The 71,711-nt window shown below is 47.1% G+C and overlaps 2 protein-coding genes across 3 annotated transcripts; one reads left to right on the top strand and one right to left on the bottom strand.

Annotated features, from left to right (window-relative positions):
- Positions 1-19,552: 19,552 nt before the first annotated feature.
- Positions 19,553-20,641, top strand: LOC8040942 (collagen alpha-2(V) chain-like). Its single transcript, XM_002399794.5, has one exon. The coding sequence runs from the start codon at positions 19,574-19,576 to the stop codon at positions 20,639-20,641; it is 1,068 nt and encodes a 355-aa protein (XP_002399837.5). The 5' UTR covers positions 19,553-19,573.
- Positions 20,642-35,744: 15,103 nt separating this feature from the next.
- On the bottom strand, positions 35,745-71,465 carry LOC8027605 (spliceosome-associated protein CWC15 homolog). Of its 2 annotated transcripts, none has more exons than XM_029973089.4 (6): positions 71,399-71,465; positions 71,070-71,209; positions 70,174-70,286; positions 66,033-66,118; positions 60,967-61,065; positions 35,745-35,985 (listed from the first exon to the last, which is right to left on the bottom strand). In XM_029973089.4, the coding sequence occupies exons 2-6, from the start codon at positions 71,198-71,200 to the stop codon at positions 35,752-35,754; spliced, it is 663 nt and encodes a 220-aa protein (XP_029828949.1). In that variant the 5' UTR covers positions 71,201-71,209; positions 71,399-71,465; the 3' UTR covers positions 35,745-35,751. The 2 variants fall into 2 exon arrangements, with proteins under 2 accessions (XP_029828949.1, XP_042149790.1); XM_042293856.1 differs by having other exon boundaries at positions 71,395-71,448.
- Positions 71,466-71,711: the final 246 nt, after the last annotated feature.

The following is a 71,711-nucleotide window of genomic DNA, read 5'->3' as shown; positions in this document are numbered from 1 at the left end:
CATAGTCGTCACCGCCCGGCCATACACCAGCTGGAAGGGCGTCACTCCTGTGGTCTCTTGCACTGCTGTGTTGTAGGCGAACGTGACGTAGGGCAGCACTTCGTCCCAGGTCTTGTGCTCCACGTCGACGTACATAGAGACCATGTCGGCGATTGTTTTGTTGAGCCGCTCCGTCAACCCGTTGGTCTGCGGATGGTATGCCGTTGTTCGACGGTGTTCCGTGTGGCTTAGACGCAGGATCTCTTGGGTCAACTGTGCCATAAACGATGCCCCTCGGTCTGTGATCAGTACTTCGGGGGCGCCATGGCGGAGGACGATGGACTCGATGAAGAACTTGGCGACTTCGACAGCAGTCCCCGAAGGAAGGGCTTTCGTCTCGGCGTAACGAGTAAGATAATCGGTGGCGACGATTATCCAGCCCTCAAGCAGTCCGTGGGCTTCACCGGTAGTCCTGGTGAAAAAGAAAGACGGGACTCTTCGGTTCTGCGTGGACTATCGCCGACTGAACGCCGTAACAAAAAAGGACGTCTACCCACTGCCACGCATCGACGACACCCTGGACCGACTACGCCACGCCCGATACTTTTCGTCGATGGACTTGAAGAGCGGGTACTGGCAGATTGAGGTCGACGAACGAGATCGTGAGAAGACGGCCTTCGTCACGCTGGACGGACTGTATGAGTTTAAAGTAATGCCATTCGGGCTGTGCACAGCGCCGGCAACCTTCCAGCGCGTTATGGACACCGTCCTTGCCGGCTTGAAATGGCAAAGCTGTCTCGTCTACCTCGACGATGTTGTGGTCTTCGCAAGTGAATTCGACGAGCACCTGAGACGACTGCGAGCCGTTCTACAGGCCTTCAAAGCTGCTGGGCTGACCCTCAAGCCTTCCAAGTGTCGGTTCGCCTATGGTGAGCTCAAATTCTTGGGCCACGTCGTGAGTGCTCAGGGTGTAAGCCCTGATCCCGCCAAGACGTCCGCTGTCGCCGAGTTCCCGAAGCCATCGGACAAGAAGACCGTTCGAAGATTCCTTGGGCTGTGCGCCTATTACAGACGTTTCGTTCGTGATTTTGCGCAAATTTCTGCACCGCTGACGCATCTGACGAAAGACGACGTGCAGTTCCAGTGGGGAGAGGAGCAAGAGCAAGCGTTCGACGAACTCAAGCGAAGGCTCCAGTCGCCCCCTATCCTCGGACATTTTGACCAGTCGGCGGAGACTGAAATCCACACGGACGCCAGCAATACCGGTCTCGGTGCGGTACTCGTTCAGCGACAAGAAGGGGCAGAGAGAGTAATCGCTTACGCAAGCCGGGCGCTGTCTAAGGCAGAACAAAATTATTCAACGACCGACAAAGAATGTCTTGCTGTCGTCTGGGCGATAACCAAGTTCCGCCCGTACTTGTACGGGATCCCGTTTCGCGTGGTCACAGACCACCACGCCCTCTACTGGCTCGCAAACCTCAAGGATCCGTCCGGACGCCTCGCCCGCTGGAGCCTTCGACTGCAGGAATTCGACGTAACCATTGTGCATAAGTCCGGCCGCAAGCATAATGACGCTGACTGTTTGTCTAGGGCTCCAGTCGAACCTCCAATCTCCGGCGCGGACGACGATGACGACGCCCGTTTTCTAGGCGCAGTTGACGCTACTGACATGAGGGCACTGCAACGCGACGACGCGGAACTTAGCTCCGTGATCGACAGCCTCGAAGGTCGAGGAGGCTCTGTCCCACGGGTCTTTTCTCGGGACCTACCGAGCTTTGTCCTGCGGCGAGGCGTGCTCTTCAGAAAGAATTTCGGAACCAGCGAAACCCCCTGGCTACTGGTTGTCCCCGCCAGCCTCCGAGAAGAAATTTTTCAAGCGTGCCACGACGACCCAACGGCCGGACATCTCGGCTACAGCAGGACCCTTGCCCGGATTCGTGACAAGTACTACTGGCCAAAGCTTCCGAAGACCGTCCATCTCTACACACGATCGTGCCATGAGTGCCAGCGACGCAAGAAACCACCGTCAAAGCCAGCAGGTCTCCTACAGCCGATTACCCCGCACCTCCACCAGAATGTCACGGGTGGTGAGTCGTGACCAATAAACAAGAAATAAACAGAAATAAATAAACGTTTAATGTGGCGAACTTGTGCCAAAAATAAAGAAGGAAACAGAAGAAAGCAGAGCGTCGCGGGCGTCGAAGTCGGCGTGTCAGCAGAATCGAGCGCTGGGGCGAGACTGACTCGACAAGGTCGCGGGCGGCCTCTTATCTAGAGTGCGTCGCTATCTCGAAGATTCGGCGAAAGCAGCTCGAGCGTCGCGTGATCGGGCGAGAATGAACACGCACTTTCTAGAAAACAAAAGCAGGAATAAATGATAGAAGTTACATGCGGTACATGAATAAACGAGAACTTTCTGGAGGTCCGTGACCGAGCGTTGCTTTCTCAGCCCTGGGCGCGGCAATATCCGTATCCCAAGTTCGCTTCTAGTGAACTCATCATATAGGGAATATGGATTGTATGCGTCTAAGGTGCACCGCAGGACGTGATATTCGGCGATGTCACTATTGGCGAGACGCTTTGTCCCGTTTGTTGCCCCCACACCTCGGTGTTTACCCTACACAAGGCATGCGCACATGTACAGGCCTTGTGGGAATGTACATGTCCTCTTCAATAGAGCACAGGGCACAGTGTAATGTATAAGTACTAACGTATGCTCTCCCTGATTGCCAGTTTATGCAGGAGTACCTCAAGGTTCGGTTTTAGGACCACCCTTATTTTTAATTTATATTAATGGCATAGCTTCGAATCTGCCTTCTCCTGTACATGTTAAACTTTTCGCGGATGACTGTATGCTCTTTTCTAAGATTATAGCAGTTCGCGATCAAGAGTTACTAAATGCGTCTTTGAAGTAATCAGTTCATAGTGTACTACATGGGGCATGACTATTAATTTTAACAAGACGGTGTTTTGTAGTATTACCAACAAGAAAAGGTGTTAGATTTTCGTTCTACTATAGGGAGCACAGAACTTGCAAAAGGAGATGAATTTAAGTATCTAGGTGTGATGTTTAGTAATACATTACACTGGAATAGTCACGTGGACTATATAAGCGCGAGGGCGCATTAAAAACTAGCGTTTCTTAGAAGGCACTTGACACATGCAAATAAAGATGTTACATTGTCTGCATATAAAGCATATGTGCGTCCGATATTGGAATAGGCAAGTTGCGTATGGGACCCCTACAGGAAGAAACAGGTCACACAAGTAGAAAGAATTGAGAACCTTTCCCTACGATTTATTTCTTCAGAATATAGGCTTACGTCGTCTGTTACTGCAATGAGAGCTGAGGCGCAGCTGAATAGCCTGGAGAACAGAAGAAAAATTTGTAGATTGAAAGAATTATTTAAAATGGTAAACGGACTGACAAAAGTTTATTCCGAAAAATATTTGTTGCGTTCGACAGCCCGTTCCCAAAGAACGAGCAACACCAAAGCAATAGACCGATCTCACCAGGAGTTGCGCGACGCCACCGCTGCCGCGGTGCATTCTGGTACTTGTAGTTCTCCTCAGTTTTCCGGCCGCGTCAATGCGCATTCTACGCCCGGCGTTTGGAAATTTTCGGGTTAGCACGATACTTTTAGCCTGGTGTTCATGGTTTTCAATTGGTGGCTTCACCTGTTGTATTCCACGGAGCTATAATAACAGCACCAAGCAAATAGGCCTTGGATATTATGTCTTCCCGAAAGAAAGAAGCATGGCAAAGAAAGGTAAACCCAACCGGACAGAGCGGCAGGAAAATTAGCGTTTTACGATTTGTTTCGCGGTTTGCTTTATAATTTATATCCACCCTATCGCATGTCAGCTGAAATGTGTAAGATTACAGGGCACGAGACCCAGGGACCAAAGTGTTCCGTATACGCTGGAATCTCTCTGAGCATTCGTTCCGTAGCGGTTTATCCGTCGGCCTGTCTCAAATAAGACCTCCGCACTGCTTTGCGGAGGCCATTTTTAATAAACTTTTTGCTCGATGTATTTTGGTGGTTATAACTATTATTGCGACGACATGTTTCAAGCACAGCTGTGCTTCAAAAGATCACGACAACCACTAAAAAAGGGCAGCGATTCCCGATATGCATCGCTTGAAATAAAACTTTTTTCGGAAGCAGTCTTCACTTTTTTATATATATGAACGTGAAAACACCACATAATTCAATTTAGAAGTGCAACACTTACCGCCAAAAATGTAACAAACGAACCTCATTCATTTTGTGGTCGCCTATTAGGCTGGTGTTACTGACCCATTCTGCAATAACAGCAATCGAGATCGCAGAAAAAAGCTTTGCCTCATCGGGCGGCTGTTAGCGTTTGGAGCTTGCGCAAACAAAATAAAACTGAACAGAAAGTGTGCACGAAAAATCATCCCCACCTTAAGCTTTTAGGTATCTGGCATGGTTGCTTCTTTCAGACAGATGCCAATTGTTACGGCGCGTCAGGCGTGGCCTTTCTGTAGATCACTTTTTTCTGTGCAGGCTTCTCCCTCAGTTAATCTGTACCCTGCTACACAGGCTGTCAACCAGAATGTAACAACTTTTAGAAAACCATTGCTCACCGAGAAAGTCTATATTTAGTTCCTTTATACATCATTGTCGATTAAAACTTAAGCCCAAACCTATGCGCTACCAAGCACAATTTTTCACCAACACATTTGATGCTGCTCTGCGGCGCGACACCGAGCCGATGGTCCCTCGAATGAAACATCCAACCAGCCGGAATGCTCGAGTAGTGGTGTCGTTGTTTTTTTACAGCGGCCGCAGTGCGCCCACCGCGTGAATGGCAGTGGGCTCACGCGTTCACGAACACGACGAAGCAGACGACAACGAAGCCGACGACCATGGTGCCGACGACAAAACAAATCTAAAGCCATAAGACGACTGAAACTGCTTTTCTGCGGATGCTCACAAACTAAGGCATCACAAACAACACAATGTTATGAAGTGCAGACATGCAGGAGAATCAAGCTGATACCGGGGCGTCTCAAACAATAATCTACGGGGATGTACGCGCAGTCCTATGTAGCCGGGAAGCCGGAAAGGGATGACCACAAGTAGCATGGCGGCGGCACCACTTCCGGAATGCGCGCGCTTGCGCAGTTCGCTTGGTGACATCGGTCTATTGTACCGTATCAATACAAGAATGATATGTTCAAATATTCATTTTTTTGCAGAACAATTACTGATTGGAACGCTCTGCCAGAAGAACTTGTCAGTTGTTGCAGCCCTGAGCTGTTTGGAGTTCAATTAACTGATTTTTTTTAAGAAACTAAGTACTGCATGTAAAAAGCAAATCGCCTATGCACGCTTTACCCGCACAGAGTGCGTGAGTGTGTATTGTTTATGTGTTTTTATGTTGCCTCTCCTGCGTAGACCAAAAAGTCCGCAGTATTGTAAATAAACAAAAAGTCCGCTGTACAAACGGGACGTTCTGCAGGGAAGAACCTTCTCTCCCGAAGCTGGAGACGGAGAGGGAAAGGGCCAGCGTTGCGTGGAAAGGGCGTCTAAAGAATGGGGATTAGCCCCGGGGCGAGGCCATCCTCTCGAGAGGGAGTGGGGACGGAACATAGCTGCCGTTGGGGTTCCGGCTACCAGGTGGAAGATAAGCTTGTCAAACGGCGACCTCGGATGCGAGGACGGGCACGTCAGAGAATTTGAAAATAGCTGCTTGATTAGCTGGACGACCCAGTGCGGTCTACTGGCTCTAGAACGTGACTCGGATGAAGAAAACTCGTTTTGCTCCAAAACTCTAAAAGCATTCTGGAACGTGAACTCTTGCCACAAATAAAAATAACACATACATGAAAAGCTACGAAGGCACCTAAGCTTTCTCCTATGATGTGAAAATGCGCGAGCATTACAGGCAGAGTTATGTTGGCGCAACTTGCAATAAAGAAAGAAAAAAAAAATTATGTCGGCGCAACTAGGCGCAACGAATAGCGCGCTAGTTTCACGATCAAGAGGGCCTAGCTTCGAAACCGGGCAGGGGATGATTTTTCCTCGTGTTCTTTTTTTTATTTCGTTTATTTTTTTTTTTTGTTCGGTCACGTGACAACAAAAATCACATGAACATAATTTTTTTTTTTTGGCCACGTCGCCAGAGTTTTTTTTTATTATTATTACTTCTCCTTTTCTTCTGTCTTTTTTTTTTTCCTTTTTTTCGGTTTACGCTTTCTTTTGCAAAACTCTTTGCACCTATTTCGCGTTACATTAGCGTTAGCCAAATCATTTTATTTATGGCAGGGAATTCTGCCGTACGTATCTTATGTTACTATTACCAACCCTGGCTTACAATACGCATAGAGAATTTCGTCCGGCAACCAGTTTGGGAATGACGAGGCCAAATTTGTGTTATAATTTTTTTGAGGTATAAGCATAATTTCGGCCTCGTTATCCGTCGGTCTCTATGATTGGCTCTTCAAGTATCTTTTGGAAAGGCAGACGACTGGCATTTTTAGTGTGCACGTGTGTCGACCAGAGTGAACATTGCTGAAGCGCCTCCAGTGTGATTTTGGCCGTAAATAACTGGAGGCCCCGGGCAAACCCACCCAATGTAGAAAAGTATCTACATTTCTCGTTTCATAGAGAGCTATGAAAGGGACGAATCCCAGCCGAGTCAAACTAGAGGCTTGCAAACGCAATCGTGTTGACAATAGCTCCAAGGAGTTTGTATGACTCTCTCTGGCAGTGTGCAGAGGGTAAAGGCACGGAGGTAATTTATGCTTTCGCCTAGTCACCTCGCAAACGGTTGGGTATTGGCTGCAGAGATCCATTTCGCTTTGTTTTATTACCGGGATTATAGCTTGATTTCTGTGTTCTTAATTTCACAGACAGAACGAAATCGCTTTTCTCGTGTGGCGTCACGGCGGTGAGACAGAAATGAATCAGTGTCCCCGAATTCGACGCTTGTGCTCGTTCTATAGCGCTTCTAAAAACCGTGTGATCACGGCTGTCCAATTAACGTCAACAATGCATAAACTGCAGTTACTTGTACTCGTATTGCATCGTGAGGGAACGACTATGACTGGGTAAACAGGAATAGGGAGAATGGGTGCGTGTGATTTGTTGAAGTTCGAATCAACAAATCAAGCTTCAACGAATGCGATAGTATTGCATTCACTGAACCAGCTATATGAGTTTTCAGACGGTATATACCTTCCTAGTATGCGATTCGTGTTCTGCCAGTGGTGCCTCAGCTAAATTAAAAAAGCAAAATCCACGTTGGAAAAAAAAAAAAAGTTTACGGTGACTCGAGCCGCTCCCGCGCCGAATCATGTTTCACGTAAGCGTAATCTTGGGGTCGATGCACGACGAGTTGTCTTCAATCATAAAAATAGTTTGATTACGATTATTGGCAGCGCTAAGAATTTGAAAGCCAAGCAGTGAAGACAACGGTGTTCTTAGAAATATTATATACATTTTATTTTACACTGTTTGACTACGCTGCCGTCGTTATGTTCTTGAATTATTGGCTAGCTTGTGGCGGACGGGGAAGTCTTGCAGGACCATATGATAGGACCTACACTAAACCTGCCGCACTTCAAAAAATGTTAGTCCAATGCATACAAGCTTGTTCAAGGCGGACAGAGCGTTGCGCATCCGGCAAAGCGCATACAATCGCTGCCCGCGGCGTTTTTTTTTTTTTTTTGAGCAGCGAAATAATTTTTAGTCAAGCAGCAGGCCCCCTCTTCGGCGGGTTAAGCCGGATTAACGGAGGCGTCTCCTAATCCATTCTCCATGTTGTCCCGTCGGGGGAGGGTGGTAAACAGGTGGGGGAGGGCGGTGAAGGAAGGAAAGGAGGGCAGGAGAGGAGGAAACGCAGAAAAAGTGGAAAGCGCGAACTGTACGGCGGCCTTTAAGTGTCAGATCTCTCCCGAAAGCAGTCGTCGGAGAATGCGAGTTTGACCCCCTTCGGCTTTTGTGCTGAGCTGAGTACCGTGCATGCTGCATTGTTCATGCAGGCCGGAGTGGTAACAAAAGCGCCCCTCCTTCCCCTCACCGGAGAACACAAACTCCAGCCGAACGCTGACGCCGCATTCGGACATGTCAGCCGAGCGCGGAGTCATTGTATTTGTTGTCCCCATTCGTGTAGTTCTAAAGTTAATCGCTTGGGGCGCCACGGTCTGATCTCCTCCCGAATAGCTAAAGCGACCTCTTTCTTTTTTGTCCCAGATATGTTTTGTAACATGTATCAGTGATATTTCCACACGCGTTGCCGAGCGAGCGCGTGGCCGAATGGTAGCCGCGCTTGGCTCTCGCGCGGAGGCTCCGGGTTCGATTGCATGGAGCGGACTCTTCTTTTATTTATTCTTTCAACTTCACATTCCCGTAAGTTTGAGAACCTTGTCGTCTAATCGAGTTACGAATTTTTTACGCGCCGAATGTTTTCAGAAGCAAACGCGGGTACAAAAGGCACTCCGAGTGGCGGTCCGGAGTCAGTCTCGCACCAGCGGTCGTTCCATTCTGTTTCGCCGACATCGACGCCTGCGACGCTAGCCTTTCTCTCTTTTACGTTGGGAACAAGTTCGCCCCATTAACGTTTAGTTTCTTGAGTTATTTGCCGCCTCATCATTTATCATTCGTGACATTATCAGTTTTCATAGATGATTTTCGCCATCCCGCAACGCTCTCCGCAACCCGCTATGATAAACGGGACTCCACAGTCAAGGCCATCGGCGCGCAAGCGCAGTAGCGGCTTGTTCGTTGCGGAGGGCTTAGCGGAGGGGGAAACGCGAGCTACGAAAACTGTCTAATATGACTGCATAAAATAACCGTGCGATGATTTTTTTTTCCGTTTTGTTAATAAACAATTCTGATAACCCAGATTTGCGCAGCTGTATAATTGTCGTTGTCAATGACGTCGATACGAATTACGCAATGCGGAAGTATCTTCAAAAGTATTTGAATTACATTTCTACGTATTTGCACTCTGCTCAAAATACTTTACAGTGAAAGTAACTTGAGTAATATTTTAAATACTTTATGAAGCAGGTATTTAGTAACTTAAATACTTTTATCGAGTATTTAGTCCAACACTGAAAATTCCCCGTCCCTCTTTACGTGCACTACTGAATCACGTATACGCTCTGCTTTCAGCCATCTGGCGCCGCCTGGCCAGACTCTGCGGAGGACAGCGGGGCGCGCTGCTTATAGCAATGCGCTGCGTGTAGGGAATGCTTTCGCATTCCTTTACATAAACAGCCTTAAGTGACCTGTATTTTCTTGTGTGTGCCTTCGTAGTTTTGTTTGCATTTGCACTAACTATACCTCGTTGGGAAAAAAAAAAAAAAAGAAACCATGCCCAGCATTTTATTTGTATTTGCAGGCAACAACTACAATATCATGATTTAAATTAAGGAAAATCACGTGTTCACATGTTTCAAAAAGCAAGCAATGTATTTCGCTGTGACGGAATGTCGTGAAATGAGGACGGCAAATTGAGGCCGAGGCTGCGGCAAAAGCGCTTCCCCAGATGTTCTGCACGGCACTACGTTGCTATAGGCCCGCCTCCGTTTTGCAAGATCCCAATCGAACCCAGGATCCCTGGGTTCTCCAGTGCGAGGTTTCGCTCTATCTGCTCTGAGCGGCCGCGCGCCAACACCCCAGCTTCCGCCGTCCTGTCAGCCCAGCGATCGCCTTATGCGCTTTGCCATGTTCGTCTACCAGGCCGAAGAACGTCTTATGAGCATGCCCAGTAGCTCTATTCTGCAAAAGATCAGAGGCTCTGAATGCATTCACGAGCCAGGGACTCTGCGCGGTTTTCGGTGATAAGCGCCCGAAAGATGTATACCCTCTTCTGCCAGAAGGGCAGTCTGTTTATCCCAACGCTAGACTCGAACAAAATAATAATTAAAAAAAAGCGGTGACCGCGACCTTAGACCACGAGCCGGGAATCTTATCGGCAGGCCAGAACCATACCCAGTCCCACAGTCGCTGGACCGCATAATGAGGAAACCCACATGCCAAGATTGTATACGAGGCACGTGCCATTAAGCCCGACTCCAACGTATCTGCGACTCTCCAAACCGTAGCGCGATTTCCTTGGAACTCTTAAAATATACAACGGAGCTGGTGATAAGATATGCACGGCGTGCAAATTCGTCTGCTCTTCGCGCATCTCCCGAGCGTTTCTTTTTTTTTTTTTTTTCGCTGTTGTTTTTTTATTATTTAAATGAGCTTTATTCATTTAAATAATAAAAGAACGTGTACCGGGTAAGGTAATTCCTGTACCGGGTAAGGTAATTCCTGTACCGGGTAAGGTAATCCGTGGCAACGATTATCCAGCGGTTCCCCGACGTCAATGGCGGGGAGGGCCCAAGCAAATCCATTCCAATTTGCTCGAAGGGCGTAGTAGGGGCCGATATCGGTTGCAGGAACCCCACAGGTCTCGTCCGAGGCTTCTTACGCCGTTGGCAGTCGTGACATGACCGTGTGTACAGATAAACAGTCTTCAAGAGTTTTGGCCAGTAGTACTTGTCACTAACCCGGGCAAGGGTCCTGATGTAGCCGAGATGTCCAGCCGTCGGGTCGTCGTGGCACGCTTAAAAGATTCCTTCTCGGAGACTGGCAAAGACAACCAGTAGCCAGGGAGTTTTGCTAGTTCCGAAAATGTTTCTGAAGAGCACGCCTCGCTGCAGGACAAAGCTCGGTAGGTCCCGAGAAAAGACCCGCCGAGAAAAGACCCGTGGGACAGAACCTCCTCGACCTTCGAGGTGGTCGTATTACGCAGCGAAGCTCCATGTCGTCGCGTTGCAGTGCCCTCATGTGGCCGTATTTATGCACAATGGTTACGTCGAATTTTTGCAGTCGAAGGCTCCAGCGGGCGAGGCGTCCTGACGGATCCTTGTGGTTGGCGAGCCAGCAGAGGGCGTGGTGGTCTGTGAACACGCAGAACGGGATCCCTTACAAGTACGGACGGAATTTGATTATCGCCCAGACAACTGCAAGACATTCCTTGTCGGTCGTTGAATAACTTTGTTCTGCCTTGGACAGCGCCCGGTTTGCGTAAGCGATTACTCTCTCTGCTCCTTCTTGTCGCTGACCGAATACTGCACCGCGACCAGTATTGCTGGCGTCCGTGTGGATTTCTCTCTCCGCAGACTGATCAAAATGCCCGACGATAGGGGGCGGCTGAAGCCTTCGCTTGAGTTCGTCGAACGCTTGTCCTTGCTCCTTTCCCCACTGGAACTGCACGTCGTCCTTCGTCAGATACGTCAGCGGTGCAGAAATTTGTGCAAAGTCACGAACGAAACGTCTGTAGTAGGCGTACAGCCCAAGGAACCTTCGGACGACCTTCTTGTCTGATGGTTTCGGGAATTCGGCGACAGCGGACGTCTTTGCAGGATCAGGGCTTACACCCTGAGCGCTCACAACGTGTCCTAAGAATTTCAGCTCACCATAGGCGAACCGACACTTGGAAAGCTTGAGTGTCAGCCCAGCAGTCTTGATAGTCCGTAGCACGGATCGCAGTCGTCTCAGGTGCTCGTCGAATTCGCTTGCGAACACCACAACGTCGTCGAGGTGCACGAGACAGCTTTGCCATTTCAAGCCGGAAAGGACGGTGTCCATAAAGCGCCCTTCTACGTCACAGCGCGTTTTTGTGCGCGTTCAGAAGAAGTTGAAATTATCCAACTTTTTTGTGCGCGCCCGGAAGGGGCGAAGAAGCGGCGCGACGTCACGAAATACGTCACATCCGGGGCGCGCACGACCTACAGGCGCAAAAAGAAGCGTTGGTTTGGGTCGCGCTTAACGCGCTGGAAGTTTGCCGGCGCTGTGCACAGTCCAAACGGCACTACTTTAAATTCACACAGTCCCTCCGGCGTGACGAAGGCCGTCCTCTCGCGGTCTCGTTTGTCGACCTCGATCTGCCAATACCCGATCTTTAAGTCCATCGACGAAAAGTAACGGGTGTGGTGCAGCCAATCCAGGATGTTGTCAATGTGGGGCAGTGGATAGACGTCCTTTTTTGTTACTGCGTTCAGCCGGAGATAGTCTACCCAGCACCTCCACCAAAATGTCACGGATGACAATTGATGAGGCGATAGTAACTGGAGAAACTAAACATTTAATGAGGCGAACTTGTACCCAAAAATAAAAAGGGAACAGAAGAAAACAGAGCGTCTCGGGCGTCGAAGTCGGCGTGACAGCAGAGTCGAACGCTGAGGCGAAACTGACTGCGGCTTGCAACCCGGAGCCTTTTTTGTACACGCGTATGCTTCTGGAACATTCGGCGTAGAAGGTTCGGAGAACATTCTAACCTCGAATGAGTAAGACGATTCTCGAATTTACCAGAACATCACAGCGTCAACAAAAATGCGTAGACGCGGCCAGGAAACGAACCCTGGCCTTCTGCGTGGAAGACAAGCGCGATAACCGTTATGCCACGGGCGCGCTGCCTACCTGGTCAGCTGCGCCCGCGGCAATATGGTCTCCCGCGATGACTCGAGCCCGTCCACTGATCCCAATAACAATTGCTGGATCGCGCTTCCCGCTCCCGCAAGTGAAGCCACCGGACGGCCATCTTGCTCATAGACGATTTCCGGTTTTGCCAGGGCGGATCCAGAACCCAGTTTTGGGGGGCGCGCGGGGGGGGGGGGGGGGGGGGGCGGCGCCCCCCACCCCCTCTCCCCTTGGATTCGTCCCTGAGTTTTGCTAGCGTTTCGTTTTTTTTTTTTTTTCCAGCGTGATGTAGACACGTTTTCTACTCGTTCGTCGTCATTCAACGAAGAAGTTTTTTAAGAATCTGTGTAACCGCCAACTTGCCGCTGTGAACACTTGGAAATTTTTGCGAAAGCGCAGTGCAGCAGGAAAAGCCACAACTCGTCGAAAGCAAGTTTCGCCGGTCTCGCGGCGGGATCATGGCTCGCCGAAATACTGCGTCTCTGTGCCTTCGCAAGCTTTGATACCGATCAAGAATCGACGCCATGTCGATGTGTATTGCGAGTGCAATGTGTGTGAAGCCGTATCTAAAGGTACAACTCGACGAAGGCAAGTGTCGCCGGTCTCGCGGCGTGATCAAAGCTTCCTTGGCACGCCGAGTGCTGCATATTTGTGCCTTCGCACGCTTGGATACCGACCAAGAATTGACGCCGCACCGATGTTCAGAATGTGTGTCGATCGTAGATGTCTTTAGGTCATACATACATATATATATATATATATATATATATATATATATATATATATATATATATATATACGGGGTGTCACAAAAAAAATTTACACGGTATTTTTTGCCGCGAAAATAAACTAGGCATCGCCGAACGCCCATTTTCCGCCCAAAGGTAGCGCTAAAGGTCGCTACCAGTTGCCAAAGTTTCAGCCCGATCCGATAGCTTATTCAAAAGTTATAAGTGACTTTCTGAAAAGTTCAATGGGAAAATGGCGGCCGACGGAGTTTTTGAATACATGGGGCTCCATGGGGGCTCCAGAAACCTAAAACGAGCAAACTTTCGAATAACTTTTGAATAAAACGTGTCTATAGCCTGCTGAAGCGAAAAATAGAGACTCTAACCAAAAATTTAATAAACATTTACCCGACGTTTCGGGACCAGTTCGGTCCCTTGCTCACGGGTGAGTGACGAAAAGAAAAGAACACAGTGTCGTCTAAGTGCACATACGGATGTAGGGGGCTTTGCTCACGTCGCGCAGTCCCGAGACAGCTGCTGGGCAGGGAGCCCGAAGAACGATTCACGTTCCCCTTTGTGCGCTGGATAAACCAGGACTCAACGAAGAGCCGCTTTCGGCAAACCTGCTGGCAAACCGCAGCAAAAGGCTAGCAAAACCGCAAATCGTCTCCGAGCAAGATGGCCGTCCGGTGGCTTTACCGAACCTGCAGCGAACAAGCGGGGAAGCGCGATCCAGCAATTCTCACTGAGATCAGTGGGCCCGTCGGACACGTCGGTTTCCTGTGCGAACTGTTTTGCGCATAGAGTTGTTACAATGCGCGCTAGAAGTTTAACTGGCGCCAGTGTCTATGCGACGTCCGTGACGCAAATTGAAGTAGACAGCAACCAGTCTTCTTTGGCGGTGCTCCTGTGCATTCCTATGGAAAAACGCGCGTGCATTTTGCATAAAGTTATTACAATAAACGCTAGAGGCTCAGCTGGCGCTATAGTCGGTTGGGTAGCGGAAAATGCCCCTCAAAGGGAATCATATATCCCTCCGCCATCTCCGTATCCAAGCCACGAGAGGGAGATTAGAGTTTTCCCCCTCCGATGGAAACAAATACGACTTTCGGGGACTGGCTTCCCCCTCCGATGGATATAAAGGCTGCTTTCAGGGGCTCGGTTCCCCCTACGATGAATACAAAGGTCGCTTTCTTAAAAAGTGGGATCGGAGACAAGTGGGAATCCATTGAAGCGGTACAAGGAGCGTTTCCAGTGAACTCTTCTTTCGACTGCGGAGAGATTTGAAACGGGCGCATCACGCTTGTGGGAGGAGCTTCTCCTACCTTCTTGACTTGTAACCGACTATAGTGTCTGCGGGACTTCCGGTTGTAAATTGAAGCAGACAGCATGCAGTCTACATTTCCAGCCTCCCTGTGTATTCCTGTGGGAAAACGCGCGTGAATTTTGTCTCTTCGCCGGAAAATAACGTGAATAACTTTTGTCATTTCGGTTGTACCGGATAGTATCTAACTTTATTGGTATTGTGAAAGTGTAACTGCTTTAGTTACAGCATTTTTATTTACCACTGATTGATGTTAAACTTCCGCTCTAAAATATCAGGCCCAAACCTCTGTTTCAAGGAAGGTATGTGAAAAAAAGCGACGATTCTAAGCAAATTAACGATCGAAAGGAATGTAGAGTATGTTCAAGGTTTGCTAGCATTTCGATTATGCTTATATATTGATGGTACTGTCATTGGTACTGTCATTGGATGAAAATGACCCGTCGTGCATCTTTACGATCGGTTAAAGAAGCATTCGATCGCAAAAAATAAAGCACGTGAGCTATGAAAGGTGCGTCTTTTTATTATTTCCTATGTCTGGCAGTTTTTATCGAGCACCTGCTCTCTGGCTCCCCCTGTTTGAAAATATTTGGAGCGTGCGAGTGATGATTTGAACCAAGAACAAGCATCTTCGCAGATATTAATAAGCAGAAAGAATAAAGCAGTACTTATTTATTGCATATCTGACTATATTACGTGGCTTTCAATTTATTTTGACCGTCTGCGTGCACAAGGTGTTACTTATCCAGTGTAACTGCGTAGTTCTTGCCGTCTCTCTTGGTTTTCCATATGTCCTTCGTTCATTTGGCACGTACATCCCCCATGCTGGAAATTGTCGACGCCGTGTTCGCGCTAGCAGTGTCCGACAGTGCACATAAATACACGTACGAAGCGGTTTTAACACCGTTTTTCATGCCACGAATTTCAAATAAAAATGCTGTAACTGACCAATTATTTCGTCTGCGTGACTGAGAAATGTTCCAATGTGCCTAGTACGTACACATTATTCGTGATATTTGCTTCTATAATCGAGCGGAAAGAGAAAATGCACTCGCTTTTTCCCATAGATATATGCATTACCGGAAGTCAATTTCTGACTGCTTGTTGTCTGCTTCAAAATGCAACAGCACACTAGAGCTACCTGAGCTTCTAGCGTTTATCGCTTTGGTTGTTTCGGTCGCTTCGAATAGTATGTACCTTGATTAACACTGTAAAAGTGTAATTGCTTTAGTTAGCGCATTTTTCTTTATCAGTGAGCGATGTTTGACTTCGCTACATTTCAGTCCCAAACGTGTGTTTGGGTCTTAAACGTGTGTTTGGCTTGAAAACAAGCGACGATTTGCAGCAAAATTACAATCGAAAGGAATATAGAAAATATTCAAAGCTCGCCAGCGTTCCGGGGACGCTTATATAGTGTTAATATGCTAGTCCTGTCACTATAGGAAAAGGACCCCTTCGTGCATGAGCGGATAAAAAATTTCAAAACGTAGAGAATAAAGTCTGTGGGCTATGAAAGTTGTCTCTTCCTATTGTTTTCTCTGCCGGGCAGCTTTTATCGGGCACTTGATCTCAAAGATTTCGAGCGTGCGGGTGATATTTTTAACGTAGAACAAACATCTTCGCTCAGAGCAGAAAGAACAAAGCGGTACTAACTTATTTAAAATCGCAATAGATTACGTGGCCTTCAATTTATTTCGATCGTGCAAATGCACGGGTAGTTACTGATCCAGTGTTACTGCGGAGCTCTTGCCGTCTCCCTTAATTTCCAGATGTCCTTCATTCGTTTGGCGCGTATATCCCTCATGCTAAAAAGCGCCGACGTCGTGTTCGCGCTAACAATGTCCGACTGTACACATAAATACACCTACGAAGCCGTTTTAGCACAGTTTCTAATGCGATTAATTTGAAAGAAAAAAGCCGTAACTGACCAATTATTTTTTTGTCCTGACTGAGAGATGTTCCAAGCTACCTTGTACGTACGAATTATTCGTGATATTTGCTCTTATAATCAAGCGCAGGGAGAAAATGCACTCACTTTTTCCCATAGAAATGCATTACCGGAAGTAAATTTTTGACTGGTTGCTGTCTGCTTCAATTTGCGTCAGCACACCAGCGCCACTTGAACCTCTAGCGTACATTATAATAACTCTACGGTTTTGCGGCCGCGTACAGTGTTGTCACTCCTACTGATTTATCAGTACATCTACTGATTTTCTCAGAATTCTGCTGATTTAGTGATAATGCCACAAATTATCTATTGATTTTTCTCCTTTTTTCCTACACGTGGTCCAAAACTACTACTATTTGCTCCAAGGCATGCCCACGAGACCCGCCGTGTACGAATTTAGGCGTACTTCGGCGGGTCTCCCGTGTGTGTGTGTGTGTGTGTGTGTGTGTGTGTGTGTGTGTGTGTGTGTGTGTGTGTGTGTGTGTGTGCGTGCGTGCGTGCGTGTGTGCGTGCGTGCGCGTGCGTGCGTGTGTGTGTGTGTGTGTGTGTGTGTGTGTGTGTGTGTGTGTGTGTGTGTGTGTGTGTGTGTGTGTGTGTGTGTGTGTGTGTGTGTGTGCGTGTGCCAGCGAGGTAGGTGTAGGCGCAAAGGTGACAACACAATGCAGGGGATAGTTAAACCAAACGCTCGTGGATTGATGCACAAGATGGGAAAAGGGGAGGAAGGCTTGTCAAATCTAGAGTCACTACAGAGCGACGGCACGGTCGGCCATCTGAGAGGGCACACCTCGCTTCGCACCTTTCATGCCGTGCCGTATCCATCGCGGTTTGAACAATTTTAACTGGCTTATAACTTCTGAAATAACGCCAAGTTTGCCACCACGATTTTTTTTCCGTGTTACTACCTTGCCTGAGGTCTATCTCAGCGCAAGTTTTCGACCAGTCAAAAAATCATTGGAGGGCCCTTTCCTTTAAAACACCTTGGAATATGGGGACTTCGAAAAAAAATTCCGGCAACAAAATTTACACTCAAAGAACAGGAATTGTGAAACTACTTTACTGAGCAGACCACTAAGCGATAAAGACTAAACAATTTCTGGTAATCCTGTAATAGTCGCGCGGCAGCTGACGTCCGGATATTGTAGGAAGACGTCTTGGGAAATCCGCTTTCCATACAGTTTCTACTTTTTTTCTCTGCTCCTTTTTTGTGGCATTTTTTTTACATGTGCTGTGCAAATAATCAATGCAATATCCGTACAACATACACAAGCTAATAGAAAGAAAAAAAAAAGACTACCGAAATTTAGAAATTTACTGAGTTTTTTTCTGATTTTTCAAGCTGAAATCTACTACTCTTTTCTGGGGAGCTGTGGCAACACTGGCCGCGTCTTGTGTGTCAACGGTGAGAGCGTCGCGGTTGGGTCCGCGACGGTCTCGTCGTCGTCGCTGGAACTGGTCGAATAGCGGGCTGAAGTCAAAAAGGGCCAGCTTCCTACATGTTTCCATAACAACCACTCTCGTCCCTACTGCGATCGGGCGATGCAGTACATAGACGTAATCGTTTCGAAACTGCTTGCTGAAAACCGCTGAAAGGAAACAACGAAGCAGAAGCTTGAGACGCCGACAGAGCCGAGTCTTCAACAAGAGCGTGCAAGAGAATAACGGTCGAGTTGCGCCGGCTCGTTCGCATCGCGCCACTAGGACAGACGTGAGCAGTGTACGCTTCAGTTCCTGTATGGGCTCCTGCCACCAACCCTTCAAACATGGCGGCCTTCCCGGACGAGCGGAGTCGATCCGGTCTCGCGACTAAATCGAATTTTTCTACGAAACTCGCGCGTTGTTTACGAAACTAATTGAGCGTAAATATATGTTACTATCCAATTGGGTTCTAGCGACGAAATGATCTCATCTTTTATTTTACCGTCTCCAAGCAGCCTTAAGAAAAAGAAAGGCAGGACGTTGTTTAAAGGGATACTACAACGAAATTTCGGCGCTCATTTTTTGGTCTATATGTGTTCAAAAAAGCACCATCAAATCGAACATACCAATATCTTGTTAAAAAAGTCACAGAAAGGAATTTTGAAACGAATTAAACGATTAGCAAAGAGCACCTGGTGGATGTCGCTAACGCCTCGCTTGTAATGCCCGTCTAGCAACCTTGGCAGCTAGTGACGGAGGTTGTCTCGCCTCCGGCCGCGACGAGAGAAGAGGGGCAGGAGGAACTCCCCTCTTCCCGAGAATGCATTTTGTGTGTCACAGAAGTCGCTATTGTCCCCCTACAAGATTATATAAGATTAACCCGTCACTCAAAATTCGTACAAAAGCAGCCGCTTCGGTGGCTGGAACGACTAGGCCATCCTCTCGACGTCAGCCTCGCCGTAGCTTTGCTCGTCTTGAGACGACCTACGTCACGATTGCGTTGGATGTCACGTGGTCTCCGATGGGCCTTCTCCGAGCGCTTGCCAGAGTGGGCCGTTTATAACGATAAATACAGCCACCAGGCTCAAACTACAAACGTGCGATTGTCATTTACGGATATTGCGGATAATATTCAACCTATTTTTGAACACGACGGGAATATTTCAAATTTCGTTGAAGTATCCCTTTAATCGTTCTACGGTGGCTACTGAGCGATGATAAGACGCTCAGGATTTGTCGCGCCCTGCGTTTCTGAAGTTTTCAGCGACTTTAAAACGTTTCAAGTTAGCTCATTACGTCGATGGTTGGTTCGCACACTTGCGTTTGCTTACGACCGTGTCCTTGTGATCTCTTACAATGAGAGAACGCACTGGCACGCTGGCGCCGTCTATGAGGTGGCCCTGGAACTGTATTTCACGAGAGCGTAGGTTTTGCAGTATTTGAGACATTGAATGTGTCTACTGTTAATTAGAAATCGTCGTTTAAAACATCGTAGAAATTATTTTTTTAAGCCAATAAAGAATGGATGATGAGCAAAATAAAGTAGGGAATATACGGAAATCACGAGCGTTTCACGGCTACCCGGTAGATGGCGCCAGTGAGCTTTTTAGTCGTAAGAGATCGCAAGAAGTTTTAACGCACTTCGGTCGTAAGCGGTCTAAAGCCTTGAGACGAATGCCTGATGCACACTTTGTATTTAAAGGACACCTCGGCGGTGGCCCGAAGCATGATGGGCTGTCACGACCGTACGTACGAGTTCCTGGTCCGGTACAGCGAAAACCTCAGGGAGACAGAGGAGAGCATTCGGTCCAACGTCCGCATGTTCATCGACGACGTGAGCGGCTGGGGCAACGAGATCGGCCTGGTCACCCGCGAACTGCGGACGGCGCTCTCTAGCGGCTCTCTCCCCCCATCGTCGGCCCGGCGTACCCAGAGTGCGGACACGCTGCCCTCCCCGACGCCCGCCTCCAGTGACGCGAACCCGCCCGGTCCCCGGCCTCCAGTCGGCGTCAAGGACCTCGAGGACCGGCTACGGCTGCTTGTGGCCAAGGACCGCGGCCACCACAAGCCACCGGGACACTACAATCCGGAGCAGGGCATTGACACGCCGTTCCGACCGCAAAGCTACGGCATGGACCGCGAGATGGAAGACACGGATGTCTACAACGCCACCAGGGATCCTAATTCCAGCAGCACTCGCGGGAGCGTCACTTTCCCGTCTCCGTGGTATCCCGATCGGCCGCCGAGGTTCGCGATGTCCGAAGATCGGGTGACGGATCCTAAGCTCATTCTCCTTGAGCGTCTAGGGAGACATCTGACACCGAAGGGTCCCTCGGGGCAGCCTACACCAGATGGTCCTCTGGGGCACCCGACACCTGAGGGACCCTTGGGCTACTCGACAGGTTCCTTGGGACACTTGACACCCGATGGTCCCGTGGCACAGCCGCCACCGGACGGTCCCTTGGGACAACTGACATGGGAGGCACAGAAGCCGGACGAAGCACGCGAGCAGCGACGAGAGGCGATCGAATTTAAGGGAGAGTCCACGGAGCAAGAGACGAAGATTCTGGGGGACTCCATCAGCCTCGGACAGCTGGTGGGCTTCACAGAGGACGGCAGCACTAGCGCGGCTTCGAGGAACAGCAACCTCGGCTTCACTCCCCAAGCAGATGGTGCGGAGACCCGGCAGGCGAGAAGAGAGCAGGAGTACGACACTTGGGGACCGTCGCAGAGTTCCGAAGGTGTTGGGAAGCGGACTCCGGATCAGCCACCGAAAGACGCGGAGAGCAACTAATGAGCAGGCCAAAATTCGGCAAGTCTAGGGCATTTAAACGACCTGCAATGCTATTCATCAGAACAGAACTAAGATTGAGAGCGCGCAGTGATGCAAGTAGCCGGATATCGGAACTGAAACGCCTCGTGGATGTGGTGGGGTTGATGCCGGAATTCGCGCGCTGGTCTCGTAAATCTTCACTTTACGCGGTACAAATCGTATGTTTCCAAAATAGTTCTTTTTCTCTTTTTTTTAAGTCCGGCTTGTTTATCAGCGTCCGCCTTTTCTACACAAATTCAAATATTAATAAATATTACATTCCAGCTTCAATAAGGGCGTCAATAAGCCGAGGAGCAAGTGTAGACATTGACGAACCCTAAGATCGCGCGACAGCTTGCAGAGATTATATGTTTGCGGCAAAAGCTTGATCTGCTGGTTAGTAAATTGTTTACAAATATATTTGAGGTTTCTAACCAAAGCTTCGAATAATGCATTTCAAAGTGTTGGACAAGCAGGGCTGAGACGAGCCGCTGCACTCATCTCTTAATGGTCAACGTCCTTTGAAGAGCGCCGTTTAATATCGTGCATAAACGGTCATGATAAAAAAGAAGTGCAAAAAAAAAAATCTAACAACAACAACAGGTGGAAGAGTGTTTGGCAGAGGATGAGGGAGAGGAGGAAGGGGGAATGCCTAACGCCCCTCTATCGACCCACACACTGTTTACAAACAATCCCGCGTCTGCCCACACCACGGGTGGGCACTGCGCATGCGCACAGACCAGATTCGCGCGAGGCGAAGCATCTACGCATGCGCAGTGCCGACCACAGCGCCGCCGCAATGGCATGACGTCAGAGAGTGGTTGTTTTATCGTGGGTAGCGCCATTTTGAATAACGTAGCGCCATCTAGTGAGCGCCAGGTCATTCCGCAGTCATTCTGAGTGGTTAAAACGTTAGCCAAAGTGCTCTTCGGGGGCTTCGGGTTGCCGCTCTCGCGTTGAGTGTGACAATTGTGGGGCTCCAAAGTGCTGGGTATCCTACTTAGGGCGCGTTTTGTGTTCTTGTGCGCCGCAGATGGCGTTTTTTAGCTCATTTGGGAATGTTTCTTTGCCCCTCATTATGGCGTCGGCCAGTGCGGCGATGCCGAGAAGAACGGCAGTGAACATGTCACCGATAGAAATCGGAGGTGAGTACCCAGAATATTGTATCAGTTTACAGCGGTTGAATTTACCTTCGTTTTTTTTTTTTTTTTTTCGTTCTAGATGCAGTACACGGAGAATATGTTTTGTGTCGTTCACATCAATGAAATATAATGTAAAAGAGGATGCGCGAAATGAGAGCATTGCGGGAAGAGACCGAAGGCAGCTCCTTCCGGCTAGCAGATGTTTATAAAATATTTACTTGAGGATCCCGTGACGATCAGTGAGTCCTTTGTCTAGAACTCAAAATAGCGAAGTCGAGATGGGCCCATTACCGGAGCGAGAGGATCAATGATTCAATGGTTCGAAATCGATGCGTGAGCATGTCTCAGCATTATAAATTTACGTTTTCTTTTCAGTACGTTATGCACTAATTGAAAAAAAGGAAGAACCCAGCTCGGGTTGGTAACTTGTAACGGTCAACACACTTTCATGGCTTTCCGATCGCGATTAAAGAAATCCGATAGAACTAGCTTTTCAACAATTTGTAGCCACACCCGGCGGCGAAAATGAGCCTTCTAAACGTTGCAAATTATAAAATCGAGTCAATGTCGTCATTGCAAGATATCAGCATCGACATAAATTAAGTTACAAAAAGTTGTACGCTCAAACAGCGATTCTCACAATAAATTTGCACTGAACGGTAAGTTCGCTGCGCGCTCTATCCAAGAAATGTTCCGAGCACACTCGAGAGGATGGCGTCCGGGAAGTCTTTTCTGCTTGTGTACGGACGCAACCGACCCACTGCCATCGCAGGTTTTGGTCGTTCGGAAAGCGATGGAGTATGAAGACATTGCAGCCGCATTAGCCGCATAACCCCGTATTGTTGGAGCCGACGCAGATGTTGTCGTAGCAACCCGTACGTCGCGAGCCGTTGCAATCTCACTCGGACGAAAAGCAAGTGTGTGAACGTACCGCACTACCGGAACCTTTGAAGCATGCTTTCGCTCCCCGGCCCTGCCCACAGTTGCGTCAGAGACTGTTTGACTGCGTTGCGGCTGCGAGAACCAGGACATCCCTGCTTATGTCGCGTGCCAAACTACTACTTGAATTGGATTCCACGCTTCATACGAAGCACGGACGTGCCGGCGACTCGTTTTCGTTTCTCGACGGAACGCAGTCAAACGCAACTACGCGTAGGAGGATTAAACTTCATAAAATACTGCGCTTTCGGTTGTTATTCGTGTAGCCTATAGGAAGTATTTACTAGATGCCATATTTGTGGGTGCTGTTTAAAGCGCATGCTCAGAACGAGCTCACATCAATAGGCTGCTAAGACCGGCACTCTCGATGGTGCGGGATGCACGTTGCAAAATAACTGGAAGCTGGCCATCAGCACGCGCTCAGAATTCGCGCACACAGCTATGGCTGCCAGTGAATACCAAAAAACGCGCTATCCAAGATGATGATGCCGACGTGGCTGGTGTGACTCTCGCGCCCTCTATCAGCTGGAAATTTTCTGCCAGTCTTGGACTGCGAAGACCCGCTCAGCGCGATTCTCGACCTACGTATTTGCGGTTTTGCATTCGACGTTTTCAAGCCCCTCTTGAAAGTTTCCACTTATTTTTTTTTATGCCAGCTGCTTACCCTTTCTGTGTTATCTTCCATTGTGAGAAATAAGGCTGGTAAGTGCCTGCCGCTCAAGCTTTTCTGCTGGACATTCACGGGAAACGAAGAGGGTGAAGGACGAGGAATATAATCCCTGGAGAAAGGGAACAAGAGGGACAAAGGACAAACACAAATCTCCAAACACAGCTAGGACGTCGAACGGCCCTCGACGCGATTTTGAGAATATTGCTCTCCAACCTCCCAGAGATAATCCGCGTAGAATCCTCAGTCATCTTTAAAAATAGTTGTCCGGGTTGGGGTTGGAAACGGGTCAGTTGCGTTCGTTCCTTTGTCTGGGTGCTGTTGTGAAAAAAGGAAGCTCTCCCCAAAACGAAGTCCTCTTGGATTCCGTCCGATCGTCAAGATGTGACTGTCGTCGACTGTGAATGTGTTATTTGAGATGTTTGTTAAATAAATTCTTTTTCAGATAACGCTGCATTGTGCGGTACGTACAATATATTGTTCGAATGTTAACACTCGCTAAATTGTGTGTCTGTGTCCTGTCCATCGGTAAACACGTTATTTGTGAGCGTGAAAAATGCATGCCTTTCGGCTATCTTCTGTTGCAATTTATTTTCGACAGCTAAGCGCTCTGTCGTTTGACATGGGGCGAATCGCGCGGCGCCAACAAAACTTATCGCAAAAAAAACAAAAACAAAAAAAAAACGAACTATACATTTTAGTCGCATTCGTTCTGTCGCGCGCGTACCTAACAAAAAAAGTTTATAGGTTTTTATTGCTTTTTTTTTTTTTTTCAAATGTGGTACAATGCTTTCTCAATGACCTCGGGAAAATAGATGCACCATAAAACACAGAATACAGCGGGGAAAGACGAGAATTTAAACGCCAGCAGTGTTTGAAACTGCGCCTATCGAAATCACAGTCCACTCGGTTAGGGTTAACAGGGACGCCGGTGAGAGTCTAGCCCAGGGGTGGCCAAGCTGCGGCTCGCGAGCCGCATGCGGCTTTTCGCGCGTTAAAGTGCGGCTCGCGGCTACCTCCCCTACCCACCCCCCCCCCCACACACACACACACACTCACACTAACACATTTCTCTCCTGGTCACACCAGCACTTCCCCAAAAAGAGAAATGGAACGCGTTTTAAATCGAAAGACAGGTTGCTGTTTCTTAGTCTTGTGCTACTGCTACCTTACGTACAGTTGTACAGCTTCTGACTCGGATAGATTGAAAGTAGTTCGAGTTTTGGTTATTGCTCTGGACAAAAGTTTGCCCCCCCCCCCCCCCCCCCCCCGCGGCTCTTGGAAGTTTAGTGGTTTTGTTTGCGGCTCTTATGCCTGGTCAGCCTGTCCACCCCTGGTCTAGCCTCAAACCCAGTGAATGGGCTCGAAAGCGGTTTGCTACCCCTGGGGTTGAGTGTTTCTTGGAAAAGTGTATAGACCTTTTTCGCAAGGGCGCCGCCATCTTGAATTGTCGTCACTCCCAGTATGGGCGAAAACATTGTTTTGCCGTCGCCACGCCAATAGAAGGCATTTAGGACATAAACGTAACCGTCACACATTCTCGTTTTGCCTCCCCTCTATTTTTTACCATTTGCAGGTTGAAACGTTCTGATATTTGTTCGTCGCCCATACCGGGCGGCGGAGAAAAGCTCACCGGAGAAAAGCTCACCGGAGATAAGCTCACCGGAGATAAGCCCACCGGAGATAAGCTCACCGGAGATAAGCTCACCGCAAAACCGGCATATGCGGAGAAAAGCTCACCGGCCTTTGATCGGATGCGGAGAAAAACTCGCCGATTTTCTTTTTTAACTTAGAGTATTCTGTGTCAAACGTGTCAATTTAACACAATTCGCATTCGTCACTTCATTAAAAATTTATCCTCGTTTTGTAATATTCTTGAAGTTAATTGGGCATGATTACTAATTCCTCAGAAATTAGTAATCTCCCATTCTGTATATTATTGAAGCCGCAAGTATAAAATCAGAACATTGTACACCAGTAAAATATACAACAATTTATATACAGCTGAAAGTGCGCCGTCGGTAGCTCTGTCAGATAAAGAGGTTTGTTCTTTTCGAGCTAATATGAGTAGCGATGTGTGAACCGTTTCAGCTCCAAATATTGTGTAGTGCCTAATAGATAAGTAGGTGTTTGCTGATGTAATCAATGTCGGCTACGCTGTTTTCTTTCTGTTAATTTCACGAACAAATCTTTAGTTACGTGAACAGCTTCGTCCTGTCGTGTTTGTTGTCTTCACTCTGTCGTCGTCGTCGTTTGAGCGGTTTTCAACATGTATAACGTTTACCAACTCGCCGAATTCGCTATATTACAGAAGACTAATTCTTATATAGGTCACGAGAAACAACGTGCCAGTGTGCAGCTCTGAAGGTCATGGGTGGCTCGCCGTAGAAGGGCACTATCACACGAAGGAAACGTGTGAAAACACCAGCACGAACGGCTAGAAAGCGTGCATGTCCGTGGAAGAAAGAAGCCTCGATATCCTATTGACTGTTTTATCCAGTTTTCAAAGGTTAACAAAAGCTTCAAAGACAACTTCAGGCACCGCGTTGTTGCGCATGCACTTTCGTATTTTAGGCATTTAGAATTTTGATTTTTTAGGTTTAAGGCAGGCATTATTATGTTTCCGAACGTTTTCTTGTTCTTCAAGCTCATTAAGTTTTCAGTTCGGCTTTCGTTGCCTACAGACTAAGCCACAGAAAACGCTCACCTGCAATTAATAAATTGGAGGCAATATACACAATAAGCTCTACAAATTTTACAAATAAGACACTTTCTTTTCTACAAAGCTGATGAATTTTAATGATAATAAATTGATATATGTTACGCATTACCCAACAGCCTCCATATAAAATGAAGAAGAAAAAAATTGGTGAGCTTTTCTTCGCATACGCTCTATGGCCGGTGAGCTTTTCTGAGCATCCGCCGGTTTTGCGGTGAGCTTATCTCCGGTGAGCTTTTCTCCGGTGAGCTTTTCTCCGGGATTCGCCCATACCGGATATGCCTACTTGACGGTCGGGGGAGAGAGTAAGCGGAAAAGGTCTATAGGCTCCTTGCACTGACGTCAGATCGCATACTTTTGAACATCATGCATGTAAGAGGAGGAGAGAGAAGCTGCTTTTGTAAGAATTTTGAGTTACAGGTTAATCTCCGATTATCTTCTGGGAAAAAAATAGCGACGCCTGTGCAAATCCGGGAGGCACAAAGGAGGATCCTGATAACAGGGGAGCTCCTTCTTCCCCTCTTCTCTGGAGGACATCGGAAATGACGTCATGTGCAAGCCACGAGAGAAGGGGAAGAAGGAGCTCCCCCTCTTATCAGGATCCTCCTTTGTGCCTCCCGGATAAGCAAAGACGCCGCTGTTCTCCTCCCAGAAGATTATAGAAGATTAACCTGTCACTCAAAATTCTTACAAAAGCAGCTTCCCTCTCCTCCTTTTACACGGTGTTCAAAAGTATGCGATGTGACGTCAGTGCAAGGAGCCTATTGGCGATGTGCGCGATCGAAAGCGTCGCTGGCGTCGGCCTTCCAGGATTGGCCGAATGCTGACTGTCATAGTCAGCATTCGGCTAATTCTGGAAGGCCGACGCCAGCGACAGCAAATATTTTATCTAGATTCTAGAAATAAGAGGAATGTAAGAGCTTAAATTTCGACGGTGGTGGCACTTTTGCTTTGAGAGCGCAATGATTTCAAGCTTCCACCATGCTAATTGCAAACACCATCGAACTTGCTGTCCACATGGTAATGACGCCACGAGAGGGCACCATAGGAGGACGCCACCAAAACATCTCGCCGCTAATTACCGAACAATTGTGTCCTGATGATCAGGAAATTGTCGTCATTGAATGCACTAGCTCTAATTAAATCTGAAAGTAAAGAAATAGAAGAAACCGGAAAGAAAAACACGCGAACCATGAGCAATACGCCCGCTCATTCTTGACTACCGAGCAAGGAAGAAGGCGCCAGTGGCCAAACGCTACTCTAGCTCTCGCCCCCTTGCCCTTTGACCTTCCACCCCGCATGCACTTGAGAGGTTCACCCGTGACGGTCCCGTCATCTCTGGAGCTGGTCACCAGCGGATCGAAGTCAAAATGACCAACTTCGAACATCTCTTGATAATACGATGATCGATCCCTTTCATTGCTGCTGCGATCTGTGTCGAAAACTCCGGCGAAGCGAGTGGTGCCGTAGACGTCACCGTCACGAAACGTGGAAGCTGAAGCGCGAGAGGCCGAGAGAGCCAAGTCTGCGAGTATGTGCGAGGAGATGGATGGATGGATGGTAATGGCTATTCCCTTTGTAACGGGCGATAGCTTGCGCCACCTAGCCTAAGTCTAAAAAGACCCCTAACTATCACCAGGCAGTGTGGGATATCACTAGGATGACCTTCGGGGGATCGGGCAAAAAAACTAAAAAACATCACCCTCCTGCCTCTTCCCCTCGGCGAGGGAGTCGCCAATTTTCCTCTGGTCAAACCTTGTCGGCGTTACCCCAGCACCGGACCCACTGGGAGACAGGGTTGAGACTTTGGGCCGGAGCCACGCGGGAGGGAGTCCCAATTTTCCTCTGTCCCGCCTGTTCCCAGCTGTGCTAGTTAGTTGTCCATCATTTAATTTTCCTTAGATAATTTCCACCAATCTTCTAATCGTCTCTTTGTCACTGTAATCTTTTTCTCTACCGTCCTTCCATCGTCGCCAGTGAAACCCAGGGCCCCGGCCAAATCCGTAACCCCTTCAGGGAGGGCAGGACGAAGCTCCGTGCACTTCAAAACCAAGTGCTCCAGTGTCTCGCTATCATTATGGCAGGCGGCACATAATGTGTCGGCCTCCTGAAATTTAGCCCTATACGTCCTCGTCCTCAAAACTCCCGTTTTTGCCTCGAACAGTAAAGCACTTCCCAGTGAATTGTCAAATAGCTTTTCCTTTCTTATCTCCTGCTTTCGTGACCTGTACACTGCTAAAGCTGATTTCTCCTGCATTCTCCCCTCCCACATGTTCCTCTCCGCCTCTTTCACCTTCTTTTTCACTGACGTAGTCTGTTCAGCCCCATCATCAGCGTGTAGATATTTAAATGTAAGCTTTCGGGTTCGGTTTGTTCATTTTGTGTTTAAACTTTTCATGTATAGATACTTGAATACCTTACGTGCCCACCGCGTATCATCCATTTCAGTCAACCTTTGTTCAAATTTCAACTTACTAATTGCCTCCCTGCTCTCAAAAGATGACCATCCCATGTCCCCCTGTACTCCCTCATTTGGTGTTTTTCCATGTGCTCCCAGCGCCAATCTGCCTACGCTTCTTTGTCGAATTTTTAACCCTGATTGAACCTCAGATTTCATGCACAGTAATGCATTGCCAAAAGACAGTCCTGGCACCATCACTCCCTTCCATATACCTCTGACCATCTGTTATACTTCCATAGTGCCTTGAGCTTCATAATAGATGAATTTCTTTTCCCTTTTCTAATTGTATTCTTCTCGTGTTCCTCTAGATATTTCCTTCCCTCATTGAGCCAGACCCCTAGATATTTGTACTTTTCTACGTGTTCTTACACTGTGTCCTGTATCTCCAGGTGTTCCCCCTTCTCATCGTTGAAAACTATTATACCCGACTTGTCCCTACCGAATTTTAGTCCTAAACTGTCCCCTTCCCTGCTGCAAATCCTAATCAGTTCCTGTATTGTCTCACGGCTTTCTGATACGAGTACAATGTCATCTGCATACATTAACCCTGGCAATAGTTGATTTACCTTACGTCCTTCCTACATGTAATTCAGGTCAAAACCTAGGTTGCACTGTTCTAATCTTTTTTCCATCTCACTGAGGTATATCATAAAAAGCAGGGGAGACAATGGGCAACCCTGTCTAAGTCCTCTTTTTATTGCTGCTGGTTTTGTAGTTTCGGCTTCCCATTTTATAATCACCTTATTCTCCATATAAACCCGTTCTAGGAACTTAACCGTGGTTCCCCCTAGGCCATACCCTTTTAGTTGTTCCCAAAGTTTTTCCTGATTCACATTGTCATATGCCCCTTTGATGTCCAAAAATGCTACCCATAATGGCCTTTGGCTTGTCATTGCTATCTCTATGCACTGAGTGATTATGAACAAGTTATCATCTAATCGTCTATCCATCCTGAAACCGTTTTGGAGCTCCCCCAGAATCTGCTTTCTCAATGCCCATTCTTCCACTCTTCTTTTTACGATTTGCATAGCTCGTCTGTATATTACTGAAGTTACTGTGATTGGTCGGTATGATTTGATACTGTCTTTGTTTCCCCTGCGCTTATAAAATAATCTCATCCTGCTCAATTTCCAGTCACTGGGTACCTCCCCTCCCATAAGTATCTGGTCAATCACCTGCCTTAGTTTCAATTTGCTTGTTTGGCCTAGAACTTTTATCAGTCTCATTGGTATGCCGTCTGGACCTGTCGCAGTTCCAGCCGAAACCCTTCCTTCTGCTTTCTCCCATTCCCCTATGGTCATTTCCTCTCCTTCACTATCTTGTGTTGTGTAGATGCTATTATTCCCTGATCTGATTCTAACTCCGAAAATGCTGCTTTGATTGTATGTCTAATGTATTCCCTTGCCTCTTCCCCCTCTAACTTTGTCCCTTCCTGTGTGATTAGTGTCTGCTGGTACCCCTCGGTCTTTTTTCCCTGCGCACTGATGTGTTCCCAGAACCTTTTTGCCGCATTCCTATCCTTTTGGTTTATCTCTATCATCCACTGGACCCCTGCCTTCCCAATTTTTGGCCTGTATTAATGCTGATGCCTCCCGCTTTCGTTCCTGAAAGTCCTCCCATTTTGCTGTCACTTCGGCTGGTGTAGCCCCCTTATTTTTTGCCCATCTGTGTTCTCTAGATGCCGCTTGGCGTCTCGATATTGCTGCCTTAACCTCTTTATCCCACCAGCTTTTGAGCTTGCGTTTATGTTTTCTTCCTCCTTGTCTGGTTCGATATTTCTCTAATCCTCTTTTGAAAACAGTAACTAAGTCTTCATATGTCCATTCTCTTTCCGGTGACTTGGATACTATGTTCTCGATCCGCTTAGATACCTGCTGTAATTGTTTATCATTTAAGTTATTTCTACCCTCTTGGTTTTGATTTTGCATTTCTGATTTTACAGTGACAAATCTGATCTTGTTTCTCTTATGGTCGCTCCCCAGACGTTTTGTGCTTTCCTCATCTATTTCCATACCTCCAAGTCTATAGGTGGTATTCACTGAGCCTGCAGGTTCGATTTTGCCAGGGAGCGCCACGGTCGATCCGCCATCTTCGAGGTCTCTGTTTGACTGGCTTGGGTACGCTACGCGGTCGTCCGCTGCTAGTGTGTGCTAATTTCATATCGTTGAAGCTTCGTTGAACAGAAGAGAGAAGAAAAGTTGGTCTCGGGGGCGGGCCGTTTTCCTTGTTGCCGCCAAGTACCGTGTGTAAAGGCTGAACCGCATGTAAGCAATTTTGGCGAGCGACGGGACGAGACGAGCGACAGCGACGAGACAAGCGACGACGACCCGCTTCGCTGTCGCTCGGTCACTCGCGCGACGTGGCGAACCGCATGAAAGCGACGGGAGCATGCGACCAAGGCGATAAGCGACCCTTTCTAGAGATCCAAAAGCCAAGCGACGCGACGACCGACCGCGAGAAATCTCCGTCGCTCGTCACCGACCCCCGTCGCTGTCGCCATCGCTCGCTAAATCGCTTACATGCGGTTCACCCTTCACTGTCACTCGTCGCGTAGCTCGGTTTTGGGATTTCTAAAAAACTTAGCGCTCATCGCCTTGGTCGTGTGCTCCCGTCGCTTTCATGCGGTTTTCCTCGTCGCGCGAGTGACCGAGCGGCAGCGAAGCGGGTCGCCGTCGCTTGTCTTCCCGCTCGCCAAATCGCTTACATGCGGTTTTTAAATCGCTTGGGCTAATGAAAATGCGCCGCATTTTTTATAAGCTGCGCACTCTGTGAGCCGCATGGTATGTTTCTGCACAGGAACGAACACCGAAGGCACGACGTATGTTGTACGACACAGCGGCGATGGAGCCACACGGTTACACGGCCGTAGTACAGAAAATCAACTAGAGAAAAACAATAATGAAACTATCAAAACAAAACAAAGAGTAATCACACCGTGCTGCAAAAGCACCAAAGTAGAAAAATTAGTTCTTGCAAGAGCTACCGCCGTCGGCTCGGCGGGCGACACGGAGCGCTTCATGGAGCCGAGGGAGCAACGCGGCCGCGGTAAACGAGTCCGATTGCGACAAAAACAAACTAAAACACACAAAAAATACTCCCACGGCGCTTCAAAAGTACCAAAGTATAAGAATAACCCCTAGTTTCGATCAAAAAGACCCTTTAAAGTTGTAAAATACTGCTAAACCACGCTCAAAAGGTCCGGCCTGATGGCATTCGCGATAGCAAGAGACCTCGAAGATGGCGACCGCGGTGGGTGATGGCAGCGAACCTAGCGAGTGACGTCAAGTGAATGTCACCTATTGTATATCTTCCGTGACATTAAACAGTAGTCGATAGTCGAGTGCGAGTTCTTTCTCTCCCATGTTATTTTTCCATCACAATTTACCTGGGCGTTAACCAATACCAGATCGAGAGCTTCACAGAACTCCTCTAACATCCTCCGTTGTATCCGTATGTCCATCACGCCGCGCGGTGGGCAAGGTCGCCGACGCACCAAACATGGCGGCCTTCACGAAAGGGGTGGATCTGAGGGTCCCGCATATAAATCGGTTTATCTACCAAACTATCGCGCCATTTATGTAAAACAAATTGAGCAAAAATATGGAAACATGCAATGGGTCCTAGCTGTATAATTATCTGTTTTATTTCTGGCATGCCCTTACTAATAATAATAATAATCTTTATTCAGCTTAAAGGGCTGCGACACCACAGAAAGGCCATTGGCCCATACCTGAGGCCTGCAGTGCCGCATTACTACAAACAAAACAAAACAAAGTAAGATTTTTACATAAAACATACACACACACGTACACAACACACATGTACGCTCGCTCGCTCGCTCGCACGCACGCACGCGCACACTCACGCACGCACGCACACACACACACACGGGGGAGGGGAAGAGAAAGGGAGGGTAAATCATTGTTATGGAGGCGGCCCGATGCCTCCTAAAGCCCCTCGATGTGTTTACGTGTCTTGCAAGTAGCGTCAAATGCGCGAGTGCACGAGGCCCATGTCTCGAGCGGCCCTTGGAAGCAAATGGCGGTGCAGCACTGAAATGAGCGGCCCTTGGAAGCGAATGGCGGCGGAGCACGCGCTCACGGCACGTGTCTCGCGCGTTTCTACAACAATGGTTGGCGGTACTTGAAAAAAAGACCATCAAGGGGCTTTAATGCCTCCTTGCTCCAGGCTTTGACATCTGGCCGCTCGAGGGGCGGGCACTCCGTCAGCTCCCTTGGCAGAAACGCCAGAGTGCCTCAGCCCTTAGCAGAAAAGAGTTCTGATGCCGCTCAGTCCGGCCGAACAGCGGCTGCAGACCACCAGACCTAGTCCGGCGCAGATGCTGCACTAGTAGAAGCTCCTTTCGTAGGAGGCAGGTGGTCAGAAGCCGGACGGATTTCACCTGGCGACGAAGAGCGAGTGGGTTCCATTCCACCATCCCCAAAGGTTCCTGTGTGATTATGTCGCGGTAACGCGGGAGATCGGGGAAGGCCTGCCGCTACAGAACTGCGTATCAGCACGTCGCTGCACACTCAAGAGATGTCGACAGAGAAAGTTGGTGGGGGCCCAGACTGCGGCGCAGTATTCTAGGTGTGGGAGGACGAGAGCAGTGTAAAGGTGCACCACACCGGCTCCTGCTTCGCGGGTGACTCTCAGCACGAAGCCCAGCATACGACGGGCTCTGGAAGTCACCTCGCTGATATGGGTTGAAAAAGTTAGCTTGGCGTCAATCGTCACACCAAGGAGCCTTGCACGGCTGGTCATAGGGAGTGCCGTCCCATTCAGGTAAAGTCTACTCTCACCAGTAGCATGCCTCCTTGATGTAGTGATCAGGGTTGATGAACACTTCTGCATGTTGAGAGGAGCTTATTTTGGACAGACCAATAGGTGAGCGGCGTTTGGCAACTTCCGGTTCCTTAGGAAATTTTGTTTTGCTGTTGACAAACGACGACAATGAACTGCAAGACTGTACAAGCATTATCCTGAAACCTCCAGACTGTAGTTTTCAGAACCATGCTTAGACAGGCTTGCAGATCACCGTCGTCGTTTGACAACAGCTAAACAAAATTTCCTAAAGAACCGGAAGTTGCCAAACGCCGCTCACCCATTGTGGACGGTGGTCAGGTCGTCCTGCAGTTTCCGGTATTGGAGGGAGTTCTGGACGGGTTGAATGATTGTTAAATCACCAGCATACAGCAGGGGGATGCACTGCATGGAGGATGTGATGTAATTTATGAATATGTTAAATAGGCTTGGTCCCAGGACACTGCCCTGAGGGATTCCTGAGAGGACGCATTTTGCTGCTGAGATTGCCCCTCAGAATACCACTCGTTGCAAGCGATTCAGTAGGAAGTCTGATATCCACCCCTCGAGATAGCTCGTTATTCCCCTCTTGGCAAGCTTCTTGCGAAGAATTCCGTGGTCCGCCTTGTCAAACCCGTTTGAAGTCGAGCTGCACGACTTTGCAGGGGTTGCGGGCATCAAGAAATGAGCTCAGCATGTGAACAGTTGTAGCCAAGGCTGACTCACAACTCCGGCCGGGTCGGAATCCATACTGGCAGGGTGAGAGAAGGTTGTGAAGCAGCACAACCCCCAACAAGGGCTCCGGTCTCACGGCTGTCATCCTGAATGACTGCAAGACGGTTTTTGATATATAAAAGTACTTTTAGGCATTTCTAAAATTTCTTAATAAACTAAAATCCGTTTAGTATACTCATTCCAAATATCCACCGTGGGGCCAGAGCCTATATGGTACGCTGAAGCCTATGAGTTTGATGCGACTGGAGCAAGGCAAAAAGCCCAAGGTCCTCGCCAGTGATTCTCAGCCTCTTTGACGATATGCAGAAATTGAAGCCATGTTTGGTGCTTCCGACCACCTCTTTTATGGAGGATATGTTGACTGGAAACTGTCTAAACTACCGTAGAATACCGTGCATCCGCCCACACCACACTAAGCACCCATTCCCAAATTTGTAGGATCTGAGAAAATACACGCAGTACATTTATATGTAAAATTGACGACCAGAGAAGGGCCCATCCCCCATTTTGTTTGCGATTATCTCCAAGTTTGAGTGGGCGCTTGCCTGGTATTTTACGGTAGACAACTTTGCAGTAGACAGAAACCTTCAGAGAGGCTCTGAACTTTCACAAAGAGTTGAAAACGATACCGCAGACTGAGGACAGTAGAATCTTGGTCGCAGGCCTTAAAAGTAACCTGGCGTCAAGAATACGGGACAATACCTTGTCGATATTCACATTGATATATTGCTGCGCAGCCCTTTTGTACTTGTACATTAAGGGAACACTGAAACCCCCAAAATTTGTTTTATTTTTCTCCATGAGATTCATTATGGTATCAGAAGACTACCCAATCAATATTTTGCAACAGCGTCATGCATATTTTTAATAAAGTAAAAAAACGCAACTGCTCGAAACCGAAACTGAACTGGGGAGGGAGGAAGAAGATATGAAGAGGAGGAAAGAGTTGGCGAAAATCACGCGACTGTGCAAGTCTTTTTTCCTTCTTCAATTAACGTATTTGCGGCTTTCTAGAAGCCACAAAAAATTGGTACTTATATTTCATTTCTATTCTTATTCAGTGCGTGCCTTCAATGATTCACGACTGATTATATTTGGTGGTTGTGTCTAAACTATAGAAAACGGCACGTGACAACAAAGAAGAGAGTGAGTGCGACTCAAACCAGCCAGTTCGTGATCGGCGATTTTGGGGCGGAAAGAAAACGAATTGCGACCCACAAATTGTGTTCTGTGTAGTTGGGCTTTCATGTCATGTGCAAATAAAAACCTTGGTGAGCATAAATACCCTGTCAGTGCCCCTTTTAGAGCAGTAAAAGAAAGACTGTTTATGATCCATGACAAACATCCACACAAGGCGGCATCATTTGAGCAACATTGTCATGTGTAGGTCTGGATGCTGTGAGGATTCCTTTAAAACATTCTTGTTTTCTTGCCCACAACACTCTGGCTCAAATTCGGTGCACAGTAACTACTATTCAATACTCAATTCAAATTCACTTCCAACTGAGAGTCGACTATTTGCCACGCCTGCTGTTCTCTAACCAGTGAGATTCGAGTGACTAGGCAAAATCCCCAAAGCGGCTACACAACGTGAGAAGATTCATTCAGATAACACCGTATGCCGATTCACTTTATGTATTTCTCCATGAACTTCTTGTGGAATTCCGACCGCAGCGTGTCGTTGATGAAGTGGCGCTCCTTGCTGCCCTCCAGGTCTCCCTTGGCACAGTTCTTGAAGACAACGTCGTCATCCCAACGTCGCTTCACCTTGAACTCCGCCTTGGTCGAGTTGAGCAGCGGGTTCCCGCTCAGGATGTTCTCCATCCGGATCCTCTCTTCCTGAACCTTCCGCTCAGCCTCCTGCATGCAGGGACGGGCACACCAACTCAGCGTGTTTCCAGCAAACCCAGCGACTATATAAGCTACACTTGCAGCATTCACACCCTATTTTATCCGCCGAATTCAGAAACCTCACTCAAACTACACTTAAACTGAAGGGCCCCTCCACTTCCTCGAGGAAGGCGCGAGGGCCGGCGCTGGCCAATCGCGACGGCGGATCCGTCCTCGCGATTGGCCAGCGCCGGCCCTCGTGCCTTCCGCGAGGAAGTGGAGGGGCCCTTCAGTTTAAGTGTAGTTTGAGTGAGGTTTCTGAATTCGGCGGTAAGACTGTCTTGCAGGTGCTTTCACTTTGTTAGAGTTAAAGACAGAATGAAAACAGCAGAGAGGAGTTTCACTTCTGCCTCTAGTACGATAGTCACTCATACTGAGTGACTACAGCTATGGTTATGATTCTAAAAGGCAACTTTCTGAGCTTTAGATGCAGTGCCAAAAAGCTGGGGCAATACGGTTTCACCCTGTCTCAGACTCTCTTAACACTTCTGCAGGATGAAAAAGTGTTTCCCGTGATTTGAAAGAAAGCTTCAGAAAACTGGACACAATGAGCAACACGATGGCTGGGATGTCCTTACTCTGAAGCATGGTTTATATTGTGGCTCTAAGTGAACCCATTTGCAATACAAAAAGAGAGACGTCTAATGTAGACCGAGAAACAACTGCATAAACCGTTTGACGCATCACCGAATGAGCCATGCCATCTTGAAATTATGCTATGCAGATGCCACTGCGTGGTTCAGCTCTATATGATGATGAAAAAGATGAATCTCTTGCATTAATATTTTTTATAATGTTTCAAGGTGTATTCTTGCAGTAGTTTGCAAACTATTGTACAATGTCTACACTCACTTCCTAATTGTCCACCATCATTATGCACACAACTTCTACAGTTGACTTTGTAAGAGGCACTGACGCATTCTCAGCCTTGGTGCTCTGGATGCAAGTGTGTAGGTAGGTGTCAATAAGACAGTGCAGAGGTTTTCAGGTCAGCTGGTTATGACGAGGTGGCTTGAATGGGAATAGTGGCAGAGCAATCGTCATAAAGAAAGCAAGGTTATTTGATTGCCCTGACATTGTAATTTGGCACGAAATTGCCGCTACAGGGTGCTTTTTTTTAGATATCAAAAAGCAAATGTGTTTTAATCAAGAGTCACAACTAAAAAACTAAAATTTTATGTGGTCCACTTTGCAGCAAGCTCTTTTTTTTTTTTTTTGTGTCAATGTGAAGAAATGTTGATGTTCGGAACGTTCAATTTAGAAGAAAACAAAACGTTTGAAGAAAATAATTCTGACTTGGCTCTCATTCCCCATTTTGCCCAATATAAATGCTCCAATGGCCCACAGGAGCACTTTGACACTTTCAGTCTGAAAAGGAGTAATTGCATTGTGAGCCATTATAAATCCTTGTTTCTCAGTTGTATCTTCTGATCAAGAAAAACTTGTTTTTTTTTTAAATTTTTTCGAACAGTGAAAACACCACTCAGCTGCATGTTTGTGCTAGTGTACAAGCATATGAACCTAATATTTAGATTTTTTTTAAAGTGGGCTCATGCTATAGTACATATATAAATAAATACACAAGAAGACACGAGTAATCACTGTAAAGAACAATGGTGCCTCTTCCCTGCTTTGCTGTCCATATCAACCACATCAATTGTTACCAATTATCTGTGGAGAAGAGGGGATTCACAAACAAGATAGGTAATGAGCTTATAGACCGTTTTACTGAAAGAGGGCGTGAGAGAAAAGGGGAAAGGGCTACCGGCGCTTTTCACCTTTCTGGTTGAGTAGAAAGAGTAAAAGTCCCGGATGAGAGGCTTGGCCGGTGTTGGCAGACCTGCCAACCCTACAATGTTGAAAATACTACAAGGGACGCCAAAAAACACTACAATTGTGTGAAGAAATATGAAAACTGTTTCATTCTTCAAAACTTAGTCACAAAATGTGACTATAATGGGATAAAGCTTGGCATCATTGTCATTGTCTTTGCTCGTGTCAGTCGCGACCAAGAACGGCACACTCCTGAAACTACTGACAACATTGCCAATCTGTTTTTCAGCCATTCCCTTCATTATCGACACTGTTTTGGTTTGAGCACAAGCGTAGTTAGTCCCTTTGAGCCTCTGAACATTTTCTTAAAAAGGTCTCCGGTGTGATCAGCCGCCGTGAACGGCCCGCTCTGTTCAACAAAAATGCAGTAAAAAGGCATTCTGCTCGGATAGTTTTGTGATCCGTTGATCGGCTAAAGTACCCTCCGAGCTTCTCGTTGGTTTTAACTAGTTTTGCAGAGCCCTTGTGCTTTTTCATACTGAGATGACACAGAATGTCCCGGCGACCAGCGTTCGAAATGTTGACATTGCAGCAGCACAAACTACTAAATGCATACCTCTCGCCCTTGCGCAACGTCTTGATTAATAGAAAGTCGGTCAAATAGCTGGGAATGAACACTTGAAACTAGTTTTTCCCCGACATCTCTTTGTAAAGGTGGTTTCAAGGCATCATGCGCATAAGTTCCGGTAACACAATGCACGACGTGCGCCACAACCAAAATTGCCACAAGGAAGATTTCCTAAACAGAAAGTTATTTTGGATTCGGATGGGTGGATGGGTGTTAGCAGCTATACCCCTTATAACGAGCGGTAACTTGCACCCCCTAGCATACAAGTCAATGTATCAGTGTGGCCAACACCGAGTTGTAAACTGGCGAGATGTAGCTCAAACAAAAACAATTTACATTTTTTTTTTTCTTTTACAATGGAATTAGAAAAAAATTGTACAAATATTGTTGTCAATACGATAACCTTAAGAAAGCGTTGGAAAGTGGGCACTTTATGATGAAATCTTAAAACTTGGAAGGTATGTATTGGGTGTCTGCAGTGCCCGAACTTTGTCTGCACATTCTTTTCTGTTTTAAACTCGCAAACTTAATTAGAGCCACGGGTTCGATGGCGACAATCCCTCGGTCATTGGGACACCATTGCTCGGTCATAGGGCGCACGAATAATGGCAGAAAGCGTTGAATACTGTCCGAAAACCCACGAAGCTTGCAAGGAATCTAGCAAGGCGAGAGCGGCTGCAATGTCTTTAAGCTCCATCGCTTTCCACATGACCCCAGTCTCCAACGGCAGTGGATTGCGTCCATAAACCAAAAAGATGTTTCCTTAATGCCATCCTTTCGAATGTGGTCGGCAGATTTTGTGAATGAAGCATGCACCGAACGCTGTACCGCTGATGAACATGGGGTACGCTTACAAGATGCCTGCACGTTTTCTCATGATAATTTCTGTTTCAGCTTGTAAAATTTCATAACTGAATTTATCTTAATATTAATAATTTGCAGTGGTTGTTGTTGTTGTTGATTACGGGCTTTATGGCGCAAAGCTACTATGGCCATACTGCGCCAAGCTTGTTTAATTGGGAAATACTCAGGACTTTTTTTTTAATACAAATTATCTAAAAAGAGTCATGTAACAAGGTTAAGAGTCATAGAATTAAAATTACAACTCCAGTAGGAAGCCAGTTTTTCTTAAGTAATTTATGACACGATCAAACGGTACTATAGGAGTCTCTCCAATTAGCAGCGCTGGGTGGAAAGGGATCTGGTGTGAAAAAAACTCGGGGAAATATGTACGTCGTTCTTGCTCAAGCCCTGGGCACAGCCACAAAATATGTAAAATTGTTAAACGCTCCCCACAGTCATCACACAGGGGTGGGGCTTCCCCCCTCAGCAGATGTTTGTGGGTGAGATAGGAGTGTCCAATTCTAAGACGACACAAAAGAACTTCATGGCGGCGGGTTTTGTGGGATGCACTCTCCCACATACCAAGAGCTGGTTTAATCCTGTGAAGTTTGTTTTCACATTCCAGACTCCACTCCGATTGCCATAGCTGGAAAACTAATGATATTACTAAGGGCTTCATGTCTTGAAATGGAATCTGCGAGGTAGTTGGCAGTAGGTGCTTAGAGCTAGTGGCCAACTCGTCTGCTCTTTCATTACCTAGGATCCCCATATGACTAGGCACCCAGCAGAATTTTATGTCTTGGCCAAGCCGCAGACCATATTGTACCTTAGATCGGACAAGTTGTGCCAGTCTATTTTTATTTCCCTTTATTGAGCAAAGTGTGGTGAGAACACTTTGAGAATCCACGAATAAAATAGATTTCATCGTCTTGCTGGTGAGAATATACTCCAAGGCCATCAACACCGCATAGAGCTCTGCCGTGTAAATACTTGCACATTCTTTGAGACGCTGTACCTTACTGAATCCTTCAGAGTAAAATGCTGATCCTACAAAATGCAATGATTTGGCACCATCGGTATAAAAATGTGAGTAGTTATCATACTTTTTCTGCACCTCAAGGAATTCTTGTTGAATCACCACTGAGGGGATGTTACGTTTGTTAAATCTAGTAAAATACCAATCACAAGAGACTGGCAACATACTCCACGGAGCTTCATTTTCACCTTTCTGCAAAAGGTCGGTCTCGTCAAGGGTAAGGTCAAGAGACGTACAAATGCCCTCAAGGCGAAGGCTTAAAGGTGGTACAACCCTGGGCTTATGTTCGAAAAGACGAGCAAACCGAGAATGTTGCAAAGCACCATAAGTTGGGTGATTTGGATAGGATAGTATTCTGGAAGCATAAGTCACTGCAAGATAACGTCGCCTGTGCATAAGTGACATCTGATTGGATTCAGCGTACAAGCTAGGAATGGGCGATGTGCGGAAGGCACCTGTGGCGAGCCTTAAACAAAGATGATGCACAGGATCCAACATTTTGAGTGCAGACGGCCTTGCTGAGTCGTAAACTATAGCACCATAGTCCAGACGTGACCGGATAAGGGAGTTGTATAAGCGAAGCAGACATATTCTGTCGGATCCCCATGACTTGTGCGCTAAGACTTTAAGAATATTGGCTGATTTAAGGCACTTCTTTTTCAGGCCCTTTAGGTGGGAAACGAAGTTTAGCTTTTTATCAAACGTTATCCCTAAAAATTTATGCTCTGTTTTGACACTAATAGGAACCCTGTTTAACGTCAGTTCTGGATCTAGAAACAACCCTCGACGCAGAGAAAATGGCACACAGATAGTCTTCTCGGGCGAAAACTTAAACCCATTTTCGTCAGCCCACTTACTAATTTTGTTAATGGTAAGCTGTAGTTGCCGCTCGCAGCTAGACAAATTACAAGAAGAAACCGAAATGTGAATATCATCCACATAGAGGGAGTATGAAATGGAAGATGGAATTACTCTTGACAACGAGTTAATCTTTACGGCAAACAAGGTGACACTCAATACACCTCCCTGCGGAACTCCGTTTTCCTGGATATACTGTTTGGATAGTGTGGTGCCAAGTCGAACTTGAAAAGAGCGACCTGTAAGAAAACTACTTATACACCGCAACATGCGACCACGCACACCACAACCATACAAGTCACGGAGGATACCATACCGCCATGTCGTATCATATGCTTTTTCCAGGTCGAAGAAAACGGACACACAATGTTGCCTATTTACGAAAGCTTCACGTATTGTTGTTTCCAGACGGACTATGTGGTCCAAAGTAGAGCGCCCTTCTCGAAAGCCACACTGGTTATTAGCGAAGAAGTGGTTATGCTCCAAAATATAAATCAACCGCCTATTAATGAGGCGTTCAAATGTTTTGCCAAGGCAACTCGTCAAAGCGATGGGACGGTAACTGCGTGGGTCCGAAGGGTCCTTCCCAGCTTTCAGCAAAGGAATTACATGTGCCCGTTTCCAGATCTGAGGAAAGTAAGCTGCTTCCCACAGGTCGTTGAAAAAAAGTAGTAGTGTGTTCAGTGACTCTCGAGACAATTGACGGAGCATTTCATAGTGGATTCCATCAGGACCCGGAGCCGACCTCTTCTTTGCGCCAAGAGCCACTTCTAGTTCTTGCATTGTGAAAGGAGTGTTGTATGGCTCAGAGCTACAACCGGACATCGGTATACGGTGACCCTCCGCACTTGCTTTAAAGCGCTTAAATTCCGTCCGATAATTTTGGGAGCTGGAAACACTCTCAAAGTGCTCTCCAAGCACATTAGCAACATCTTTCAGCGAATTCGCAGGGGACCTAAATAGAGGAATAACAAAACAATGGTAATCCCCTTTGATTCTTTTGTACCTATCCCATACTTCCTTCTCTGAGACAAAACTATTATGGAAGAAATGTACTTGGTCCAGGTCTTGCGCTTAGCTTTTCTCCTGGTCCATCGGGCCTTTGCTTTTAGTTTTTTAAATTCTATCCTATTTGAAGAAGTAGGGTATCTCCGAAAGGTATCCCATGCCCTATGCTGTTTTTTCCTTGTAGTGGCACAGTCTTCATTCCACCAAGGCCTACACCTCTTGGGTAAATTTTCAGAGGTGCGAGGAATGGCATCTTGGGCAGCACTTATGATTTGCTCGGTAACATACATTGTCGCTTCTTCGGGTAACAAATTCGCTAGAACTGACGGGTCAAGCACTGCATCAAGTTTAAAGAGCGCCCAGTCGGCTTTGTCCAGTTTCCACCTAGGGGTTCGTTTTAAAATAGTCGGCAGAGGAACAAGGCTTTCAATTACAATCGGGAAATGGTCGCTCCCGAAAGGGTTGTTTAAAACCTTCCAAGAAAAACAGGGAAGTAATGATGGTGATGAAATGGAGAGGTCGATGGATGTGAAGCAATTATGAGTGGAACTATAAAATGTTGGTTCTTTTTTATTTAAAAGACATACGTCTGAGGACAGTAAAAGTCTTTCTACAACAGCGCCACGAGGGTCCATGCGCTTACTGCCCCACATGGGACTGTGAGCATTAAAATCACCACAAATTAAAAAAGGCTTTGGGAGTTGCTGAACCAATCCTTGAAGTTCATGAAGATGCAGTTGACGATGAGGTGGTAAATACAAAGACACAACCGTAATGAGACGATCAGCAAGAACACGTACCGCAACTGCTTCTAGTGATGTTTGCAGAGGAACTTCCACACACGCTATGCCACTCCGTACAACGATCGCAACACCACCAGAAGAGTGGTCTGAAGCCCTATCTTTTCTAAAAACGCGGTGACGATTAAAAACATTTGTATGTGTGTTGTTAAGATATGTCTCCTGCAAGCACACAGCAATGGGCTGTAGCTCATCCAGAAAGAAATGAATGTCATCAATATTTTGCAGGAGACTTCTACAGTTCCATTGTATAAAACTATACGTGTTCATGTTAAAAATGGTTTAAAATAAGAGCAAAACGAAAAAGAAACCTGCCCTAGGTATCCAGGGGCGGTTTGGGTGGGGTTACTCGCGGATTGAGCTTTTTCTGGGATGACTTTTTAAGCCTGACGTCATCAGGTGGGACCGAACGAGGGGGAGGAGGTTCACCAAGTTCCATCCGCTCCTCCTCAGGCGGAACGGCTGAGGGAGCAGCTGGAACGGGCACCTCCTTAGATGTCGAGGCCTCTCCTAAAGCCTTAAAACAAAACTCACCCTCCTTCTTCCCGGGAGGGGTCCGAGTAACCAAGGCAGGCACATCGTTCGATGGCCCGTCTTTTGGAATGGAAGAGGCACTGGTGCCTTTTCCCTGAGGCTGCTGTAGCCGCCTCTCCTCCTTTCTCCCATCCATTGGCACAGAGGCATCTCTTGCCTCTGCACCATCTGGAGGCCCCTGTGATTTCTTTGGTTCCAACGACATACGTAGTCGTGGAGCGAATCTTTGTGAGGCAGGGGGAGGTGGTGGAATCACCAGGTCATTAGGACAGACCTGGGTTCCTACCGAAGACTTTGATGGCACACCCCCTGCACGTGCCACCAAAGAGTAAGGCCCCTTCTGCAGGAAGGAGAATCGCTTCCTGGCTTCGGGGAACGAGATATTCTCTTTCACTTTGAGTGTTATAATTTCTTTTTCTTGTTTCCATTTTCTGCAAGAACGGGAATAAGCTGGGTGAGGTTCACCGCAGTTGATACAGGAAGGTGCATTAGAGCAATTCTCAGCAGGGTGATCATTTTTGCCACACTTGGCACATGTTGTTTTTCCACGGCAGCTCTGGGCGCTATGGCCATATCTCTGGCAATGAAAGCAACGCTGAGGGTTTGGCACATACGGCCGTACTCTACAGTTCAGGTACCCTGCTTTCACCGATTCCGGAAGCGCCCGCAGCTCAAAAGTAAGAATGACATGCTTTGTCTTCATCTCCTGACCATCCCGTCGAAAAGAAATTCGCTTTGCAGCAATGACTCCTTGGTCACGAAGGCCATCGACAATTTCGTCTTCGGGGGATTCTAGCAGGTCATCTTCCGATATTACGCCTTTTATAGTGTTCAAAGTGCGGTGGGGTGATACAGTAACCCTGTAGTCAGAAACCATGTTGAGCGCCAGCAGGTCTGAGCTTTGCTGAGAGGTTACAACTTCAACGAGGAGATCTCCAGATGGCATTTTTTTTGCTTTAAAATTCTTACCGATGATTGATTCAAGAGTCTTAGAGACCAGGAAAGGGGATAACTTGGATAACGGTTTTTCCGTTTCGGAATGCATGACGAGAAATCGGGGAAACTTCTCCACGGGTGCAAATGCTTCTCTTATGTGTACTTCGGTCCGGACCCTTTTCAGGGCCCGATCAGGTTTTTGGTTTAGTTTAGAACCCATAAGAAATGGGAAGGTGTTCGGCATCTGTAGCGCACCACCCACCACGGAGCCCAACATGGGGATAGGTAATGCGCCATAGCAATAAGGGTTTTGCTGACGACATTACGCTATCAGTGCTGCCAAGACACTATAACCTAGTGTGGGTCCAGACAAGGGGTCTATCGCCACCCAAGGTTAGCCCTCGCCGCCAAAGATGGTGAATATGAATGAAGGAAGAGTAGAGAAAGGAGAAAGATAAGAGGGGATAGTAGAAGATATGGCGACTGACTGAATCATCCTGGTCGGGCCAAGCCAGGACACCCGTCTACGGGAAGCGGGGGCCGAAGTGGTGTATTGTCTCACCCGGGGGGCCCCGAAGGGTCCAAACCTACCCCGGGCTCGACTCAACCACCAGGATGCCCTTTTCCCCGGACACGGGAAAGCCACGCACAGCCAGGCGTGGGCGGGCAAGCCCGCATGGCTCGGGGTCCGTGGAGACGCCACTCTCCAAACACCTGCTTTCACAGGTGCCCCCTGCGGGGTAATTTGCAGTGGTGACTGACTCGATTTTATCATCTACAACACTTAGTTGAAGGCTCATTTTCGCCACCGGGTGAGGCTGGAAATTGTTGAAAAGTTAGTTCTATCGGTTTTCCTGAATTGCAACCTCTGCATGATACCAGAGAGCCAGCAAAAGCGCTCCTTGGAGTGCCACAGGTAGGTTCTTTCCATTGATTGGGCGCTTTCAAGCGCTGGATAGTCGCTGCAGGGTATGTCTCGTGTGTTGTGATCTGCGTTTTCAAGCCCAGTCTGCAAGTTTCTTTGTTCGAGTCATGGCATCCGCCAGTGCGGCGACGAGGGGAACAGCGGCAGCGAACGAGCCAGCGATAGAAATTGGAGGTGAGTACTCAAAGTATTGCATCAAATAGTAAAATAATTTGTGACTACTTTGAGGCTTTCTGCGGTAAAATATAAAAGTACACCTAGAACATCTTCATCGTTCCTCCACAAGGAAATATAACACCGATATGCAAGGTAAAAGCAGCACAGCAAAACAATCTGTAGCAGCTCCGGGTGTTTTCAAAAGTTAACTGAGGCTCCCGTGTCGTGTATCGCTTGTTGATTACTAAAAATGGCTACGTTGAAATAGGCCCATTGCAAGCAAAAATTGATAAATGGTTCATCATTTCCAGTCCTGCGGAAAGCGATGGAGCTTAAAAACATTGCAGCCGCAATCGCCTTGCCGGATTTCATGCAAGCTACATAGGTCCTCGGACAGTATTCAAAGCTTTCTGTTGCTATTTGTGCACCCTATCACCCGGCAATGGTATCCCAATGACCGCGAAACTGTCGCCATCGAAGACCATGGCTCTAATTAAGTTTTGGAGTTTGAAACAGAGAAGGAAGCGCGAACGAAGTTCGGGCACTGCATACAGCCAACACTGGCCAAGCCTCTCATCCGGGACTTTCACTCTTTTTACACAACCAGCAAGGGGGAAAGTGCCAGTAGCCCTTTCCCCCTTTCTCTCTCACTCTCAAAATAGCGCTACTCACAATATAACGGTCTATACCTTCATCTATGTGGTGCTTTGAAATAACCGTAACTCAACAGGAGGCAATTGGTTTGTTTGAAATGTTACACCTAAATGTTTAGGACGTTCTCAATTCTTCTACAATGAAAATTTTCAAAATGGTGCACCTAAGAAAAGATATAGAAGCTTGATCATGGTGGGGGGGACAAAGACTGGTAAGCCCAGAATGTGTGGTAGGCCTTCTAAAGAAGAGAAGGGCGTTTGAACACCACCACCTACCAAAGATTCACTCTCATGTCTGACGCACGCCGTTAGATGGTGCTACTTTAAACGAGAACTAGAAAGTGTGCAAAACAGAGGTCTGAGATTTTTTTTTTTCTGATTATTCTTTTTACACCAGTGTTTCTGGTTTGCGAGAGCGAGCAAATCTTCCTAAGCTTGCTTTAAGGCGGAAGATATCTCGATTGACTCCGTTTTAAAAGACCTACCACGTGAACCCTGTGCTTAAAAAAATTTTACTCCTACGTCCCATTTCATTTTTTCCAACACTAGACAACAGCTGTAAAATAGAGCCCATATTTGCCTCCACCACCTTCTATGCCAATGCTGTTCTCCCTTTAACAATATTAAAAGGGAATGCCTTACCTGATAACATAGTTACAACTAACAATGTGGACACATTTAAAAAGCTACTGGGTGAACATTCAGATCCCTCCATAAACGATGCTGAGTCTAAGCATGTTAATAACATGCCCTTCATTTTTTTTATTTATTTGTATTTTTGTTATTGCTACTCATGGGTTTGTAATTACCATGTTCTATATTGAAATGTACAGTTTCCCATCCCTTGTGTCGCAGCTCACGAGTTTGTATCACTATTTCTATATTGAAACTTTTAGTTTCCCATCCCTTGTGTAATGCCCTGTAATGGGGCCTTCAAAGTATTATGAAATAAATAAATAAATAAATAACGAGAAAGGCTGCAAAGCGTGCGACCGCGCCTTTGCCCACTGTGCGGATGACTTCGCCTACTCCAACCACCGACGCCGGAGAGCTCAGTTGGCAAAGCACTTGATTGACTGAAGCACTTGAGTTCAAATCCTGCTGGGGGGACTGAAGTCTTTTCTTTTAAATGGTTCTCTATGGGTACAATAATTTTCGGGGGGGGTGTTTTGTTAAAGTTGGCCGCTACGTCTGGCTGTTACAGCTGGCCGTTACAGCCAAATATTACAGAACTCCGAAAATTGGCCGACAAAACACATTATGTGTTAAAATAGCTTCGTCGCCGCTACGCATGTGCTGAGCACACATTTTGGGGTTATGAGGCACGTGTGCTACTTTTGGAAATAGCGCGGGCACCCAAACTCGTCTCAAAGTGATCTTGCGCTGCTCTTGCGATGCATGAGAAGTGGGCACGGGGCTAAGGCAGAGACAAGCTGTGTTCAAAGGTAGAGTCAACTGTGCATTGGTGGCTCCCAAGACAGTAAAGACAATTTTAAAGCAGAATGACATTGCACTTCTGCGGAAGGTACGCTCCGCGACACAAACAAGCAATCGCCAATTTTTTCCCTTTTTCTTTCAGAATCTGTCAACGAAACTACTGTAGTGCTAAGTTGGGTTTTTGCCCTAAGTGATAAATTTGGATGCTCACTAGCAAACTTCTGAAAAGAAATGCGAAAAATTGCCAAAGTTGTGTTCATGCTAACTGTGCAATGCAGTGTACATGCCACAAATTTCTTAACTTTCTTTCACAAATTTCTTAGCTTTAACTCTCTTGAACTTCACTACACATGGCTCCGAAATTCGAAACTCACGGAAACAGCAAAACAGTCTGAATTAAGGGAAGTTTGAATTAAAAGAAGATTCAAAACTCTGAGCTTTTTATAATGTGTTTCTCACACAGAAGTTGAAAGTATAAACACAAAGATGGACAAAACCTATGCTGATAGAGGCATGCCACAGTAACTAAGCTCTGCATATTGAGTGTCTTGTTTTGGCAGGGTTTGTACAGGAAAGAAAAAAACTCAAGGGGTTCGAAGGACTTTTAGGGTTCGTAAAGATATTTTCAGGGACGCCTTCTACAACGTTTCTAGTAAAGTTGTGTAATATACCAACTTTTTTAAATGCACTGCAAAAATTCTTTATTTTACGATACCTAGGAAAAGGTGCATTTGCCAAGGAGGTGCTAGTAAAAAGTTAGAGCTACTGCAGCTTTTCATTGATTTCCTGGTTAATTTTTAGAAGCAATTGCATCTTCCTTTTCCTTAAGACTGTTTCACTTAATTATGTAGGTGATGTCACCTGTTGCCTCTGCTTCCTTGGTGTCTGCAGTTGCACATCTGGCATGGCGCACAGCTTAAACTACGTCCACCAAGTATAGAGTAAAACAGACGCAGAACAAGCAAACCAGGAGTAATTAGCAAACAGTATGCAAAGAACAAGGCGAACGAGGAACAAGATTGCAATATGGCAGATGGGCAAGAGTGGGTCTTGAACCACCAGGACTGTTATTACTGCATCCGCAAGATCTGCCTAAATGTGCAGTGATGTGACTGCCCTACGCCATTTTGGAGCGCCTTTCCGAGCAGCCAAAATAGTGTTTTGGAGCAGCAAATGTGGCCTTTGGAGCAACCAAAACAGTGTTTTAGAGCAGCAAAAGTGGCTTTTGGAGCAGCCAAGACAGTGTTTTGGAGCAGCAAAAGTGGGTTTTGGAGAAGATATTCTTAGAAAAAATAAACATCTTTGTTTTCAGTGCTGTACAAACGAAGGGCACTTTGTGTTGAGTTGTGTTCTGATGTGACGTGTTCTGACAGAACTTGCTGCTTGTGTTTTTAGTGCTGAGACATCCAACAAGTGTACAGTACTGTAGACAGTGCCGAGCAATTCCGAAAAACCGCTTGCAACCGTTTTACTGGTTCCCGACGTGCCAGATTTTCGTCAAAAGTAAGCAAACATAAAACAATAGATTGCAAGCGTCCCGGCTGGTGCCTTTGTCGTACAATCATGTTCGCATGCACGTGAGGGCAACTTCGGCAGGCTTGCAGTTGCCCGTGCTTCGTTGCGCGAGCGGAGACAACGGCTGTTCGATTGAAACCGAAACTATGCCACTCTGCTCAGTCGCCGACTCATTCCCAAAATTGCATGCAAAATGTAACCGTCGCGCATATGACAAAAAACAGTCCAGCGGCGCATGCTTGACAGGCTGGCAAACAACGTACAAGCTAAACACAGAAAAAAAAAAAACTTTCAGCCTTTGCACTCTGGGGAAGAATGAAGATCAGTTGAGTTGTACAATGGAAAGTAATAGTTGGCTGCAAGTCGGCAAGCCAGACTGGAGAGGCTGCCGCCATCTATGAGCGACGGCGGCAACCAGACATGTGGCTTGCCGCCGTCGCTCATAGATGGCGGTAGGTGTACAGAGTTCGGTCTCTTCATTTCTTTGTGGGGGACACAATCCTGGAGAAACTAGTCTTTAAGAGCTCCGCTGCCAAAAAAAAAGAACTTGAGCGCATTGATGCAAGACACTGCGAGCCAGGGTCAAAAAGTTCTTGGAGCGCGTTGTGCAACGAGTGAACTCGGGACAAACAAGCGTGCTGTGTGGATTCAGCATGCTGACATTGCCTTCCTTGCCCCCCCCCCCCCCCCCCCTAGCTCACTTCTCCTCACCAACTTTCTTTCGCGGCAGATTTTTCACATACCGGGGTCCCTCTGGAAGAAAGCCCACCGAGAGAAACCTAGGTAATCAATTCTTCGACACAGCAGTCTTGGAGTTAAAGAGGGGTTTTTGTAGTAACGTATGATTTTAACAAGAACAGGAATGTTGATGTACATGCTGCGGTACTCAGTTTCATTTTAGAAAGTGCCATATCTGCAGTGAAGTGGGGACGGCAACACCCAATGTCGTGTGACCACGGTGACTGGAAGGCAAGGACCAAATATAGTTTTCCCACAGCCGTTGCATTCAGGAGCGGGTGCTTCAGCTTACAAACTAACACCCGCCGCACAAAAACGTGGTTTCGTTTCCCAGCATGACGGCATGGCTGGTATCTGCCACGCTAGCGTCTTTTTTAGCGCTTTTAACCATGGTTCAATACAGTCAACACCAACTAGCCCAACAAGTTCTTTTATAGAGTCAGAGAGTACACACACACCCGCGTCTATCGTTAAAAAAAAAAAAAAGAAAACGCAAGACGAGATTAACGAGATTACTGATCTCAATGACAATTGCTGAATCGCGCTTCCCGCTCCCGCGAGTGACGCCACCGGACGGCCATCTTGCTCGTAGAGGATTTGCGGTTTGCTAGCGTTACAGAGGCTGGCGGCAGCGTGCTGATGACATGTTTTCTACTCGTTCGTTGTCATTCGTCGAAGAAGATTTTTAAGACCATATGTAAGGATTGAGACTTGCCGTTGAGAAGACATAGAAATTTTTACAAAAGCCCAGCGCAGCAGGAAAAGCCACAAAAATAAATAAAGATTTTGTACTACTGATTTGATTGCCATAAGCCTCTGGTAAACAAAACAAAAAGACGCTGATGCCGCCTCCTTCCCGTCGCCACTGAACACTAAATCAAGCTCATTTCTGGACTGCGAGTGCCGCAAGTTACAAATACAGTAGTCAGAGCAACAGTTAAATGCTGCCCAGAGGCACATGTGGCTTCACGCACATTGTACTCTCAAAACACATCCACACGGCGTCGAAACAAATCTTGATCGGTATCCAAGCGTGCGAAGGCACAGAGGCACAGCACTTCGGCGTGCCAAGGAAGCTTTGATCGGGCTGCGAGACTGGTCACACTTGCTTTTGACGAGTTGTGCCTTTACATACCGCTTCAAGCACATTGCACTCGCAAAATACATCCACACGACGCCGAAATGAATCTTGATCGGTATTTAAGCGTGCGAAGGCACAGAGACGCAGCACTTCGGAGTGCCAAGGAAGCTTTGACCCCACCGCGAGACCGGCGAAACTTGCTTTCGACGACTTGTGCCTTTTTCCTGCAGCAATGTGTTTTCGTAAAATATTCCACGTGTTCACAACGGCAAGTCTCGATGGTTACACAGTCTTAAAAGACTTCTTTGGCAAATGATGACGAACAAGTAGAAAACATATCTATAGCATGCTGGAAAACCGCAGCAAAATGCTAGCAAAACTGCAAATCGTCAACAAGCAAGATGGGCCTCCGGCCCATCTTGGGAGGAAGAAGAAATATAGAGGAGAAGAGTGGCGGCGGAAGTCACGTGGCTGTGATACTTATTTTCCCCCAAACAGCGCATTTGCAGCCTTTTAGAAGCCACAAAAAATGGGTATCATATTTTTTTTCTATTTTTAATATTGTGCGTGTGCAGTGGTGTCACTAGGATCAGCGGCACGCCCCCTGCTCGTTGCCCGCCGCAACACCGCCCCCCCCCCCCCCCTCTCTCGGCCCGTTGCGACACCCCCCGGAGTGCTGCACCCGGGGCAGTCCGACCACCCCCGCACCCTCCTTGTGACGGCACGGTGTGTGTGCCTTCGATGACCTACGACTTTGATTATCTTTGGTGGTTGTGTCTAAACCATAGAAAACGGCACGTGGCCACTAAGAAGAGCGTGAGCACGACTCAAAACGGCCAGTTCTCGATCGGCTGTTTTCGGTCAGGAAGAAAACGAATTTCACACCGCGAACTGTTTTCTGGCTAGTTAAGCTCTCATGTGTGCTGTAAAAAAAAAAAATATGGCGAGCATAAATATCCTGTCAGTGTCCCTTTAAAAGAATGCTGAACCAAAATCTGGATTCCCAAAAATATGCGGCAAAAGCGTGCAACGGGATGCTACAAACACAAAAACATCATTTCGAATGGATGACCGTATTTTTAAAAAAAAGAGGCGCATTTGACAGGAATGTTGACGTCATGTTTTTCCGAGAAGGAGAAGGAACGGCCCCGCGTCTTCTCAGCCTTGCGGCCTCGAGGGAGCGAAGTGAAGAGAGGAGGAAACTAGGTATCTTGACGTCACGCGCCTCGTCGGCCTGGTTCAATCTCGACTTCTTTTTCCGAAAATACGGCCGTCCATTTGAGCTATCGCCTTACTAGTAGTGTTGAAGGGACTGTAGCGTCCCGCCTACATCTCCAGCATTGTTTCTTTGAAATCCAAATTTTGGTTCACCATCCCTTTAATGAGAACCTAAAAGCAAATACCATATGTTTTTGAAGATAGCGTCCTTGACATTTTTTGAGTGGATTTCAGCTGCGCAAAATGCAAACAGGCACTGCTTATCGCACAACTAACAAGTGCTCGACATAGTAATTATATGTGCCAACCATGTGACGTCCGTGAGCAACATACGTGCAGTTGCGCAGAGGAACAGGGCAACAAATTTCGAGTTTACCCTATTGTGAAACTCAATATCGAAGCAGCAGACTATGATTAACGAAGTTATTATATTTGAAGCGATAAGCAGGAGCAAGGTTAATGTACGCCGAGCAGATCTACCGCTCGCGTGAGAGCTGCTGGCCGGCAAACTTTCGGACCGGACCGCGTTTCAGTTCTATCAAATCACAATTTATCGTGCGGGAATGCGGTTCCAGTTTCTAATGATGAAGTACAGTAATACCTCGTTAACTCGAAGTCATAAAAACTGTGAAAAAATTTGAGATAAGCGAAATTTCGAAATAAGCAAAGTATCGGAATTGTTTTACCTCTGATCGCGCGATGTTCTAAATAAAACTTCTAACAATCGCGGCAACATCAACTTCTCCGATGAGAGCAACTTTGCTCTCAAGCGTCAGTGATTTGCACTGTTTGGGCTCCGCCATCTACACGGTCAATCGAGTCACGCGCCAACAACATCAGAGAATTCACAACCGATGACCGAATTGAACACTTCACTATTGCTCGTGTGGCGCTGAAGACGATCAAAACACCCGGAAAAAAAAAGACGGACCAGCAACAAAGCGCAGCAACACTTGAAACGAATGAGACACCTCTGGGAAGCACGAGACTCATGACAACCGGACCTGGAAGGGAAACGGAAGAACCCGGGAGCAAAAAGAAAACGAAAGACAGAGCGGAACAAAACGCTCAAGGGAAAGGGGGCACCGAACGCCAGGCATCCCAGCTTGCGAGCAATTAGCTTGTCCAAAAAGAAATCGTAAAAACAGTGAAAAAAGAAAACGATGTTTTTGACTCGTACCTCTCTCCGCGTTTCCGAGGACTGCACCCGCGGTTATTTTTTTAAAATGTTTTCTTGCGCTTTCACGTTGTTTTTTTTTCGCGCATGCGAGTTCTTGGAGTTCTTTTGTTTGTTTTTGTTTGCCTGCCGCACACATTTTTTTTTTTTTCTTTTTTTGGGGGGCAAGGGGGGGTGGCTGTTTTTGTTGTTTATTGTGTTTTTTTGCGATTTTCGCTGACGAGATTTTGAGATATCCGAAGTCCGTCATGAAAACCTTTCGAGATAAGCAAGGACAAAATGCATTGTGCCTATGGGAGCTCATTTCGTGACAAGGAAATTTTACGACTTAACCACTATTTCGAGATGGCCGTGTTCGAGTTATTGAGGTATTCCTGTACTAAAGGGAATTTTTTGCTCATCAATTGTTTTCAACCGGCTGACATCCGGATCCCGGGCCACAGAGCCTCAGGCAATCTTACGCTTAACGACTCCACTTCACCTCGGCCGACTTGCTTAACCGCTTACAGTAAGAATAGCTGCTAAATATAAGATGTAAATGTTAGATGATTGCCTAATCGGTTTATTCCAATGGAGCCTGGCACTACATTCCTAGCCTGGCATTTCTCTGCTGATGCCCCGCGGCTCTCAAGCGCTCGCACCGAGCGTAGCCGATGGGTCACGAGCCGATGGGCACCAGCTTGCCAGCCATTACATAATAACAATCCAGTCGCGGGTGGTGTAGCAAATGGAATCTGACTCTGAGTTTTTTCGTGTGCTTCCGACTCAGGATACACAGGGAGAATAAACAGAACAAAGGATTGCAAGACCGACCAAGGTAAACATGCTCATTGTTGCCAATCGAGTCGATAGAAACCGAAACCAAGACAAAATACAATTTTTTTGGCGCACGTTTTGAGATTTGGTGCATAATGGCGCGAGGTACTGGCGGCGCAGCGTCCGCAACAAGGCGCACGATGGCGCAGACAAATGCGTCTGGCGCAAAGTGGCGCAAATGGCACAGCCGTTCCACTCCTGTCTTATGTCCGTTGTGCAATGGACGATTAATCCTGGTACGCACAAGCTGTTCAAGCATATTTTTGGTGCCTTTGAGGGAACTAATTGCAGTGATCACGCTTTGCGAGTCCACATATATAACCAACCTTAATGTTCTCTTCAGTCTATTATGGTCAATTGCTAACAACACTGCATACAACTCTGCTGTAAAGATACTGGCGATTGAATTAAGGCGCTTAGTTCTAGAAAAGTTGTCGGAATGCACGGCACATCCAGTGAAGGATTGAGCTTTAGCACCGTCAGTATAAAACTCACAATAATCAGCATACTTTGTCTGCAACTCTTGAAAATCTTGCAGGATAACCACTGAAATAACACAGTGCTTATTATATCGTGTAAGCGACCACCGCAACAAACCGACAGTGTCTCCCAGGGAGCAATACAGTCAACTGGTGAAAGTAGGGACATTCCATCGGGAGAAATCTGAAGAGATGTATGATGTGTGGCCGTTAAGCCTCTGCAAGGCGGAGGCTTAACGGCCACACAATGCTGGGCTTGTCTACAAAAAGGCAAGAGAACCCTGAACGTTTTATGAAATCATACGTTGGATGGCAAGGGTAAGCTAAGATTTTGTAGGCATATGTCATACTTAGATACAGTGTAGACCGCATATAACGTATGTTGCGGGAATCGCAAAAATCTGCACTATAAGCGGTAACGCGCTATAACCAAAACATCAATTTTTCAGGCCAAAATACATGGCATGAAACAACTTACCTTTGTAAAACAATTTATTTTATGTTAGATGAAAAATAAAGCTTAGTTTGAGGAAAGTCTTTATTTCACCAGACTAGTACACTTCTCTCTCAAGTGTGTCACACATTTTGAAAGAAATGAGCGACTTTTGCCTGGCGCAGCCTTTTAACGGCGTCACGGGTTGTGGACGGACGTTGCGAGCGTTCAGGATTGCTAACCCTAATCACTTTTCTCCGGTGATGAAAACGCGTGAAATTTCGCATCCTTTATACGGTATGTGCCAGCAATACCTTCAACTTGAGCACAGACATGAAATGCTCCAAATAAGAAATCCGGGCAATGTTCGAAAACACAAATGCTTAAAAAGCACCACTGTAGTCGAATTAAACAAACACGACGACACGGGCGTTTCTGCCGTCTTGAGAGTGCCGCCACGACATCGCCGCATGAGTAGGTGGATCTTCCCTTCTAGTACAAGCTGGGTTATCGTAGTGACACACAACGAAAATTCAGTCAAAAATAGTGCTTTTACGCAGAACGATGAGCTTCCACCATGCCGTCTACGTCGATGATCACAACCGATGCCATATTTGCGGATAGAAGAAGCCGGCCCGTGATTGGCATGCAACGCGCGCTGTTATGACTGGCTTCCTTAGCTCCATCCTGCAGTTTGCCTTCACCTGTTACCAACAGCGCTAGACAGTCACGTTCAGATTCCTGAGATCGGCCCTTGAGTCATCGGGCCCGTGGGGGCCTTCCAGGAGGACTCTAAACACAAAAAAAAAGGTCTCCCGGAGGCCACGAGACCATCTGGGACTGCCAGCCTTCGCAAGCAAAACACCGGCGTGGGTGTGCGTGCCTGTGTGTGTGTGTGTGGGTCTGTCGGTGTTGGGTTCCAGCAAGGGCGTCGACTCCTTGCATCAGCCACCGAAGCGGGGCAACAACGCGGAGAGATTGCATCATCTGCCCTTGGCGAAAGAACACCTGGAAATTGCATCAGCCTTCCCGAACTTCGAACACCACGTGAATGCCTGGAAGGCCCCTCTCTCGCTCCGCGGACCTTCTCGCCCTCGGAGGGCTATATAGCATGGGCTCAAAGAGCCCGAAGTCGCCGACTGCCGATTAACCAGTCGACCATGCTACTTGTATATTCACTGTATATAAAAGTTCTAATTCAGTAGGCCTACTCCAGGCCTGTTTCTTCGGGCCATGCTAGCAGTGAGCCACAGCCCCGACTCTTGGTTCCGCGCCTGAGGTCGTCACCCTCCCGAACGCAACAGCGTGAACCCTTCTCCTCAACCTGCGATTGGCCTGTTGTTGCGGTTGTTTGCAACGCAGCGGAGGGACGCACGCACGTGAACAACACGTGCATGTGTCCCTCCGTCGCTATGGCAACTGAAGCCTCTCTTTTCGCTTCTCCCCTCTTCTTCGAGCAACCTCCTTGCCCCGCTTGCGGCTAGCGCCGTTATCTAGTGTCGCACAGGGAAGCGTGCTCGCTGGGCCGGTCGGTCGGCGGGCTGTTCCACAAACCTCACTATAACCGGTATTTCCCTTCGCGCGCCTGCATTTTAAGCGGTATGTAATTACATGGAGTTCTATGGGAGGCGAACCGGTAGTTTGAAAAAGCCGCGTTGTACCCGGTCCTGCACTATAAGCGGTTACGTTGTAAGTGGTCTATACTGTACTTGGCGTTTTTCATCTAACGACAACTCGGACTCGGCGTATAAAGTTCAGAATGGGGGATGTATGGAAAGCACCCGTGGCGAGTCGTAAACCAAGATGATGCACCGGATCTAACATTTTCAGAGCCGACTGTCGTGCTGATCCATACACTATAGCACCATAATAAAGACGGGATCGCATAAGGGAATTGTATAGGTGCAGCAGATATCGTTTATCTGATCCCCAAGTCTTCTGAGCCAAGACTTTCAAGAGGTACATACTTTTAAGGCATTTTTCCTTAAGACACTTCAAGTGGGAAATAAAAGTAAGCTTTGTGTCAAAGGTCCCACCCAGAAACCTCTGCTCATTTTTAACAGGCATGGCGCTTTCAGTTCGAGGTCTGGAATCAAAGGTAGCTCATGGCGCAAGGAAAACGGCACACATGCTGGTTTTTCTGGAGAAAACCTAAAACCATTTTCATCCGCCCAATTACCAAGTTTGTTTAGAGCTAACTGAAGCTGGCGTTCACAGGTGAACTTGCAACAAGAGGAACACAATATTTGAAGATTGTTTGCATAAGGTGAGTACGAGATGGAAGACGGGAGGAATCTTGCAACAGAATTTATCTTGACCACAAACAAGGTGACGCTTAGGATGCCCCCCTGAGGAGCTCCATTTTCTTAAACAAATGGATCTGACCAAGTAGAGCCCAGCTGAACCTGGAATGTCCTATCTGTCAAAAAGTCTCCTATAGACTTCACCATTCAGCCCCGAGTACCATAGCTGTAGAGGTTTTTAAGCATTCCAACCTTCACGGGGTATCGTACGCTTTTTCTAAGTCAAAGAAAACAAAGATGCAGTGTTGTTTATGCACGAATGCTTTGCGGATTATTGTTTCCAAGTGGACTAAGTGATCCACTGCAGATCGTCTGCGACTAAAGCCACACTGGTTATTTGCAAAGAGAGTCTCTTTTTCTAAAAGGTACATCAAAGGAGTTGTGCAATAAATTCAGTGCTTTGCTCAAATAATTTGGGAGTTGGTGTCTCGACCTTTCTAAAGTAAAGAACAAAAAATAGCTTTTGCCTGCATGTCCTAGTTTTTATTTTAAAAATGAACAAAGATTGAGGTTTTCGGCACCTCTCAACTCCTTCACCATCTTTCGAGTCACGTGCACTGTGACCTCAATGGGGGTCGCGCAAGGTTCCGGTGAAGCTCTCTCTCTAGAGCCATTAGTGAGCAGCGAGAACTCATCTGCTCGCGACCACGTGACCACGTGCTGGTGCAGCACGAACAATATGGTGAGAGGAGTGGTCCAGCCATCCCTGTGCGGCTCTGTTCCCGTCCCCCTCCGGCTTCTGGCGGCTCTTCGCGGTAGCAGATAGAGCTCACGAATTTGTTGACCTCGGATAGATGGCAGCGCTAAAACTCCATAAAATAAAAGTTTTGTCGATGATACCAGGTTTTCGGCACATTTATATTTATGTTGGAACGACAATATTTATAGAAAATTTACCTTTTATCGAGCAGGTATTCATGCAACTTGCTATCTTTCTACAAGATCCCCATTGATGTCATGCCGTGTGGTCCTCATGGACGCCGCTCGTGGCTGCAGGTCGGGGAATATTCTCATTTCTGTCTCGCGATTACGCGGCAGAATCGCAACATTTCGAATTAAGGAGGTGTGTTTTCTGTCCTTTGTGACAAGATAAACAATGTCAAAAGTAGATGCCAATTCTTTCAACGTTAAAATCGTTGCACAGCTCTTTTAACCGTTTGTTAATCAATATCTGATATGTATTCCCCAGGCAGCTAGTGAGCGCAATGGGTTGGTAATTGGAAGAGTCATGTTTCAGAAGCACTATAATGTGAGCCCGCTTCCGTGCCTGGGGGAAGCGTGCCTTCTCCCAGAGTTGAAAAAAAGAGGAGGGTTCTAAATCACGTTACAACTTTCGAAGCACAGCATAGTGCAGTGCACATCTGGCCCCGGTCTATCTCTCTCACTTCCTTCTGTGTCATGTGGTACAAGTTGCAGGGACAAGGAGGAGCATATGGGGCTATGTGCGCACACTTTTAGGATGTATGCCACAGGTCTACTGATGGCTGAAGAGCTTTTTGTTGTCTGCCAAGCCAAAGCAATGGCTACAGTAGAACAAGTGCTTGCTGCCACCCAGGCCATTGCCGAGAGTGTGGTGACCTGATCCCGGCTATACTTCCCTCATCCCCTAAGCTGACAGTAGGGTGGGAGCAACGCGCGAACCGGACCACTCATCTGCCTTCCTTTTGTCACCTGACCCCACTGTGCCTGTGGGTAAAACCGGGAGCGTGATCATGTGGCAAGAGGCGTACATATGATTGGCCCAACGAGAACGTAGTTCCTACAGTAGAACCCCATCGATAAGTTTCCAGTTCTTGCTATTTTATTGTTGATACATTCGCGACTAGAGACAAGGAGAATGTCCCAATAAATGTAGGCCTGATTTTTTCAATTCATACGTTTCTGGATCTTATGATTTCCCGGGAAGTATGCTCAACATCTCGACATACATCGATCCAATACAGTCAAACCTCGATGTAACGAAGTCGGTAAAATTCTGAATTCACTTCGTTACATTGAAATTTCGCTACGTAGAAATTCGAGGCTAACCTTAAAGAAAGTTTCCACAAATGTTTCTCAGGTGAACAAGACTCACCGAGGACGCCTCTATTTCTGTTGAAAGTAGTCCATCACCTTTTTCTGAGCCACTCTTGGCATTATTATTTGCATCACACGACGTTCGCATAGCCAGACGACCTGCATTGCGTTTTAGTCTTGCTGTGGTATCGCGAACCGCCTCAAGACATTGATCGCGTCCACCATTTCAAGGTTACTGGGGGCATCGCAGGTGTCTTGCTCATCAGGCTCGATGTTGTCCCAGTCTTGCGAGTTCCCACGAACATTGCTAGCTATCGCCTCGTCGGTCACCTCCTCCGTCGCAGTGGCGGCAGAGTCGGCGTATAGAAAGTCGTCGTAATCGACGTTGTCAGGAGCGGCTACATTGCCTTCAAGGCTCCATCGCCCAGGACGAGAAACGCATGCTTTTAGTTAGGCCTCAAATGAACTACTCAGCGCGAACAAAGTCGATGGGCAAAACGACGGCGGCTCTAGTGTCCTCTAGTAGCCGTTCTGTACACCACACTCGCCAGATTCGGACAGTTTCACCCTTTGCGCTTTTTCGGGGGCCCATTTCAGCGGATGTGCTAACCAAAATCTCCTTCGGGACCCAAAAGTTTGTGACAAATTGTCCATGCAATTTCGTTATAATGAAATTTCGGCAAACGGGACTTTGTTACAAAGAGGTCAAAAATACATGGCGTGCATACACTTGCGGTTAGAAAGAGTTATGTACTTTGTTACATCGGGGGTTTTGTTACATAGAAGTTTGTTACATCGAGGTTTGACTTTGCCAATAGGACAATGAAATCCCGTCGTGCAATCGGCTAATTCCCTTCCAGTTTGAAGCACCATGGGTTTAGTAAACCTTGGCGCCTGTTCTGAAATCGTTTCGCAGCAAATGATGTAAAGTATACAGTGTGAAGAGACACTCTCGTTAATATAGTGCAATAAACTTCACCAGTGAGGATTTGATTTACTCAGTTTACTAGGCCTAGTCCACTACAGGAAAGGACTGCAAGCTTCAATGCATAGAATAACGATATCGAGGTGTTCACACCTCTATCTGTAATCATAGAGTCTGCATGCAGTGCTTGCACTTGTTGAAAAGATTAAAGAATTGAAACCGCACCGCCGGCCCATACTAACCGCTTTTCTTGTAATCGCGTGACTCCCGTCATGTTTGCTTTCTTTTTTTCAGTTCTGGCGAGGATATGCAATTGGCCAAAAATAAGGCTCCACCAAGTGATTGCTCCATCTCATATCGCAAATTTCAAGGGGCAAAACAGAATCAGTGCATTCTCTTAAGTGGCTTAGGCCTCCATGTCACTAGGGATCACTCTTGAGCACTCCAGCAAATGCTTCCAAGTGGCTTTGAGACATGCGACTCTAGTAATACTAGTAACTCTATTATGTATAAAGAAGAACACAAACAAAACACACAAACCTGCCACCACACTTTCACACTTTCAGCTTAAGGGTGAACGGACTATATTGATGTCACAGAGTGCAAAAAGAACAAACGAAATGACAGCGCGGGGAACAGATTGGTGGGATATTGCCTACTTACCCTCTTGGCCTCCTCCTGTGCGCGCTCCTTCTTGATCCGGTTCAGCTCAGCCATCAGCTCGGCCGTGTCGTCCTCTTCGCTGTCGTCACTGTCTTCCTCCTGCGGGAATTGTGACTATCAATTTCAGGATCTGCAAATGCGCTTTGATCCAGGGCTTGGCTCTGATTTTGGTCAACAGGAAAGTGAGATCTAACTGGCTCTCATGAAACAAGCTAAGATATTGTTCACATATGGTTTGTGTGCTAGCGAACGTCACTTGCGCATGGAAATAAGACGACACAACACTTTCAACTCGTCTGCTAACGAAACTGAAAATGGGTAAGTGCCTGAAACAAACCAAGTGGCATGGCAAAGTGATAGCAGACATGGAATGCATTGACTAAACAACCTGCTAGGAGATGGCGCCACCGGCCCATCACATCTCGCGTCACCGCGCACCGCTTGGGCGCGGCCCAAGCCATGCGCATAACAAACCAACGGACGGTAGACAAACGGCAGCTATGAAAGCCGACGCCTCGTCGGTCGCTTATCTTGTTATTAAATAAAGCTATGTTCGAATACAAAACATAACAACTGGCGACAAAGTATGGGATCATGGATACGTGACCAGCCTGGACGACATCAACCCCAGATGCAAGTGATCAAGCGGCTCCCTGAAGAAAAACTACGCGAAATCCAAGCGCAGATTCTGAAACTATAGAAATGGCGACGTTTGGCGAGGTGGAGGAATACGGCAACAAGGAGGCTTGGTTGCTGCATACGGAACGGCTGAATGCTTTCTTCAATGGACTTGGCCTCGAAGACGACGAAAAGAAAAAGTGGGTTTTCCTGTCGACCATCCGAACCAGCACAAAGGTTACCCTTCGCAGTCTGCTAGCACCGGCAAAGCCGAAGAAAAGGAGTACAAGGAGCTCATAGCTGCCTTGAACAACCGCTTCAGCCCGCCCCCATCAGAAATCACCGAACTTCCACCACTGCCGAAGTTCGGCGACTTCGGCAGTGGCCGACCACTGCAAGTTCGGCACAGCTCTCAACTGCATGCTGAGGGACTGCCTCGTATGTGGCATTTTTTGGGGCGAAGCTCCTTAGGGTCTAGCCTTGTCCGGCGTCCGTGCTCACATCGATTGCCATCCCATCTGTCTTCTTAAAAAAAGAAAAAATGTTTGCGCAGTCGACAGGATTCAAACCTGTGCGGGGAGGCCCCAATGAATTTCTAGTCCATCGCCTTAACCACTCGGCCACGACTGCAGGACGAGTAGGGGGCTCTGAGATGTGGTGGTAACTCAAGAGCTGGGGATGTCATGGATGAAACGTTGCATGGAGCCGCTCAACGTCTATACAGGAGAGGGCGCTGCGGTCAAATTTATATATAATCGCATTAAACTTTGCATGCATTGGCTCAACATTTATAGACGAGAGGGCGCTGCGGTCAAATGCTCAAATGCGTATATAACCACGTTCCATACCACACATTCTCTTTCTGGCATGGATGAAAATGAATGAAAAGCTCGGCATGCTGCGGCTCAGCGTATCAGCACCACCAGAGCTTTGCCCCAATCAACATCATTCACGACGTGGAGATGCAGTCATTTTTTAGGAATGAATTTTGCCAGAGCACAGGGTCAGTCGTTCTGAAAATTCATTTCTTTTTATCTTGGACGATTGACAACAAGGGGTTTCCCCATTTATCTCAAGGTTTGTTCAGTACAATGGCCCAATGAACTTCTGGACCACGACAAAAGCTACTGTTTGGGTTTCCAGTTTGAACCATACTATATGTGCTTCTTATGTCACATTTGTCTGGGGTACACCGCAACGCACCGCGCTGCACCGACGGACGCTTCACGTTCGCCTGGTCGTGTCAGTGCGGCTGCATTACGTTCGCGTGGGACTTCATGCGGCGCGCGGCACCGGTGCGTTGCTGCACCAGCTGCGCCGTCGGAAGGAGACCATGCAGGTCCTCGCACTGCGACCTTGAGTTAATGCTCTCCGCTTCCTTCAGCATCTCCTCTCTCTCTCTCTCTCGCCTCATTGTCAGTTTTCCTTCCTCGTCTCGCGAAACGTGGCGGCCCGCAGCTGGAAAAAATGTGATGTCGGCACTGCTATCTTCCTTCCCTCAAGCCCTCTGCTCTGGCTATGATTCCAGCAGTGACGACGGGCGTCGTTTTTCTCTTTTCGGAAAGTGCGTGTGTGTGCGTGCGGTGCTGCGTTGCGTCGGCCGCCAAGCAACCAGTTTACTACGCCGGGCACGTGAAGCTTTCGTCGTTCGTCGGATTCAAGACATCGGTGAGTCTTCGGACTTCGTTTGAACTTTTCCCTGGACTTTGGGTCCCACAGAGGGGACTTTTCTTTTTCAAAACTTTCATCTTCTTTGCACTGGTGAACTTGTTACCCGGCTGCAGTTTGTGCCGCAAGCGGTGAGTTGTTTCGCATTATGTTTTTTTCGCGGCCCCGCTGCCCAAGGTTCGTGAGTGTGTTGTTGGAGTAACGCGTGTTCGGCATTTCGTTCTGATGGTTTTGTCGTGCTGTCGCCGTGCGCAGCTTTTTATCACCTAATTAAATTTCTTGTTTTTCTTTTAACCCCTGCGTGCCTGGCCTCTGTTGATTTTCACACCGGACGTGTACCTATCGCTTGTCACCAGTCCGACAATAAAATCGCATATGTGTAAACGCTCCGTTTCATAGTCCATGTGTTTTTGTTTTTACGTTGGTGGGCAAATTTTAAGTATAACAAGTACATACTTGAACCATCCACTTGAAAGACAATTTGTTACTTTCATTCCTCGCTAGATGGCGCGAGCCGCCGCCCCACTCTTGCGGATATTTTTTACCGTCCACCCGTTCATGTTTTGCCCTAGCAGTGACCGCACTGAGCACGTCGCACGGCGGGATGCTTCGCGTTCGCCTGGTAGAGCGTCATGTGGTGCACCTACACAGTGGCGTGGCCTTGGGGGCGACATTTTCTCGGTGCCGTGCGCGCCCCAGACGAACGTGACATTAGACGGAGGAGGCATTGTGCTTTCATAAAAGTGAAAGATGGGAACCTGTAGATAACCTTGGATGAGAAAGGCAACTGGAGCTCTTGTGTGTCTAGGAGTTTGGCTATTTCAAAGTATGGACGCTTTTTAAAGTAACATTGTTTTGAAAGTATCTCATGGGGAATTAGTACTGCCAATCGCAAAGGCGCCAATATCATTTCAGGGAATTCGGTGCAGGTGATTTCTTAATAAATTTAGTGTATGTTTTGGTTTAGACATTACCAGTGATGTGATTGGCCTAAGCCGTTTTGGAGCACCCTTTGGAGCAGCCAAAACAGTGTTTCGGAGCAGCAAAAGTGACTTTTGGAGCAGATATTCTTAGAAAAATACAAATATCCGTTTGAAGTGCTGGACAAACGAAGGACACTCTGCTTGCCGCAATAAACAAATTATAGTCAAGTTAGACCACCTGGGAGTTTTTCAACATGTAACTGAAATGCCAATGACATGACACATTTTGCAATGCTTCAGTTAAATGATACGTATATATGTACCCGCTATAAGTAAATAAGAACCAAAGTGCACATATGAAAATTTATTCGAAAATTACACCCTTAGTAGTAAATAGCGCAGCATTAGGTTGACTACTGATAAAATAAATGAAAGCAGTCTCCAATGGATGAAACACGTAACTACTGCAGTGCAATGCGAAAATGTCGCGCGAGCGGAGATGGCTGTTTGATAGAAACCATGCCACTCCGCTCCGTCACCAAGTGGTTCCCAAAATTGTATACAAAATGTAACTGTCCAACATACGGCAAGAAACAGTCCAGCGGCACGCGCTTGCCAGGCGGGCAGGCAAGCTACAAGCTAAACACACAGAAAAAAAAAAACCTGAACACATTGATGAAAGACATCGCGAGCCAGGGTTAAAAAGTTCTTGGAGCACTTTGCGCAACGACTGAACTCGATACAAACAAGCGCGCTGTGCGGGTTCAGCGTGCAAACATTGCATTCTTTGCTTTAGCTCACTTTTCTTCACCAACTTTCTTTTGAGGCAGATTTTTCACGTACCTGGGTTCCTCTTTAAAGAGAGCCAACCGAGAGAAACCTAAGTAATCGATACTTTGACAAAGCACTCTTTGAGCTAGAGAATCTTGTAGTAGCGAATTAAACAAGAACAAGAATGCTGATGAACATGCGGCGGTTCTTAAATTTCATTTTAGAAAGCGCCATATCTGCAGCGAACGTGGGGACGGCAACAACCGACGTCGCACGATCACGGTGACGGAAAGGCAGGGACCAAAAAAAAGTGGTTTCGTTTCCTAACATGACGGCATGGCTGGTACCCCAGCACGTTAGCGTCGGAGCGTCCGCACACGCCCGCGTCTATCGTTAAAAAAAAAAAAAAAAAAGCGAGACAACGAGGGCGCGCAGCGATATATGGCGGGAAAATCCGTGCAAGACCGGATGAACAATTGATGCAGGGTACTTTGTGTCGGGCGGCCGCTTGCGCCACCTAGTTCATGCGTGCTCCATTACGGTACTAAGTTTAGTTTCGGTTTAGAAAGACGACCAAAATCGGTCCCTTGGCTTGGCACAGATTACCCATATTTTGGCAAAATGTAGCAGGATGTAGCAGGGCGAGCTCCTTGGCGCAGTTTGGCGCAATTGGCGCAGCAATCACATCACTGCATTACTTATTTCTATTTAAAAATAAGAAAAAAGTAAAATTAAACTCTGAATTTCGGAGAATTCGGAATCTAACAAAAATAAACACCTAACACACAGAATCCTAGTTATAAAAGCTACGTTTTGAGTGGGAATAATTTGGCGACATGAAATCATTATGGATTATGCCATCACTAGCGCTAGCAACATGGAAACGGGGAGCTGCGGATTACGTCCCAGTGAGTCACGAGCCGCATGCCCGCAGGCTGCGTGTTTGAGATCCTCGAGATAAAGGAACCTCGTGCAATCCTTATCTTCCAGGACGAAACTAAAGCTTCCTCTGAGACTCGCTTTTCAGGCCTTGAGGTCTTAATCCCAAAGAAGCAAAGTCCCTTACTACCAACCAATGGCACTCACCTCGTCAATGGAGTCGTCTGCATCAAGATTAGAGGCTGGCACCTGGTCTAACCTCGGCCTTTTTGACGACGATGAGGATGATGACTCTGGGAGTGGAAGATCGAGCAATATTAAAAGGGAGTGCAGTGAACCCGAGCACGGACGCAACAAACAGTTGTCACACTATGAATGAATAGTACTAATGCTAGGTATAGGTTGACATGCATTAGGCAGAGAGAATATTTGCAGCAGGAATCTGGAACTATCACCTAAACCATGCTGGTAGTAATGACTGAAGATTAAAAAATTGGCATTTTCAACGGAACCCTCGAAAGTCACTAGACGCCATATTTGAGGTAACTGCTCACAGCGCATGCCCGGGAAGAGTTTCCCCTCAGCTCTAGGGCAACCGCTTGAGAAGAGGGGAAGGAGAAATCCTCTTATCACCAGGACTCTCCTTTGTAGGTTTCGGGCTTCCCCAAACGTTGCTATTCTCCCTCTAGAAGATTATAGAAGATTAACTTGCCACTCAAAACTCGTACAAAAGCATCTTTCCCCTCTCTCTCTTCTCCGGTGGTAAGAAAGCAGCAGCGAGCTCAGCTATGACCGCCAGTGAATACTCCCTATAGTTTTATAGATATAATCTAAAAATTGCCACTCTAGACCAATTTTAGCCATGTCGTACCAATTTATGCATTTTTTACTCTCCTTCGATTCGCTGGCATATCCACAGCCTTCATCCTTTCAAAGAATGTATCTTCTCCACATCGGAACTTGTCAATGTACTGCACGATACCGGAAAACCGCCCAACCCACCGTCACTGAAAACTGCGTTATTCTAGACATAGGCACTTGTCTGGTCAAATCGGGCACTTAACCCCTTGCCTACTAATAGATTATATTTGATAACATAATCGATTAGTAGATTAATAAATATAATATACTAATAGATTACATTTGATCGGAGAGAGAATGCCATGAGAATTTAGCCAAGAATGAAAAAAAAGCAGTCGCTCGTAAGCGCTTGCACTAGAACAACATGGCTTTTGTGCGGAGGTCAGCTTTAGCCCACGAAGAGATATAAAGCCTTCTTTTTGAAAGTGATCATTGCTCGGGCTTATGCAACGACGAATCTTTCAGGCCTTTCCGATTTTTGAGAATCAGACGATAGTTTTTGATTGGCAGCGACAGGAGTGATGAAAAACAATTTCAATCCTGCGAGCGCTCCATCAACTTTGGCATCTGCACGTCAGTGGGACTTGGACTAGAAGTCCCGATTTAGAACAAGATACCACATCTGGAAGTCGAAGAAATGTTTTTGTCTTATTTTATCGCAAATTGCTCAATTAAAAAAAAATTTTGCTGTACGTTCCTCGAAGAAAAAAAATGAGTAGGCAAATATTTTAATGCAATTAAATGCAAAGGTGCAAGCAAGCTGGACAACAATGACGAAAATAATCCCTGGAGAAGGGGAACAAGAGGGGCAAAGGACAAACACAAATCTCCAAGACAATTACGTGACTGGTGCGCGACCGGAAAAATCCACCTGGTCCTGGTTCGACACCCGGACCAGGCAGATTTTTTCGGCTGCGCACCAGTCCCCTAGCTGTGTTAAAGATTTGTGTTTGTCCTTTATCCATCTTGCTCCCCCTCTCCAGGGATTATTTTCGTCATTGAGTAGGCAAGGGGTTAAAGTGCAACTCAGCTTCATCTTTTGTTTTTGAAAAAACAATGCAGTCCTCTTCAGTACGACCTCAGAAGACCACACGCGGAATGTTATGACCTAGCTGTTTAAATGTTTTTAAACGGTCCAGCAAACTTTGCAATGCGCCAAGTTGCCGAAATCAGCTTACTCTAGTGGGCAACTAACACTGAGTCAAGACTATGGTGTTGGCACAGGCATCATTGAGATAAACGTCGTCGCCATTGCGCCCTTTTCTTTGTTTTTACTTATCCGGGCAAGCATAGCGGGTGACGTCAGCAACATTTCCGCCTGGCACTCAACGGTGTCCACGTGATTGGCGGAACGCGCATCTTGGGAGCCTTCTGTTGTTTTTTTAAAGGCACTTCCTTAATTCGCGACAACTCCTCTATTCTCAATGCCCCCCCCCCCGGCCTGCCAACCCCACCTAAAAATTTAGACACCCCCCTAATTTCAATTACTGGGGAAACCCCTGCTTCTGGCTGTCCCGTCGTTACCGCCGTTTCCTGAGTCACAACCGCCGTCGTGGTCTCGCCGTTTGTGATTATTGTCTTTCGGAGGTTCTTTCACACTATGTGTGCAGACTGATGCCGCAGTTGTGCAGACATTGTCGAAAGTCGTAGACCCCAAAACATGGTGAGGAGCGCGGTGAAGACGACACTGGCACCTGGCACACGCCCGCCCCATTGCCGCCCGCCGTTGCATAGAAAATCACAAGACATCTCTTACCACATAATAGCCATGTTTTTGGTGGCCTGAGGCCAATGCTGCAAAACAGAGCCGAAGTTTCGGTTTCGATTTCTACTCACGTTTAAAGGAGCTATGCAACAATTTTTGGACTTTGCGCAAATACCGCTTAAAACGGATCCCTAACGTTAATGACCTATGAAACACGCGTTCGTTTTTCACCCCACGCAATAGAGGTCCCAGAAAAAAAATTAAAGAAAAAGGAGCAGCGTTCACCCCCTCAACTCGCAGCCAGAACAAGCGGCCACGTGATCTGGAGCCGATTATATGCCGCCAGTGTTGATCATGGCCATGCGCTGGGATTGGCAAAGCGCAGGACACGCGCTGAGTTCCAGACATTGTTATGGCTCGGCTGTTGTCGTCGTTGCAGCGATTGGACACGCGTCACTACCCGAATGCTTCTCGAGCTAGCAATTGTCACGAGCCCAAGTCGAGTGCCCACGCAATGCTCGGGTCCAATCTATGAACCGCATTCAAATATCGTCACTTGGGTGTACTGCGATCCCCGAGTTACGTCATCAAATTTTGCAAAGGAGAGATTGAATGAAAATGACCGCTTTTGTCCTTGAAATTACACCGCAACAAAGGAGTTTCTTGGCCAATGGCGTTGCGTGTGAGTATCCTTGAGTCCCAGGTGTGCCAGTAAGCTCGTGTAGAGAGAAAAACATTCCAACTGAATATCGTTGCACAGCTCCTTTAAAGTAAGATTCCACAATATATATCCTATTTATTGCAAAGAAAATGATGTAGTGCCTTTTATTCATGCTTTTTAATGTAAAATCACTTATTATGTCGAAATTTTGGGAAATTGAGCAGACTTGCCAATAATTTGCAGAATTCCAAAGTTTGAAAAATGTTAATAGTGGGCGCTTGAACGAAATGGGCACCTCCGCAGTATCATACGGTATCTTATATATATCGGCACTTTTTTTTATAAGACAAAAGCGACCATGCAAGGGCAGAACTTCAGCACATAAAAGTTAAAAAACTCTTCCTATCTTCAAGAATGAAGCTTCATACTTAAAACATTTATGCCCCAAAAAAGCTCACCTGAGTATGCTGCTCATGTCATGTACCGCAGCGCCAAAAAGATTTACTGGACTATACATAAGGTAGATTCGCCAGCACCAAGTTAAAAAAAAAAGTATCCCTTTTTTTAGAGCTCTATTATGAACTACGGCTTTCTGAGATGCTACACCTGATCTGCATGTTGATGACAAGCGTGATGAAGCTGGAAACCCGTAGAAACTTCACTGCTAGTGTCGGTTTTGCACAAAACAGGGTGCGGGTTATTTTGCCATTGCGCAATGGTTTCAATCCTCTATAACAATCAACATGTAGCTTTCAAAAGGGGTCCATTAGAGGCGAGATATTTTGGTGCCGCCCTCTCATGGCTCCCATCGGCAACGTCATGACTGGGATTTGCCTCACCGTGACGTCACAAGTTGTGGTCCTGGCCGCTCATCAACATTTACAAACAGCAAGCCTGACGGTGCCTGTAAAACTCACAGTGGAAGCCTGGAGTCGTCGCATTCTTAAAACTGCACCATCGAAGTTGACAGTCTGATGCAGCTCTACTTTTGTCGAATGCAAAATTAGTCGCACTAAAGTCACCGACGGAGGGAGAACAACAGGTCATGTCTTTCAAATGACCGGCCGAATGCCCCGCCTACACCGCCGGCAGTGGGAGCAGCGTTGGGGAAGCGTCCTCACCTCGGCCACTCTTCTTTCCGTCCCGCTCGTGCGTGACTATGCGCTCGCGTTCCTCAAGCTCTCGGCGAAAGTCCTTGGACTTGAGTTCGTCGCTGGTCCCCTGGCCGGGTTGCCTGATTGGACGGAACATGGAGGACGTGAGCGAATTTAGGGCCTCCGTTTCGTACATAGTGTGCAATGCTGTCAAGGCTGTTGGTTCGAGCCTGTGCCTTGATCACCGTGCAAGATGCATACAGGTGTGGAAACACAGCATGGTAAACACTGCAACACAATCAACCAGATAAAGCCCCATAGGCGCACGTCTGAGTAGCCTATGCCGACAGCGCCTTCACCAATTAGATGGTGCCACTGAGAAAGAAAATGTCTTCTTGCCATGACACTTGTGCACGTGCTTCTCCCTTGGCGCGTCTGCTCTCACCTTCACAGACGCTGGCTTGAATATCGCACCAGAGGTCTCTCCTCTTCAATGTGTTCATAAAACAGTTCTTGTCGTCATTGAGGCACAATACATGGCTCAACGAAGTTGTGCATAAGCAACGCGTAGCGCTAGTGCTAAGTTTTACATGATGCGTCACGCCCAAAAAACGACTTTAAAAACAAGCATGTCCATACATAAGCATTGAAAACCAGGCCCGCGACAGGCTTCCACTAGCCGCTAATCGAAGAGTCACCTGGTGGCGCCGCTGGCAGGCATAACAAGAGGACCTCATGTGGCGGCTGCGACGCTCGCGGTATCCATACCTATACGCATCTTACACCGTGGTCTTTATGCAACGTTTAATTTGCACGAGCTTTCGTTGAAATGAGATGCTAGATGAAGCTAAGCGCTCGAGTTGGTAGCTTTGACAGCGTTCTACAGAGCACGAAACGGATTCTAGCCTGTCCGTCCCACTCACCTGTATTTGAGTTTGGTGTGGCCCGGGAGATCTCTGCTCGAATACTGCTTCGAGAGAGCACCCAGGTCTTTCTCGTTACGCCCGCCGCCTCCCCGAGCCGGCTCGAATGTGGGTCTGGCAGCGGTGGTCATTGCGGATCCCTGAAAGACGGTTTCGCAAGTGAGATCGACGCCGACTTCTGTGCGCGAGATCGACCAAGCGGCGTTCGTATCTCACTTCGCGGCGCTACTGCGAGTACTGTTACGTCCTTTGACGACACCGCAAGCTTTTCAAAGCGACAAACGTGATTCGTACGGGAAATAAATTTAGATATATAAGGACTTACTGACCCTAGCCGCTGCAACGCTACGCCACCGAAAACAACAGAATATAGATGTCTACCACGATCGGACTTTTGATTTTGGGTATCATAGTTGCCAGATGATTTTCAACAACTAGCTACAAATCACCACAAACTTGACACTGACTCTTAATCAAAAAAGATTTTTTGTAAGAATGTGGACAAACCTTAAACACAAAAAAAATTGTTTTAGAAGACATAAGTGGGTAATTTTAAATTTACGCATTACGACAGGCGGCAACAATATCTCAAGGTAGAAGTTAGTTTCAGTTTCGTTTTAAATCAAAATGTGTCTACGAGCT

The sequence above is a fragment of the Ixodes scapularis genome, unplaced genomic scaffold (genome assembly GCF_016920785.2).
Source record: "Ixodes scapularis isolate PalLabHiFi unplaced genomic scaffold, ASM1692078v2 PGA_scaffold5__190_contigs__length_132052651, whole genome shotgun sequence".
Lineage (NCBI taxonomy): Eukaryota > Metazoa > Arthropoda > Arachnida > Ixodida > Ixodidae > Ixodes > Ixodes scapularis.
Note: the sequence above shows the minus strand (reverse complement) of the source record. Positions and strands in the feature narration are given on the sequence as shown.

What these genes read in the sequence shown, in the direction of transcription:
- LOC8040942 (XM_002399794.5), top strand. Translation starts at nt 19,574, where the DNA reads ATGATGGGCTGTCACGACCGTACGTACGAGTTCCTGGTCCGGTACAGC.
- LOC8027605 (XM_029973089.4), bottom strand. Translation starts at nt 71,200, where the DNA reads ATGACCACCGCTGCCAGACCCACATTCGAGCCGGCTCGGGGAGGCGGC. An exon ending in CGGAAAGAAGAGTGGCCGAG is followed by an intron (nt 66,119 to 70,173) that starts GTGAGGACGCTT and finishes TTCCACTCCCAG; the next exon opens with AGTCATCATCCTCATCGTCG. An exon ending in CACAGGAGGAGGCCAAGAGG is followed by an intron (nt 35,986 to 60,966) that starts GTAAGTAGGCAA and finishes CCCTGCATGCAG; the next exon opens with GAGGCTGAGCGGAAGGTTCA.